Source organism: Lactuca serriola, chromosome 1 (genome assembly GCF_051521515.1).
Source record: "Lactuca serriola cultivar US96UC23 chromosome 1, Lser_US96UC23_V15, whole genome shotgun sequence".
Lineage (NCBI taxonomy): Eukaryota > Viridiplantae > Streptophyta > Magnoliopsida > Asterales > Asteraceae > Lactuca > Lactuca serriola.
The window spans coordinates 144,904,099-144,976,187 of NC_136408.1; positions in this window are offsets into that span (position 1 = coordinate 144,904,099).

Here is a 72,089-nt window from a genome sequence, read left to right on the forward strand (position 1 = left end):
TGAGGTTGAGCAGCCTTCAGATAGAAATCGATTAAGTTCCGATCAACCTGTGGATGAGGATGAGGGAACTCTGCAACGTTGGAGAAGGCATGAAAGATGAACGCCTTTCGGGTCAGTGGCATGTCAAACTGAGAGTCGACAGTATTGGAACAATCAAGCGATATTACAGGTTCCAGGCACAAGATACTTGGAGTTTCGATGGCTTCTTTTATCATCCTCTCGAGAGTCCAGGCAGCAAAAAGAGTTTTCCTACTCTCAAGAAGGCCGTGGGCTTCCTTCTGTTTTCGTTCAGCTTCTTCAACCTCTTTTGCCACACGAGCACTGACATCAGCCTCATTGCGTCGACTTCTACGTTTCAACAAGTCGGCAATTGTTTCTTTGTCTTCTTCCTCTTCTTCCTCAGCAATATTTTTGCCTTTGTCTTTCACACCCGAACCGGAGGCTTGGCCTACTGGAGGAGGTTCGGTAGTGTGAGTTGCCTTTGAGGAATGAGGTGGTTGGGATACAGATTCCTTCTCTCCCCCTTGTTTCGGAATGGACACGAAATCAAGTAGCCCTTCGAGTTTGCTGAGTAGGGCAAGGGCGGGAGACAACTTCTCCGCAAGATCACGCCTCACAGTGTAGTTAAGGATGGGATTATGTGCTTCGAGGATGTTGGATATGGCAAAGTGGACATCCGAAACACACGACTTTATCACCTCCCTTTCAGACCGAAGAGATTCAATCTCCTGTTGAGAGTGGGAGAGTTGAACACTCTTGACCTTCAGATCAGTGGTCTTCTTGGCAAGAACATCCATAAGAGAGTTCTCAGCAGCCAAATCTTCTTGTAGCTTCGAGAGACGCTCGTTAAAGGTTGTGCGAAAGGCTGAGTTGTCGTCTAAAAGCAGTTGACGAAACGAAGCGAATGACTTCAACTCAGTAGAGACTGACGTTACGAGCTGTTGAACAATTGGTTCCAATGTAGTCTTAGCGGCATTTGCACTCTCCTGTAAAGACTTTAACAGGGAAGAGGCATCAGAAAATAGTTTATCGACTTTTTCGGTCGCAGCCTGACAGGCTTGTGTCGAGGCATCGATGGCAGAGGTGACAGAAGCAATGGAATCCTGCTGAGCCTTTGAGAAAGCATCAACAATCTTCTGAACTGCATCTTCAGAAAGGGATGACTGAGAAGTGGAAGAGGAGGCGATGAGTAAATCAACTTTATCATGGAGCTCCTTGAGATGTCATTTTGTGACAGGAGCGTCGTCATCGTCAGCACTCTGTATTTGAAACGGACTATAGTAGACCGAGTCAAACGTCATATCTTCCCCGCCAAGGAATGGTTCTTCACCCTCTGAAACATGACCAGGAGAAGGTGGTGGTGGTGAAGCTGGTGGTGTAGTAGTATGGGTAGGTTCAGGTTGGGTTGTTTCGGGTATAGGTGTAGGTTCGGATGCTTTTGTGGTTTCGGGTGCTGGGGTGATTTCGGGTGCATCAGTATGAAACCCCGTATCAGATACATTGGCTCGAACATCTGCAATGGATGTTGTGGTTGCTTCGGTGAATATTGGTGTTGGTATTGGGATGGAAGTGGGTGGTATTGAAGTAGTGGAAGTTATGGGGGGAATAGAAATAGGAATGGTTTTAGGTGGAGAGTTAATGGGAGAAGTAGAGGCATGAACTTCTGGGGTAGGAGATCTGGGTGGAGTGTTGCCTCGTGGAGAATCGTCAGAATCCGAACTCTCACCCTCAGACTCGCTTGAGGAGGAAGCGATGATTATCTTTCGCTTCGGCTGAGTTTTTCTCCTTTTCTGCTGTGGAGACTGAGCAACCTTGGTTGGTTTCCTCTTCTTTGGAGAAGGGCCTTTAGCCCCTTTCGCCACCTATTTTCCCTTATCAGCCTTCTTGCCTCTTGGAGCAGGCTTGTCGGTGTCATGAATAGACTTCAACATCTCCAGAGTAAGATCCCTCGGACCAGAACGCTTGAATCCTTTGTACGTCTGGATAATCCGACTGTCAGCAGGAACATCTCAATACATAGTTTCTGGAATTGAACCATTGAATGGAAACTTTGAAGCGTCCGATACAATGATCTTCGTGGTATGAAAGGTACCGATCGAAGACATTGGAGCACCAGCGGCAATGGGGACGTGGTACTTGTCCATCACCCATTTTGTGATCAGAGTCCAGAACCTAGCGTATGAAATTTCAGAATGCCTGGATGTAGAGGAGAGACTCTGGATGAGTTTTTGCCATAGAACAAACCCATAATCCATGTTGATGCCATTGTATACACCATACATTATAGACAAAAACAACCGACTGACACCATTAGATCCAACGCTTCTTTCAGATAACCCTTTGAATAGAACAGTGAACATCCCATTTCACTGTGGCGGTAGGCACGACTTCTTGAACTTCGCGACTGAAGTAAGCACCTCCGTATAACCCATGTTGTAAAACATGTTGAACAAATGCCCCATTGGAATCATTTCAGGGTTAACCCTCGAGGAATCAGGTTCAAACCCTAACAACAAGCAAAATCTTTGCTTTGAAATTGAGGCCTTGTGCTGAAAAATATCAAAGAAGATTCTGTCAACGACCTTGTCGTAGTGAGCAGTCGCAAAGATCTGCAACAAGAACTCCATCGGAACGGATTCAGCTCTTGTAAGTGCAGGAGCAATCGGCGAAAACTTCAAACACTCGATAATGGGGAACATGAAGGCATCGTAAACATGAGGGGATAAATCGATGATTAGGCTTTGTTGTGGGCGAATGGGCAGTATGTGGGATGTTGCGTGAACAGAAGATGAATCTGCCATTGCTTGAAGAAAGTGAAGAAGATGATGAACAATGAAGGTTCAGGGATTTCTTGCGCTCTGGGAATTTTAATTGCAGTAAAGAGGTAAACGGTGGAGGATGTTGCCTTTTATACTCTGGGGTAAGGAGAGAGAAAGATCTTCCCAAATCGTCAATTAAAAATCGAAGAGTTTTCCTGAGTTAACTGATGCGTGATAGTTGGGGTAGCCGATGATCACGCATGAGAGCGAGTCTTAGATCCCTAAGAACACGCCTCCCATCAAGCGCCGTTTGGATATGAACCGTTTCAGATTCACACGCGCCCCTTCTGCACCATTTGGAGATGAGACGGTTCCGATTCGCACGCTTTCCCTTTTGCGCCGTTTGAAATCAAATCGATTAGACTCCCGCCTGAGTCAGCAAGTCTTCATCTTATCCCTTTAAATTGTAACGACATCTTTTGAAAAATACCGCCACGTGGATTAAAATCAACCACAGCCTTTAATCGACTGCCAATCCAAGTAAAATGCCTTGTAATTAATAGAACCTGAATTTTGGAAAATCAAAGATTTTCGTGCTTAGGGTGTAAAAGAAAAGAAATAAAGCAAAATTTTTGGGAAAATATGTGATGTCAATTAAGACACGAAACAAATGATCCCGGGCACGAATCTCTTCCTTCAAAGTCAAGAGAGACCTTAGAGTGTTTGTGTGGTTTCCCGTTGAATAACGATCAAACACTTATTAAGAAGTGTTGAAAGGCTTCTTTTAACTAGGCTTATTAAGGTGGCTATCGCTTCGATTCAAAATTCCTAGTCTTGATATAAGACAGAAATCGAACGAAGTACTTGTGAGACCGGTGTAGTCTATTGAACAAGTAGGTTGGAGATAATTTAATTTGGCTAGGACATTTTAAAAAAAATCTCAACAAAAATTTAAAACTGGATCCCAAGGGAAGAAATGTTATGGGTGTTAACAATTTCATAGGAATCACACAAAAGAAAAATTTGAGATTTCAAGGAGGTACGTACGTCAATTCATTAGTGAAAACTAGAGCAAATTAATTGTTCACCGTCAATTCGTATTGGGTATTGAATTTTGGGTTTCACTTAGATCGTAGTGACACGAAACTAAGATCATAAACACAGAAATTGTGTAACCATAAACCTTAGTGGTAATTTCTGAGAGTCTCAAGGGTTACTTTTGTGAAACGAAAGTGATGGAGAAATGCAATTTAGATGGTGTAAGAGAACAAAGTACCTCTGCTATGAAAAACTGGACCAAGCAGAAAACTCTTATCTCATGTGAGAAGAGAGTTAGGTAGCTGATGATTAGAATAAATAAGGAAGCCTAATTGGGAAGACAAGGTTTGTTTATACCAAGTCAGTAAGGCCTATTATTCAGAATCAGGTGAGGCTTTGGACACATACAACAGCATGTTTCTAGGGACACTTAGCTAATTTAATAATTTCCCCATAAACGAACACACACATAAAATTAAAGCCAAAAAGAAAATAAAGAACAAAATATTTTTGGAGTTTTTGAATTTAAATTTTTTTTTTTTTTGGAGTTTTTATGAATAAATAAAAGATGAAAGAAAAAATAAGATAAAAGAAAAGAAAAAAAAATTACAGAGAAAAAAAAAACTTGGAATCGAACCCGAGCGTTCGGTTTATTTCGGTTGTGAAAAACTTTGGAACCGAACCCGAGCGTTCGGTTCATTTCGGTACATTAGTACGAGACCCGAACCCGAACGTTCGGTCTATTTCGCTTCTTACTTTTGAGTTTGAGAGGTAATGTTTGGTACTGACTCCGATTCCATCATACCTAGCCCTTGTAGAATTTTGTTGAACGATGCTTCAGGAAGAGCTTTGGTGAAGATGTCAGCCAGTTGATCAGTGGTTCGAACAAAATGAATTTCAACGTTCCCATCTTCCACATGATCTTTAATGAAGTGATACCTCAGTGCTATGTGCTTAGTCTTCGAGTGTTGCACTGGGTTATGACAGATCCTAATTGCACTTTCTGAGTCGCAATATAGTGGGATCTTTTTCATATTGAGTCCATAATCCCGGAGTTGACTTTGGATCCAAATCACTTGAGAAGTACACGAGGCAGCTGCAATGTATTCCGCTTCAGCTGTGGACAAAGACACACAAGTTTGTTTCTTTGATTGCTAGCTAACCAACTTCCCGTCAAGGAATTGGCAGCCTCCCGTGGTGCTTTTCCTGTCTAGTCCATAGCCTCCAAGGTCTGCATCTGAGTAGGCTTGAACGAAGAAGCCTGAGTTGGATGGATACCATAGGCCTAAAGAGGTAGTTCGCTTGAGATAACGAAGTATGTTCTTCACTGCAAGCATATGAGGTTCACGTGGATTCGCCTGAAATCTAGCACAGTAACAAACAGAGAACATGATATCAGGCCTGCTAGCAGTAAGATACATCAGTGAACCGATCATCTGGCGATATAACGTAATATCAACTGCTGGCTTATCCAATGGTGGAGTAAGCTTGGTGCCAAACGCCATTGGAACTTTAACCTTTGAATCTCCCATCATGCCAAATTTTGCAAGGAGAGTATTTGTGTAAGCTTCCTGATTAATAAAGATGCCTTCGGGTCCCTGTCTAATGTTTAAACCAAGGAAAAAGTTAATTGGACTCATTGAGCTCATTTCAAATTTAGTCTCCATCAGCTTTCTGAATTCAGTTGTTAAGCCAGGATTCGTTGAGCCGAAGATGATATCATCGACATAAATTTGAACAATCATAAGGTGGTTACCTTCCTTCTTACGAAAGAAGGTTGGGTCAACCGAACCTTGTTTGAATTTTGACATCTTTAAAAATTTGGTTAGTGTTTCATACCAGGCCCTCGGAGCTTGTTTCAGTCCATATACGGATTTGTCTAAAATGTAACAGTGATTGGGGTACCTTTCATTGACGAATCCAGGAGGTTGCTCCATGTACACCGTTTCTTCAAGTTCTCCATTTAGAAATGCGCACTTGACATCCATTTGGTAGACCTCAAAGTTTTTGTGTGCAGCATAGGCAAGAAATATTCTAACGGATTCCAGCCTAGCTACAGGAGCGAAAGTTTCTTCATATTCGATTCCTTCCTCCTGACAGTATCCTTTCACTACCAGACGGGCTTTATTTCGTATCACGTTGCCTTCCTTGTCCATTTTGTTTCTGAAGACCCATTTGAGACCAACAACTGAGGCATCTTGAGGAGTTGGAATGAGGCGCCAAACTTTATTCCTTTCGAATTCATTCAATTCGTCTTGCATAGCTTGAACCCAATCGGAGTGATCAAGAGCAGTGTTAACTGTCTTTGGTTCAACTTTTGAGACGAAGGAGTTAAACATACAGAATTATACTTTTGAAAATAAGGAAGTTTGTTTTGCCTTAAGTTGTGATCGGGTCAGGACCTTTTCAGAGACATTACCGACAACCTGAGAAACAGGATGATCTCTGGTCCATTTGACAAGAGGAGGGTAATTTGTATCATAAGATGGATCCAATTCAACGTTTACCATCTCTTCTAGTTCAGATTGACTATCATAGTCGTAAGACATATCTGCATTCTCCCCCTCGACAGATAAGCTTTCAGGTGTGTCTTGAGTTTTTGGAGCTATAGGAGTTTCGTGCGGTGTTGAGTTTTCAGGTACCACTGGACTTTCGGGTGCAAATGAGTTTTCGGGAGCAGCTGGAGAATAGTTCTCCCCCTCAACATGTGAGCTCGGCTGTGATGACGAAGATGTGCCCTCCCCCTCAACTGAAGTATCGTGCTGTGGAGGGTCGTTAGAACATGATCCACCTTCATTCATTCTCTTTGCAGTATCTTCGATGAGTTGCTTTAGATGATCTACTTTGTTGTCTGCTGCACTCGCTTCTGAGAGAGTTGCCTTCTCTGGTTCATCAAATAACTCGACGAACTTCTCAAATAGGTTGACAATCGAGGCTATGACTTGGCCTGTGTGAGAAAAAATTTCTCCAACTGTGTCTTCTTTGGCCTTAAGCTTTTTGACATAGCTATCATCAAAAGTCACATAATAGGTTTCTTCTATTTTCCTCGAGCGCTTGTTTAATACCCTGTAGGCTTTAGAAGTGAGAGAATAGCCCAGAAATATCCCTTCATCGGCTTTGACATCGAACTTGTTATGATGTTCTTTAGAATTGAAGATGAAGCATCGTGAGCCGAATACATGGAAAAATTTGACATTTGGCTTCCTGTTGTTGATGATCTCATAAGGAGTGAGAGTGAATCGCTTATTGAGATATGACCTGTTTGGCGTAAAACAAGCAGCAGCAATAGCATCAGCCCAATAATATAAAGGTAAAGAAGCAAAACTTAGCATGCTTCGTGCTGCCTCACACAAAGATCGGTTTCGTCTTTCAACAATCCCGTTTTGTTGAGGGGTGTAGGGAGCTGAGAAGTTGTGACTGGTTCCTTTGTCGGCCAAGAATTCTTCAAAATCTTTATTTTTGAACTCTAGACCATTATCGCTCCTGATGTTGCGAACGACTTTCTTTAGCTGTACTTAAATCTGTTTGATAAACGTCTTCGGCTTGAGAGTCGCTTCAGATTTGTGCTTCATAAAGAACACCCATGTAAAACGCGAGAAATAATCAACGATGGCAAGAATATACTTGTTGTCGCCGATGCTTTCGATAGATGATGGACCACACAAGTCAATGTGAATTAACTCTAATGGTTCAACAACTTTAGTGTTTACAATAGATGGGTGACTTTGACGACTCTGCTTCCCCATTTCACACGCAGCACATAAATGTTCTTGATCGAATTTGAGCAATGGAAGACCTCGAACATGACCACCTGTGACAAGTTTGTTGATATCCATGAAGTTGAGATGAGAGAGCCTTCGGTGCCACAACCAGCTTTCGTTAGATTGTGCTTTGGATAACAAGCAGATAGCTGGATTCCCTTTGATGGGTTTGACGTTCAGGGGAAACATTTCGCCTTTGCGCTCCGATTTGAGAATTACTCTTTTCGTTTTCTTTTCAATTATTTCCGAACCCTCATCATCGAATGAGACCTTGAGACCAGTACCTCCAACAAGCTGAGATACACTGATGAGGTTGTGTTGTAGTCCTTCAACATATGCAACCTTCCTAATCGTAAAATCACCATTTGTAATCATTCCATAGCCTTTTATGGTGGCAAAGGAGTTGTTCCCGAACTTGAAATTTCCACCGTTTGAAAGAGACCTAAATTCCCTCAGCTCTTCCTTCCTTCCTGTAATGTGACGTGAGCAGCCACTGTCAATATACCATTCTTCGTCAAACTGCTCGTCACTAATAACCTACAAAAATTAAGCAGATTTAGGAACCCAAAGTTTATTGGGTCCACGTGAGCCTTTCACAGGAACAGGAATAGTAAGAGAGATGTCAACAAGATATGTTCTTTTTATTAACGTTGTTTCATCTTTCCTTTTAATGGTGAAAACCTTAATTTTATTGGGATTTGTTTCTTTCGGTTTGGATTCTGGTTTAGGTATCTGGACTCTGGGATTATTTTGATTTGTTTCAACTGATGAAAACTTTGATTTTCCTTTCATATCTGTTGATGATTTAGGTTTTTGAGTGTGATCAGAGTTGAATTTAGAAAGAGGTTGAGAGGAATTAGAAGAATTAGAAGAAGAAGAACGAGAGAAATTAGACTGAGATGATTTCTTGGCTTGAGATTCTAAGTGACCCTTTTGTTTTTGATCATTAGTGGGACCGAACCCAGATCTTTGGTCTCTTTTGCTCTCGGAACCGAACCTCTGCTTTCGGTAGATAGTGTTTTCTGAACCGAACCTTTGGTTGTTTTGACCTTCATAACCGAACCTCTCTCTTCGGTTGTTATGACTTTCTTGTGACCTAACAGTGTTTTTCTATGACTTTAAACTTCTGTCATGACAAGAGAAATGGGCATTTTGAGATTGCCAGAACTGTTTTCTTTCAGAGAGATTCTTCTTGTATCTCTGATTCCTTTGCTGTTTTTGATTTCTCACTTGCTTCGGCTGACGATGGATATTCGCTTTTTGTTTTTGCTTTCTGTCAGCAGGTTCACTTTGAACTGACGAAGTTTCGCTTGAAGGAGTGACTTCTTTTGCAAGATCTCCTTTTTCTTCAGGAACATCTTTTGTACCACTAGTACTTGGCATGTCAAAGTTATCGGGCTTGTTCAGAGGATCTGGTACATATCTGCCTTTGGTTTTCCAGGACGTCCGTTCAGACAGACCAACAGTTTCGTCAGCATTGTCGATAGGAGCGGACCAGAAGAAGTCATCACAACCATCAGCATTGTCTTCGTTTACAATGGCTGTGAGTTCAGCAGTCTGATGTTCGGTTACTCCTGTGACATTATACACTTGATTTGGAGTCGTCCTAACCTTTTGATATACAACAACCTTTTCTTCAAGGATCGGGGACTTTTGTTGGGACAGACGAGCAAACTCCACTGAATTTTCTGAAATAAGATTTTTGTGGTTTTTGGGTTCGCTCTTGACAAACTCTAAACAGTCAACTATGTCTTCAACAGAAATTTCACTCATATCATCGTCCTCATTAAGCTCAAATGCATTTTCAACATCAATTTTATTTTATGAGCTCAGGTTGGCATTCAATGAGTCAAACTTTTGTATGGTTTCGGTTCTTAGTTTTAGTTTATCATTTTCATCTAAAAGATTTTTCAGCATGTCTTTATGGTCCTTGGACTTTATGAAAGATTAGATTTTGTCTAGACCATACATATATGTCGGATTAACATCCTCAGACGAAATAACACTTTCACAGTTATATGCTTCAGCGTCAATTTCATCCTCCTTAAACTCAAGGAAGGGCAAAATCATGCGATGAATTTTCTGCCCTATTTCACAGTTTAAATGAAGTTGAGTGATATTAGTGTAAAGACGCTTAGCAATTAAACAAAAGACATTTCCTTGTTTTAAAAGTTTTAAATTGTCTCTTTGTAAATAAATTTTTTCATCCTTGGATTTGATTAACTCAGACTCCTTTAGCTCGATCCACATCCTCCGTTCCTCACTCTTTGAAGATACCCTGCTTATTTGGTCAGTTAGGTTAGAATTGGTGACCCGTGTTTGAGTTAAACTGCTGTCTAGATGAGATATTCTTGAATTAACATTTTTTAGTTCTTTTTCATATGAGCTTTGTGGGACTTTGAATGAAACAAAAATTGATTGTACCTTCTTGATTAATTCATCAAGCTCGTTAAACTGCACGCTGAGAGGTTTTGCTGTGAAGCACAAGTCCTCTCGCTACTTTGTGTCTTCATTCCCTCCATCTGTGTTGTATCCCCTCATCTGAGACACGTCTGACACCATTAAACACTTTCCACCGCTCCCTTCACCTTTCGCAACATAGGCCTTTCCATGAGATGGCTTCCTGACTTCATCATCTTCAGAATCGGTTGACCAGACCTCCACGCCACCGAACTCATCATCCGCTACCGAACCCTGCACAATTAAAGCATTCATAGAGGGGTTAGTAGTGGATTTCTTTCTTTTGATCTCTTCCAGCTTTTTCAACAGCATGTTTTCGTCGTCTTTCTCCTCATCCTTTTCTGTCATTTTCTTGAGAACACAATCTTTGGCATAGTGGTTCTTTCCTCCACAATAATAGCAGCTCACACCCGAATCTCCTTCAGCTTTCGGTTCCTTCTTTGGTTCTTCTACCTTCGGTTCTTCCCTAACCTTTTCAGAACTGTAACTTCCCTGCCAATTTCGGTTCTTATTTGTAGGGAACCTTTTCTTGATGAACCTCTTTGGGTTTGAGACCATCATTGCATAGTCTTCAGAGGTAAGGTCATAATCCTCTAGGTTGAGATCTTCATCTTCCATCATAGCTTTGCTTTTGGACAGAAGGGCCAATGCTCCCAAGCTTGAAACCACATTTTTCTCCTGTAACACAATCTTTTCTTGGGATTTCAAAATCCCTACCAGTTTCGCCAAAGAGTAAGATTTGAATTGCTCATGCGCTTTAACGGTGGACACAACCGCCATCCACTCAGATCTGAGACCGTTCAAAAATGTAACCTTTTGTTCAATCAACTTCCTTTCAATATCATGTTTAATCATATTACTAAGAATATGATTGAAGCGATCGAACGTCTGAGTTATAGTTTCTTTAGGACTCTGCTTGAATTCACCAAATTCGGACAAAAGCAAGGTTTGAATGGAATGCTCGAGATCTTCGTCCGCAGTATATAACTCTCACAGCCTATCCCATATTTCTTTGGCAGTGCTGCATGAACTCACCAGCCTGAAAGTGTCAGATTGAAGAGCGAATCTGATTAGTCTCAATGCTTTAATATTGCACTGAAATTTATCTTTTTCTTCTTGAGCAATATCTTTAACATCTTTCAAAAGGTCATTATACTCCTTCTGAGTTTTAATAATTCTTGAAGTTGCTGAATGAGCGAATGGTCCAGATACGATTGCTTCCCATATCAGATATCCATTGTCCTCAGATCTGATGACATAATCTTCAAAGTGATGTGCCCAGACCTCATAATCCTGGGTGTAAAGGATGGGAATCTTTGTCGTTGATCCAATGTTGTTTGAGATGTTAATGGGATTAGATTGTGACTCGTCCATTCTTGATCGAAAAACCTGTTTAAAAGATCAGACTTGTAATATATTAAATTAGGGCAACACAAATAAATGTTGAGTTGCGTCAATTATGGGATGACGGCTCAATAAATATCAGTAAATGTGGAATAACCCTAATCGCAACCTTTTTCACAGAAAAGAAGTGTATGAATTACACAGCCTCCTGCTCTGATACCAATTGATAAGTTATAAAACAAACTTGAAGATCGATTAGATCTTTGTAACAGGTAGTACGAAGAACATAAAACAATAAACAAGACAAGATTGAATCACAATGTGTCGAATGATTAATTCAAACAATCCTCAGCAGAGCTCGATTAAGAACTTCCGCTGTAGAGGATTTAGGGTTACAAGAACGATAATAAATACTTCTTTGATCAATCTATTCTTTCTTTTCTATCGTTACTATCGTTAACCTAAGATGCATGCAAGCACCTATATTTATAATAAAACCCTACTATACTCACGGATGGACATGCCCATACCGGAGATACAAAAACGGACTAGCTAACGAGCCCAATAGACGCAACACTTAATACAAAACACGACCCAACAAGCAGTCTCAAGACCAAGCAGAGTAAGAATGTGTGTGGGGCGCCTGCGGATAGGTCCAAAGAGAGTTTGATCAGAGGAAGGAGTATACCTTTTGAGATCCTTGGTGACAAAGAAATTGATTTCACTTCCTATGTCAAGACCAGCATCCGCATGCAGATCAAAAATACACAGAGACCAAAATCGAGCAAAAGTGAGCTCGGTTGGATTTTCCTTTGGTTGCTCTTTGGGAATGTACTAGAGGAAATCATCCCAAATAATTTGATCGTAGTTGACATCATGGCCTGTGAAGATGCTCCATACGAGTTCAAGGAGCTTGAGTCCCATGTTGTCGATGCCTCCGGTCCTGCCAGACAGACAGCGGATGACAAAGTGGCATACAAACTGCCAAACCGCAGGCAGTTGATTTTTCTTAAACTCACCAATCCCTCGGATCGGTTTCTGATAACCTATTTGGTAGAGTGCGGTAGTGATATCAGATAAGGATGGAGTGGAGATTTTGATGGAGGGATGGATTAACAGGTTAATGGAGGTTAAGAATTTTTCTTTGGTCAAGACGACCAAGGAATCATTGATGAGGTTATGATGCACTTCGTGGGGGTTTTCAAGTGGTCTATATGCAGACATAACACACTTAAAGAGTGTAGAAATGGGAACAACATCAGTGAATGCGTCGAACGGGCCAAATAGGATGTGGTTCTTGAGATGCTTGATCATCAGTTTTGTTGGAGCATTGTAAGATTGATGATCTTCAAATATGGCTTTGAAGTTGCTTGAAGCGATTGTTGGTAATGTGTAACCGGTTTGATTCATGGAGCCTGAAGCCTTGGATTGCTTCTTGGATGCACCAGATTTCGCCATTGAGAGTTGTGAGATTGAAGTTCTTGAGAGCTTTTTGTGAGTTCTTGGAGAGTTGAGAGAATAATAGATTAACAGAGAGCGTAAACGATTATAGAGAAGAAGGTGGGTTTATAAAGGGGGTAAAAGGATTTTAACCCTAGGTAAAAGATAAAAGGGGGTAAGACGTTGAATGGGGTTTTGGGGGGAATCAATGATTCTAGGATTGAATCTCAGCCACACGAATATGAAACGGGTTTTGAAGAGATTTGAGAAATCTTAAAAAAGGGTTTGCATTTATTGGCGGATTGGACGCATGGTAATACGTCAGGTAATCATGGGTTGATGAGAGAGAATGTTGTAACTGATTGGACGTGGTTGAGAGAGGAAAGGACAAGTTGAAAAAGGATTGATTTGGGAATCGTTATTTTTGTCATCATCCCTAAAACAGGTCTGATACGGGGTTTATCAAGAAAGGTAAAGTGACAGTTTCTAAAGGGAATGTTTGTATTTTATTTAATGAAGGATCATTAAATAGCACACAATGATTCAAGAGTTAATGAATCTGTTGGAATTTATTAGAGGTGATTGTGGATGAATTCATCAATGCGATTGAAAACTCCATCGCGGATGAGCAAGGAAAGATTTCAGAGAATTTGTGAGACAAAAACTTGTACAAAAATTAGAAACAAAGGAACATTAAGACCCATGAGAGGTACGTATGAGATATGGTTGCGGTACCTAGATTGCGGTATCAAAACCATGTATCATATGTAATTCTCAGTTAGAACTGCAATGGAGACCAATGATGGTCTGCGGTAGCTAACACTTCAAAAAGAACTATGGGTACGGATTCATCATTCCCAACATTTGTAAGAATGTATTGAGTTTTGTAGAGTCAAGGGCTTTTGTAAAAACATCAGCAATCTCTTCATGAGTAGGAACAAAGATGAGTTTAATATTACCTTTCAGAATATGATCTTTGATGAAATGGTACCGTAACTCAATGTGTTTCGTCTTGGAGTGCTGAATAGGATTATGAGAGATAGCTATAGCACTTTCAGAGTCACAGTAAATTGGTATCCGCAGCATTCTATAGCCGTAGTCTAGCAATTATGTCTTCATCCAAAGAACTTGGGAACAGCAGCTGGCTGCGGCCACATATTCTGCTTCTGCAGTAGATAGAGATACACATGTTTGTTTTCCTGAAGACCAGCTTACAAGTCTTCCTCGTAGAAATTGACATCCACTTGAAGTACTTTTTCTATCTAGCTTAAAACCTGCATGATCCGCATCGGTGAAGGCTTGAAGACTGAAGTCATTGCTTGCGGGATACCATAAGCCCATAGATTTGCTTCCTTTAAGATACCGAAGAATTTGTTTGGTCGCGGTCATGTGAGACACTTTAGGATCAGCCTGGTAACTTGCACATACACCAGTTGCAAAGACAATGCTAGGTCTGCTTGCAGTGAGGTACATCAGCGAACCAACGATACCTCTATAAGTCTTGTGATTCACAGATTCACCAAAGAGATTAGCAGAGATCTTATAACCGAAGGCCATAGGGACCTTAGCAGAAGAGCATTTGTCCATTGAGTATTTCTTCAGAAGTTCTGTGGTGTATTTTTCTTTATGAATGAAAATTCCTTGTTGAATTTGTTTAACTTGAAGACCTGGAAAGAAGTTGATCTCTCTATTCATGCTCATTTTGAATTTGTTGGTCATGAGTTTTGCAAATTCATCTACCATGCCTTGATTAGTAGTCCCGAAAATGATATCATCCACATATATTTGTACCATCATAAGGTGGTCACCATTTGCTTTTCTGAATAATGTGGGATCAATCACTCCTCTTTTGTACCTGGATGAGACAAGAAAATCAGAGAGTGTCTCATACCAAGCCCTTGGAGCTTGTTTCAGGCCATAGACTGCTTTTTCAAGCTTATAGCAGTGGTTTAGAAATTCATCATTTTCAAATCCTGGAGGTTGCTGAAGATAAATTTCTTCTTTTAGTTCACCATTGACGAAAGCACTCTTAACGTCCATTTGGTGTACCTTGACATTTTTGTGGGTTGCGTATGCTAGAAAGATCCGGATGTCTTCCATGCGTGCTACCGGAGCATGTGTTTCATCGTAGTCAATTCCTTCTAATTGACTGTAGCCCTTGGCAACAAGTCTTGCCTTGTTTCGGATGACTGAGCCAGATTCGTCTAGTTTGTTCTTAAACACCCATTTTGTACCACCAATAGTATGACCTTGTTGAAGAGGAACAAGTTGCCATACTTTGTTTCTTTCAAATTCTTCTAATTCTTCTTGCATTGCGGCTATCCAGTCTGGTTCAAGCAGAGCTTCTTTGATCGTTCTACATAAATGCTGCATAATGGCAGTGATCAGATAAGTCCTTGGATGACCGAGTTTGGATACCTGCGGATAGGTTGCCAATAATTTGACTTGGTGGATGGTCTCTTCTCCATACATGAAGATGTGGCATCAGATGATCAACATCTACGGTAGAAGGAATATTTTGGATGTCAGAGGAATCTGCAGTTGGAGATGGTAGTTCCCCCTAGATTTGAGAGCATCCTGCTGAAACATCTTGATCTATTGGACCAGAGTTTTCTTGAGGAATTGGCAGAGGTTGAGGTTCCCCCTGGATTGCGGATGGGAGTTCCTCTGGAACCTAAGAAGGTTCCCCCTAGAATGCGGATGAAAGAGTGACAATTCTAGGATCAGATCTAGTGTCAATATTCTCTATGAGTTCGTCATCTGAGTCGTCCGAAGGTTCGTTTGATGGAGAAGCTTCACTTCGGGCAGGAATGTAAGCAGCATTAGGTACTGGAACCTCAACATTTGCAACAATATCTGGAGTAGATTTTTCTCCCTCAACCGGAGAGGTGGAAGTATTGAGCGACATTACTTCAGATAGAGATGGTCCAGATACGTCGGCATGTTGTTGTTGAGCTGCGGATGACACTAGGACTTCGGATAGTTTTGCCATTTCAATGGGATCAAACAGATCATCATAGTTGATTTCAACTAGATTTAGAGGTCCGGAAGTGGCCGGAATGTCACTTTCCATGATTGCAGTTGTTTCGGTGGACGGAGGTGCACTGCGGATGTGAGGGTCATCAAATTTCACATCAAAACTTTCAATGACCAACCTTGTTCTTCTGATGAGCACTCGATATGCAACCTTGTTAGTTGAATAACCAAGGAAGATACCTTCGTCAGACTTCGGTGCAAACTTGTTGAGTTGATCTCTATTGTTGATCACGAAGCATCTACATCCAAAGATATGAAAGAAACGAACATTGGGTTTGCGATTGTTGAGCCCTTCATATGGTGTTTTATTGAGACGCTTGTACACAATACTTTGGTTTTGAACAAAGCATGCGGTTGCTACTGCTTTGGCCGAGAAATAAAAAGGAAGTTGGGCGAAGTTAAGCATGGATCTGGCTGCTTCAACGAGTGTGTGGTTCCTTCTCTCTACTACACCATTTTGTTGCGGTGTATAGGGTGCTGAAAAATTCTGAGAGATGCCTTTGGAAACTAGGAAACTATTCAGAAGATGATTAGTGATCTCAGTTCCATTGTCACTGCGGATGCGTCTGACTGGAAGCTTGATTTGAAGTTCGATTTCTTTGATGAAGTTAATGAAGATTTGCGGTGTCTCTGATTTGAGTCTGAGAAAAAAGACCCATGTGAAGCGTGTATAGTCATCAACAATAACCAGTATATACTTTTTGTGGTGAAGACTAGCTACGGTTGAAGGACCGCAGAGATCGATGTGCAACAGCTCCAGTGGTTCAGAGATAAAAGAATCCATTATCAGAGGATGACTTGCTTTTGATTGTTTACCGAATTCGCACTTTGGACAAAGAGTATCGTTGCAGAATTTGAGAATGGGGAGACCACGGACTAGTTCTCCTGTGATGAGATTGTTGATGTAGCAAAAGTTCAGATGAGCTAGCTTGCGGTGCCATAGCCAACAGACTTCGGATACAACTTTAGATAGAAAGCACAGCTGCGGTTTACCAATGATGAGAGAAACATCTAGAGGATACATCGTGCCTTCGGAGCGAGATTTGATTAAGCAAGTGTTGCGATCACTCGTCATTATGTAACACAATTGATTGTCAAATTCAACTCGATGTCCTACCTTACATAGTTGGCTAACATTGATAAAATTTTGTTTAAGATCTTCTACATAAGCAACCTTCTGAATGGAAAAAGTTTCCCGTAGTGAGAACACCGTAACCTCGGATGACACCATTCGAATTGTTGCCAAATGTGACATTTCCACCATTGCATATAGGCCTGAAATCCAGAAGGTACTCTAACCTTCCGGTCATGTGCAAGGAGCAGGCACTGTCAATTAACCTTTCTTCTTCTTGTTCCTCCTTGGACAAAGCCTGAGAATTAAACGGTTAGTTTCGGCATCCAAACAAGTTTGGAGCCAGGGACGATTGATGTATTCTTAAATGATGTATGGTCTGAGGTTGCATGGATAGGTCTTTTGTCATCTTTCAGACCGAGTCCTGGGTGATTGTTCAGATTTGGATTGTTACAAGTTTTTTGAAAAGTACGAGATTTATGACTTTGATTTGACTTGACATGAGATAAAAACTTTTGGCAGCTGCACTGACATTTGCAAAAAGAAGGTTTGTCACTGAATCTGACATTGTGCTTGGTCAGCGGTTTATGGGGTGAGTTGGACTTGAAATTGGTCCGAGGTGGGTAACTTTTGAAAGATTTGACGTTTAAATTCTGAAAAGTTTGTTTTGAACGAGGTTTCGTACGTGTAGATCTTTGAGTTGCTCTAGGTAGATTTGATAAAATTCCTTTCCATTTGTTTTGATTTGATTTTAAAAGTGTTGGAGTGGGTAAAATTCCTTTCCACTTCGAGTCATTTGAAGAGTAGACCTGAAAAACATAGTTTCTAACAAGTTTGACACGTTTTTGGGTTGTGTCAGAAGTGGCAGGAATGGCTTTTGAAACTGAACTTTCCTTTTTGTTTGTTTTCATGAAAGAAGAGTTTTCTGGACTCTTGGATTTTGGAATTTTCTTATTTTTTTTAAAACTTGGCCTACTTTTATTTCGAGATCTAATTTCTTCTTTGAAAGCTCTTTTAGCCAAAAATTTTGGTGAATCGCAGTCATTGTTATTCAACTGCGGTTTCTTGGAACCTTTTGAATGATTTTGAAAACGTGGGCTAGAATCATCAGAGCTTGAAGATTCTGCAATTTGAGAGCATTGGCCTACTTCAAAATTTTCTATTGGTAATTCATGAAAAATCGGTTGAACAGTTGTAGTTCCTTGAACTGAAGAGTTGCAATCATTGTTATCCAAGTGCGGTGAATATGATTTGACTATCGCAGAGTGGGTTTTAGATGAGACTGCGGTGGGACACTTCTGGGACAATTTACTATATTGTGAAACACTACGGTCTGAGGACAAGGATGGAAAGTCCTCTGAGACTTTGGGGCCTTCAACTGCAATTTCTTCATCAACTTCGGATGAAGTTTGAGAAATTGAGTGAGTGGTACCACTGATGGGAGTTTGATCACATGTGTGACTAGAATCCTTGGGAACAATTTCCTCAATGACACAATTATTGCTTAAATTGTGTAATCTACCGAAGTGAGTTTTGATATCTGCGGGAAAAGTCTTGTCATTGATAGGGAAATGAAATTCTCTATCAGGAGGGACATACACTCTGTCTTTGTTGAACCGGGGTGAGGAATCCATTGTCGTAGGATACCCATTTGACCAACCCCAATTATATGTATTTTTTACGGTTCCATTGTTTACCAAATTTTCAATAGCCTTGCTTTCATTAAACAATTTTTCAATTAAAAGATTCAAGCGTACAATTTCTCTCTAAGCTAAATCTCTTTGATTCAAGGTTACTTCTAATTAGGTTTTAGTTAACATTCTAGCATCTTTCTCTAACTCTAGATCCTTCTCTAACATTGCCATCTTAAGTCTCTTGTTATCTAGTCTTCCTCTCATGTGGAACATCTCTTGGGACGCAATGTTCTTCTCATCTAAGGCTTTGTTATAGTCTGAAAGGACGGCATCACAAGTGTCATTAAGATCATCTATGTAGGGTTGACAATCATGCATGCTATAATTTAAAGTTTGGATCATGAGTTTTACCTGCTCAACGATGCTTAGAGTCCCATCTTTCGCCATGTAGCAGTAGTTTTTGTTCAACATTGCTGACCTATCATCATCCGTAGTGGCTAGCATGCAAATTTTCCCTTTTCCTTTAACATTGCCGATGGTCTCTTCTTGATCTCCTGATGACCAAACTTGATGGTCTATTTTAACTTGAACCATATATGCCCTTGCCTTTTCTTTTTCTTCCAATTCTTGAGCCATTCGAAGATAGAATGCTCTGTCCTTGACTACATTGGCCTTACAGTCTTTTGCGAAGTGATTTTATTTATTGCATTTGTGACAAATCACAACATCATTCTTGTCTTCTGATTGAGTACCAGAGTCATTGTTCTTAGGAGACTACGGTACCTCTTGGGTTTGATTGTTCTGAGAGAGTTTAGGATACCAAGAGTTGTTGTTTTGACGACCGAAGTTACGGTTGAATGGAGGTTTGTTGAATTGTTGATTCTTGCGGAAAGAAGAAGGTGGTATGCGGTTGAATTGTTGGCTAACTAGAGCAAAAGCCTTCTGAAATTCTTCTTCACCATCATACTCAGAATCTGCTTCGTATGACTGTGGTGGGGTGTCATACGAGGAAGAGTAGGGTGACTGCGGCGGAGCTTGTGCTATGAGAGCAAGCGGTCCTCCAAAGTCAGCATAGTCTTTGGGTACAGTGGATTCCTGTGCTTGAAGTTCTCCATAGAGTTTGTAGAGTGATAAAGAGTGAATCTTTCTGTCATCTTGGACTATCATCTTGGACTATCATCTGGGACTGGAGATTGGTTTCATGGTTGCTGCGGATGGTACCAGCATTTGATAACTTTATGAGTATCAGGTTGAATGTCTTGAAGGAGTCCTTCAAACTTTCACCAGCATGAGCTTTGAAGTTGTTGAAGTCGTTAAGTATGGTATTGAGCTTCTTATCTTGTGCTTGTTTTGAGCCTTCGTATAGGTTTTTGAGTACATTCTAGATTTCTTTTGCTGACTTGCAATTTATGATAATATCAAAGTTGTCAGGAGCGACAGCACAAGAAATTTCATAAAAAGAAACAACATCATTTTCCATTTTATCGAGATCATCTTTGGTAGGATGGCTCATAGTTCGTTGACCTCCTCCTAGTCTGGTTGCAGCGCCGTCAGTTTGGATTGGTGTGAGGACTGGAACATGTGGTCCTTCTTCCACGGATCTCCATACATCTCTACCCAATCTTCTTAAGTATCTCTCCATTCTTTGTGACCAATGATGATATTCATTTGCTACTAGTATTGGGGCTCTGTTAGAACCACCAACACTATTGGAGACATTAAGAGATAACGATTGTGCCATTATGTTTTTTTTCTTTTCAGAAATGAGCTTTAGTGGTATAGAAGGCTTAATGAGAAAATCAGAGTTCTGATATCCAAAAACCAACCACTTTGGCTCTGATACCAATTGTTGAGAGAAAAACTTGGAGACACACTTGAACAAACGTTAGAACAAGTAAGTTGCGGAATAGTTAATCTCTAAAGATCTAAAAGCTCAACAATAATAAAGTTAGATAGTTAGATAGTTAGTTGCGGAAAGTAAAGAAATATAAATGACAATAGTTATATCAAGAATACACTTAAACTGATTCATAACATGGAATGCAATCACTCCAAGTTAGTAAGTGAGATCAAGTTTAGTGATTAAGTTTAGAAGACTTGCTCCGAAGAGAGGTTATGCTCCAGTAGCAGTTTGAGTGTGAAGAGTAAGAAGATAGAGAACTGATGAAGATAAGAAAGATGATTGAAGGAGAAATCTTGTGTATTGAGAAGTTAAGAGTTTTCACACTCACATATATCACAAGTACATAATACACAAGAAAGAGTCTCTATTTATAGAGTTAAGAAACAAACTACTCTATAAGCAGCCGTGCAAGGCATGCTGGACAATAGAGTACATTACATAGTAAAAGAAATAGCTAAGACTACGGATAGAAAAGAAACTTGAAGAGTCCGGATGCTGAGAAGGTTGCTAATGGATGATGGTTGTGGTTACAGTTGTAGAAATTAACTCCGGGTGTTGAATTGGATGCGGGTACTGAACCGTTGCGGTAGTTAAGTTCAAGAGGGTCACTTTTATGATTCAACAAATACTAAGAGTTCTATCAAATAAGGATCTGCCAGGTAGGACAGTTGGGAGGAAGGACCATTTCGACATACAACCTTTCTGAAATCCAACGATCAATCCAACATGACCATTCTAGATACCTCTCCCTTAAGTAGATCAATAAGCATTATAACTCTAATGATAGATAAATCTTACTTATATTTCCATAACAACAACTATGAATATAAATATAAGTTACACGTAAAGTGTAGTAAGTGTAGCCTAACTTATAGAGAGGTTTTAGAAAGAACCCAAAAAGTCATGGGCGGGACCTCGATACCAAGCACTTTTATTTGTCCGACTCTCTACCTTAAAGCTTCGCTAAAGTACTCTAATAACCCAAAATGTTCGGAGTCAAGGGGCGGGTGGTCCCCAATGAGTTTGAAGTGAAGAGAATGTGAGGAAAGAGTGAAAAATGGATCTATCTACTTATAGTAAGGATGTGCGTCGTGCACTGGAGGTTCATGTCGTGCACTGGCATAACGTCGATCCATTTGCCGCCTGCCATGCATCAATACCCATGTGGTCCACGTCGCAGCTTCTAGAAGCTGCGCACCTCAAGCTTTGTTTGAGCCATGCAAAACATAGAGTTTGTATATTCTATACCTTCTACATACAGGCTTCGTTTTCGATATTCTTTATATACACACGTATCTGTCGACGAGATTTTCAACTTTCATTAGACTCTGTCGGTTAATTCTCATTTTATTTTGAAAGTGATAATTTTATAGGCTTAGATTGTTAAAGTCCGTATAAAAATTATAACTCTCTATTACGATATCCGTTCTTGACTGTCTTTAAATCGATGAATATTAATTAACGATATCTTCAAATCTTGTTTAGATTATTTTTTCTAGTAATCAACTTATTTGAATTTAAGTTTTTGTGTCGCACACTACTACGATGTAACATATCTACCTCTTATGAAGTCAGATATGGACGTTCTCTATACGTACACTCTCGGTTTTGCGATTACTATAACTTCCGTGAAGACTATTTATCCTAAATAGTATTCTATTAAAAGTGTTTGTTTATATGACTGGTCGATTATACTATAAGGCAAAAATGAGGTGTTATGTTTGAACTCTAGATAAAGAAGTGTAACATCTGCAGATTCGAGCTAGTCAATTAAGATATAATAAGCGCTAAAAACGAATTTTTTTTATAGAAGTTTATTTAGGATAAATATAATAATATAAATTATAGTATATGTGATAAGATTTCGTACATATAATGAACACTGAAATCCAACTTCTTATGAAAAAGTCATACTTCTTCGAAGTTTCGTGATTAAACCAACACGACTCTGTGTATCATAAAAAGTGAATTTTTTTTATAGATTACTTATTAGCCTAAATAATCTAAAAGAAAGTTGTAGTGGTAAAAAACCCAAGAGTTTGCATAGAAGGAATGTCCAAATATGACTTCGTGAGAGAAATTTATGATTTTTAGAAATTGGAGCATAGCAGTGTACGACACAGAAACTGAAATGAAAATCGGTCGATTGTTAGAAAGAACAATCTAAACAAGAATCGAAGATCTTGTTAATATGATTTTGTCCATATAAAGACAGTTGAGAATGGACATCGGACACAAAATTTATGAGTTTTTAACATACTTTAATAGTCTAATCGTGTTAAAAATATAACTTTAAATATGAGGTCAAAATATGCTGATGAAGTGCAAATGAAAGTTCTAGATCTCATCGATAGCAACACGTGGAAATAAGACGTGTCGAAAATGGAGCTCGTATGAAGAACATATGGTTTTTTCAAAGATTTTATAAAAATTTGCATGCAGCTGTGTGCACAAATAGCATGTGCCACGTGCATCTAACATCCACTGGATTTCTGACACGTGCCACCACCTAGACGATTCCACGTCAGTGTCCCGACAGAATGCGCGATGCGCACTACTTTTCAGCTCAATAAATTTCATGATTTTCAGCTCCTTTATTCGCTTATTTCCTTCAATTCTATCTGGAACACATTCCACCCTTAAGCCCTTTTACTCTCTAAGTTTCTGACTACATTTACGAGGCCCTACAGTGTCAGATAGCTGGCAATTAGAAGCTCTCGGGTCAAATCTCTGCCCACATAATTCTCGGTTTTCATCGGAATACTTCTTAAGTTGAGCTACACTTACTCTGCTTTAACTGTAACTTATAATTATAGTCATAGTCGTTATTATGGTTTGTCACTGATTCAAAACTCATTAAACTTATTGATGAACTTACGATGTGATGTCTTAGCTAGATTTAGTGAGGTGTTTAAAGTGGTATTTCCAAATAGTATACAATGTATTAGAAAACATACCCTACCTTAGATATGATCCTACCTGTTTGTTCCTTACTTGATAGATCTTCATGTAGACATTGAGATTAGTGATGAATCTAGACTATTATCAATCACCAAGAATGTAATATTAAGAGTTACTAACATTTGTACGTAGGTCACATTAGAGGAAAAACTAAAATACTAAGGCAAAGTTTTGCCTAAATTCTGAGGCATCCACTTTTATCAAGTGGGTGAAGAGTCACCTTCATCTTACACATAGATATGAAGTATTTAGATAATTAAATATTATATATGCCTTTTATCTACAATATATGTTTGATGAACCTATATTAGATGATTTCACTTGATTTAATTATACAAGTATTTTTGTACTTATTATACACACACACACACACACACACACACACATATATATATATATATATATATATATATATATATATATATATATATATATATATATATATATATATATATATATATATATATATATCAGCTAGCGATGGGTGATGAGAGATGGAAAATGATGAGGTGAGGTCCTTAAAAATATAGGAGATGTGATTACTTTAACTTGCGATGATTGTGATGCTTGCAATATAGTTGTCTAACAGAGTATAGATGTCAACCAAACACTAATCTAAATAGTCCAGTGGAACACCGATAGGATTGCAACCTATAGGTGATAGATTACAAGTTCATGCGATGTACGAACCGTGTATCCATGCGATGTACTCTAAATACATGTATTGCAGATAATCCTTGAAGTAGTACTGTCAATACGATCATATGCGATGACCCATATGAGAAGTCCTTAGTGATGAAAATATAAAATGTGTTGATTAGGCGACGAACATTAGGAGAATACTTTAGCGATGTTTGTGATGTAGGTGATGATCCTTGTAACGCCGAAAATTTCAAAACAATTTTTCATTTTAAAATAATCGTTTAATTCAAAAAAACACTTTGCTGAAAATCTCATACATAATCGAATTACAAAACATAACTCCATTTTCATTTGCATAATAAACCAGGATCCTCAAAACATGACTCTTTCTCTGGTGTGTACAATCGAGCCGGTGCCGTCCCGTGATCCTGAGAGAAGCCTGAAACACATAACACAAAACACTGTAAGCATGAAGCTTAGTGAGTTCCCCAAAATACCACACATACACATATTAGCCACTCGAGGCTATAACTCTGTGGGTCCGTGGACCCTACTCTATGAACCCTCTAGTTCTAACTCTATAAACCTTCCAGTTCTAACTCTGGGAACCTTCCGGTTCTAACTCTGTAAACATGCACAGCATAAATCACATAGAAATAATGCAGTACAACACATAGCATACAAATACTCTGTCACATAACTCTGGTTACCTACTCAAGGTAAAGTATAGTGAGAAGACTCACCTGGCAAGCAGAAAGCATATATCCCCACACTTGAATCTCGAACTTGCCACCGCCTAACACATAAGGCAAATACTCTCGTGAATATAACTCTCGAGTCTAGGATCAACCCTCTCTTGACACCCTCTGAAGGGTAAAAGACCATTTTACCCCTCTCTTGGCCCAAAGGCCACATCGCTGACCAAACCCTAAAAGTCAACAAAAGTCAACGGTCAACTTTGACCGGACTCAGCGAGTGCACTGGGGCGACTCGGCAAGTCTACACGTGTCCACTGACTCCCTTGGATCCTCTCTTGACACGTCGAGTATTTCTCTGACTCGACGAGTTTCACCTGGCATAATTGCGGGGCCACCACGACTCAACTTGTCGAGTCTCAAGAACAACTCGGCGAGTTCCAGCTTGACTCAGTCCACCTGTCAACCCTCTCTAATTCTCCCTGACTCACTGATTCATCCCTTAACTCGGCAAGACCACTCGCTGAGTGGTTAGGACAATCTTCATGCTACTCGCCGAGTCTGTTCTTCGGACTCGGCGAGTTCATGCCATGCATTGACTCAATCTCGCTTCTGAGGTCAGATCCGCTCCAACAACTCATAGATCTAGCCCTCCCAACACATTCATCACGTAAAGTCTCAATCTTGGCTACCAAGCAACGCCTACAAGGCTTCTTTTGATGAAATGACATCTAAAATGGAAACCTAAGTCTCCAACTCAAAAGGAAAGGCATAAAGCATGGCATTTGGGACTCTATGGACCTACTAAGGTCCAGATCTAGGTACCATTTCCCCATGGGACCTCTCATACTCCAAATACAAGGCAAACAATGCATGAAGAAACCCTAGATTTGGGCATATCAAGAAAAACACGAGAATAATCTTTGAATGTTACCTCAATTAGCTTCCTCTGTCGAAATGGGAGTAGACCTAAGCTCCCCAACTCTCTTAGCTTGGCTTTCCTCTTCCTTTCTTGCAAATACACACTAAAATTGTGAATAATGGCCTCTTATCTCACTCATAAGAACTCTCAGCTGCTCTGGTGCTCCCAAGGTCGAAGGTAGCCGCAATGAAGGCCATAAGGTCCCTTAAATAGGGCTCAGGACCGGGAAATTAGGGTTTCATTAAACAGCATGGACTCGCCGAGTCCCGACGCGAACCTGCGTCCAAAACCGCGATCCTACTCGGTGAGTTTGAGCTGCAACTCGCCGAGTCCCCTCAGAAAACAGCAAAAATATATGAATAAATAACACCTGGGGTTCCGGGCTGTTACTGTTGGATTAATGTCTAAGTCCATAACTATATTTGGTATGTACTTGACCCGACCCGGCATGGTCCATTTGGGTTGCACTTCACCGACACAATTTATATGGATAATCTTTTGAGAATAGTATGTTTATGATTAATATTAATATATTATAAGTTCTAATATATTAATATGGAATCATATTATTTAATTAGTATTGATCAAGAATTAATTTATAATTAATTAAGTGATCAAAAGGAACTAATTAAATATGGACTCTTATATATATGGAATGGGCCAAGTTCATTTAGGTTGGGCTAAGCTTTCATGGATAGTCCATGGAGTGTTTAACCCATGGATCCTAGGAAATGAAAGGTCATGGGTATTAGGGTTTAACCCTAATCCTCCATACTATATAAAGATGTCTTTGGTTGGTGAAATTGGTACTAGTGGTGATACACTAAGAGGGCTAGCCGATTTTACTAAGAGAGAACCAAGTATTCATATTCTCTAAAGTCTTCCAAGGTGTCTTGGTGATTTGTGATTCCACTTGAGGCTTCCACACTATTGGGGCTAAGCTCTTAAAGCTTGAAGACATCAAGCTACATCAAAAGGTATGTCCTCTAACTAGTACTTTGTAGATTAAGAACATCATAATATGCTAGTTAGGATTAAAGCCTTGGAAAGTTCTTATTTGCATGTATAATAGAGAAAACATAGATCCAAGGTTTATAGGGTTGCATGTACAACATAGGAGTGTTAGAATGCTCAAAACCCAACAGTGGTATCAGAGCCACGGGTTGTTTTCTGTTATATTGATGCAAATATTTTATTTTCAAAGTTGAAAAAAAAAGAAAAAAAAACATGAAGTTCGTCAAATTTTAAGATAATTACTTGTTCTTGTGAAAAACTAATTATTTGTAAAATTTGAATAATTTGCTTTTTGAGTTGAATTAGGTCAAATTTAATAAAAGATAAAATGATATGATTATTTTATTAGTTTTAAAAGTTTGATCTAAAGAGTTTTATTTTTTGAAACCTCCATAAGTTATGGATATGAAAAGGTTTTAAAAAAAATTGATTCAAAGTTTTTATGGAGTTACAAAATTTGGTGTTAATGTTTTAAAGGATTCCATAACTTAAGAATAAGTTATGGATCACCAAAAGTTTTTTTGTATTACCTTGTTTTATGAGTGAATTTAGATTAATGAATATATTATGTGATAGTTGGTTTTAATCCAAATTAATCTAAGAATTGATTCTAAAATGTGTTTTTGTAACTTGTCCTCAAGTTATATGAAAAGTCACATTTAAGAATCATAAAACTCATAAAAATTGGCAAAGGTTACAAAAATGAAGAGTCTAGTTCTAATTAAATGGTTTTATGACTCCATAACTTGTCCTCAAGTTATGGAGGACCAAGAGTCTCTTCATTTAATAAAATAAAATAAAATAAAAAAAGGTGTAACCTTAATTAATTCCATAAGTTATAAAATAAAGAAAAGTTAATTCTTTTATTAGTTTAAAGTCTTCCATAACTTGTCCTCAAGTTATGGAACTTGAAGAGTTTTTGGATTAAAACTACTTTAAACACATAAGTTATGGAATTAATTAGTTTTGAATAGTTTCAAAACTTGCCCTCAAGTTTTGGAATTTGTAAAGTTTTCTCTTATGAATACTTTAATTCCAAGTTAGCCCTTAGAATTTTAAGAGTTAAAATTCAACCTTTATACTTTATAATATTATAAGTTAATAATATATATATATGTATAAGAGTAAAGTCAGTCTTACCGCTAGTACGCCTCATTCACGAAGCTGGTCTATAAGGTGGGTATAAGGTTGTTGCCTATAAAATGGCAACTTAATGGGTGTCCACTCTCACCCACCGCTTGCTTGACTGGTGGAGGGTCGTTAGCTGAACGGGTTTGACAGGACTATAATTCTCCCTTCATTAAAAGTATTAATGATAAATACTAAGTAACTGAACTCTTAATAATACCCAATCTTAGTTACTTAGGAAAATGTGAATAACGTGCTAATCCATGAAATTACACTTTGCACTTTGTTTAAGTCGGTTAGTGGAGCGTGTGTGGTTAACCAGCACACTAACTCGTATTTAACAAGGTAGGTAAAGGGTAACTTAATGTTTATCATAGTATCGATGGAGCGTGTGTGGTTAACCGGCACATCGATTGAGGGGTAATTTATTAAGGGTACCAAGTGATTTGCATGGTTACTTCACACCTTGTTTTGTGATCCTCGGCATCCCAGTCACAAAACCTGAAGGGCACACTCGAGATTGAAACATGCCTTTGAACAGTTCAATGAATCTCAAAGATCTAGGAGTTTCAAAACCAATTAAAACCTAATAATACATTTCGTTTATCTTGGTGGAAATTGGTGAATCGTCATTCACCTACCTTCAAATATTTTATAGCTTGGATTACGGCATACCTCTTCTAAGTTATAAAATAGTTTGTTGGGTCCTAGCCTTAATATTTCATATTGGGTGTCATATTAAGGACTTTAAATCAACTATCTTGAATATCTCCCAAAAGTTGTCTGGTTTAGGCACCTATGATCTTCCCAAATCTTTTGAAACAAGGTTTCCTAATGAAGATGATGCCCCATGGATATCATACTTCTTTCTCCTCCTCCAACTATTCTCCCTAACCCACAAGTTCTTGAAAAGTTTAAGGTCACTCAAGCCCTATTGGCAAGGCAAGGTCTAGGTGTGATCACATCTTGGAGATGTAGTCACATATTGACAAGCCGGGAGAGTTGGGTGTCAAAGTCTTGAGAAAGTTGGTGGTTCAATCACTTTCTAAGTCACATAGTGAGTTCCTTTGGGACACCTATGAAACAGACTATGACAAGACCCTTAATGATCTTATCTATTTGCTAAGATCAACTTCCTAAATCTTTATGGACATTGACAATGATGACATTGGATATCTAGTAAATCTCTCTCTTCCCAGTGGAAAGGGATCGGCCATAGTCAACTCGGTTGACCAAATGGTAAAGAGAAAAGCTAAGTCTGTGATAGTCCCGTGTACCTTTATCAAAGGGTCCATATGTTTATATTGCCAAAGGAAGGGACATTGGTTGCGAAGCTGCCAGATTTACCTAAGGATGTTAAAGTCAATAAGTTTGACTCTACTTCAGGTAAAGTCCACTATCTAACTCTGTTAAGTTTCTATTCTGAGATTCTTGATACATGATGTGACTGGGTCACATGGTGATGTTTTAAGAATCAAAGAAAAGTGAAGAAACCTAAAGAAAGAATATGCTGAATCTGATCGCATAGATGGATTTCTATCGCATAGTTTGAAAAATCGGATTCTTCAGCTACTTCTTAGGAGTTATGAGATATTGCTTAGGAATAGATAACAACAAGTTTTCATATGGATTGTAAGGATAAGTTTTTCCGCAAAGTTTTAAAATAAAAGAAATTTTTTTTGATTTTATTTATTTTAAAATATCCTTACAATGGCATTTAAGGAAAAATTGTTGCTTATATGATTCCATTAAGAGCAAGAGTGGAAATATGAAATTGATTCTTTCATTTGTGGTAATGTCTAGATTTACCAAATAAGGAAAGATTCTCATCACCCAAGTTTCAATTGGACCGGAACTTGGAATCATGCAAGTTGTATAGCATGATGAATGAGAACTTTCAAGTATTGGAAAATTAAGACTAATTACTCGGTCACATGGATGTGTGAGTCAAGTAAAGGACTAAGGGATCGAGTACACATTCTTGTGCACTGATTAAGTCCACCACAAAAGATTGATAAGACTATTTGTCATAGTTTACTAAAGCTTAGTAAATATGATTATACTTACAAGCTTAAGTGTAACTCTGAGACATTGGAAAAGGATAAAAGTTTCTCAAATCTGAAAAGATGGGAGAGTACTTTAGTATCAGTTTTGTGATCATCTTAATGATTAAGAAACCATAGCACAATTAGTTCTCTAAGGAAATCTTAGTGCATTCTTATGACTAAGAAGAGGGATCTTGAATTGTTGAAATGGTTAAATCAAGAAGATGGGTCATACTTCGTTCCAATACAAGTCTTAGAGTCATACTCCAAGATTGTAACTTGAGTGACATGTCTCAAAAGAAGGTTTAAAACACTTGTCAAATGTAAGAGTAAAAGTTTTCTACTCTAGTACATTTGAAATTGGTAAGTTGTGATGTTTTGGATAAAACAAAGACCAACTTAGGCCAATTGTGTGAAGTGTTTGTCTTGATTAGAATCCGCACTATCTCTTGGATGTTTGACAAGGGAGTCTTATATGTCAAGAGGACAGTGGGAGTCTGAAAGGTCTTGAAAGTCTCAAGAACTAATCAAGAATGGAACCTGAAGTTTTTCACTAGCACACAACTTGAGGTTCATAACCTATCGTGTTGACATATTATGTGCCCATTCCAGTTAAAGTTGGCTTTGCATATGAGTTCTTAGAGTTCTCAATTTGTTGCACAACAACTTGGAAGCAATGGTAGGCCCTTGAGCTGCCAGGTGGCAAGAAATTAAGATTGAGTTCAGTCCATATGAGTTTGGGTTTGTCATTATCCTTGTCTTGTGACTATGATTTTGACAATTCACATGGATAAGAACACATACACCATTAAATCTAAGTGTCATAAGGTTTCTCTCCGATTCATGAAAATGATGGTGAGGAAACACTTTCACTAAGTAGATTTTAGCTAGATAGCAATTGTGATATTTGCATTCTCAAAGTCGTTAGTGGAGCGTGTGTGGTTTACCGGCACACTAACCTGGACTTGTGAGAAGTGGAAAAAAGGTCTAACCATTATGATTACGGCATACCTCTTCATAATTGTTTAGACACACAAGTGTGCTATCTAAGGGAAGGTGTATGATTTTGATAAAGTTTTATCAAAACAATCTAGCATCAGAAATCTGAACTTTGGTAAGAAAGTCAATGAAGTATTGATTTCTAGAAGTCCAGGTGATTTCTGAGAACATGTCAAAGCTAGTGGGAGCATAAGTGTTATGCTAATAATCATCATGTTAGTGGGAGCATGATAATTATGATAAGTATTGCAAGTTAGCAATGTTAATTATAGAAAACAAAAGTTTCAATTGGGAAAAAGTTCTTTTGCTATAATTAAGGGAGAGAAAATTATACTTCATCTCAAATCTATAAGCTTAGATCGTGAGGTTTTAATCATTTAGTCAAGGATATATATGAATTTCATGTTGGAATGGCTCAACATAAGGAAATTTTGTATATGAGTCCATTATTTGCGTTCTAAAATTCGATTATGATTACGGCATCCCTTTTCATAATCTGAATTATGAGAACTTGGCAAATTGAAATGGAAATGTTATAGCAAAAGACTGGTTTAGTCTTTATGTGAGACATCATGAATCGATTCCCATATACTTCGGATATAGGATCGATTACATGTGCTATATTCATCCATTCTAAAATTTTCCAGATGCCTGGGGCATTAAGAAGGGAAAAGGTTTAGAACTGGATATGACTAAAAGGATTAAACAATTGTCGAGGACAATCTAAGGTTTACCAAAGATTGGTTGCTCAAGGACAGTTGGAAGTATAGTGATAATTCTGGAAGGACCATATTGACATAGTCTGTAAGGAGGCAACTCTTGTTCAGAAGTGATAGTCAAAATGGAATCTGGAAATGTTTCAAAGTTAGAATTTTCAATCTGTTTAAGATTAGGAAACTTAATGCAAGAAAGATGTTTCCAAAGGAGCTGATCTCCTTTGGAATACTCTGAAATGGTTGTTGTCAAGTCTTTATGACTTTGTACATAATCATTACAAGAGGATCAATGCATATAAGTTTAGAATCTAACAGATTTCAGTAAATGACATGAATTTGGAATTCTTGCATTTGTAGTAAGGATTTGGGAGTGTGAAAAGAGAATCATTGAAGTTATGTTCAATTGATCTAGTTCACAAAGTAAAGATCATAGACGAACATAGTATGCATACTTGGTGTATGGCATGACTAGTGTTTAGAAAACATAGTGTGCATGCTTGGAGCATGGGACAACTATTGTTTTAAATTCAAGAATAAAGTTGATAGTTGAAACAGTATACAATGAATAATGTGTAATCATATGGTGATAAATAAAAGGTGTTTTATTTATGTTCAAAGGGTTGATACCATATTGGATTCAATTATTATTATGTTTCATTTTGCATGTTTTGACTTCCCGAATAAACTAGGTTATTCTTCCGGAATGACTAAGTTATTCAAACCATCCACAGTCGATCATATGTTGGAAGTAGATATGAATTAAGACTGTCATGGGTTGGCTTGTAGAGGTCTAAGGTGTTGGACAAAGGGCTACAACACTCATGAGTGCTCATAAGTTCTGAGTATTGGATTCAACCCGCGCTCATTGGAATCACTTCATGGATTTTATCACGAGTGATCATGAGATGATAATATCTTATATTCTTCAAACCTAGAGATATGAGTTGTTACTATGAGTTGATAGTACATTGATTGCACGAAAATGCATTTGGTAACTCGGTGCTATAAAACGTGCCTTTGTGTATGATTCAACAAGTAGTAGAACAAGCCATATGAGTCGAAGTTTATCCGTTCCTTTTACCTTCGGGATAAAAGCGATATCTGTGGGCCCCTCGATGATTTGATGATGACAAATGGAAGTGCTCGGCCGGGCCAGGACGGATTTGATTTGTTCAATTAGTCAGTCGTCATAAATCGGAAATCGGGAAACAACAAATGGACAGAGAGAATGATTATAATCCATGTCTCAGTCCATATGATATCTAGAATGGAGGAATATATGATCCCTTATCTAATGGACAAGTTCGTTGACAAGATCAGAGTTCGACAGCAGCTTTAAGAGCTACGATTGCCAGTTAGGTTTGAAGTCATACGCAATAATAGTTTTAGACTTATCCAAGTGGGAGACTGTTGGATTAATGTCTAAGTCCATAACTATATTTGGTATGTACTTGACCCGACCCGGCATGGTCCATTTGGGTTGCACTTCACCGACACAATTTATATGGATAATCTTTTGAGAATAGTATGTTTATGATTAATATTAATATATTATAAGTTCTAATATATTAATATGGAATCATATTATTTAATTAGTATTGATCAAGAATTAATTTATAATTAATTAAGTGATCAAAAGGAACTAATTAAATATGGACTCTTATATATATGGAATGGGCCAAGTTCATTTAGGTTGGGCTAAGCTTTCATGGATAGTCCATGGAGTGTTTAACCCATGGATCCTAGGAAATGAAAGGTCATGGGTATTAGGGTTTAACCCTAATCCTCCATACTATATAAAGATGTCTTTGGTTGGTGAAATTGGTACTAGTGGTGATACACTAAGAGGGCTAGCCGATTTTACTAAGAGAGAACCAAGTATTCATATTCTCTAAAGTCTTCCAAGGTGTCTTGGTGATTTGTGATTCCACTTGAGGCTTCCACACTATTGGGGCTAAGCTCTTAAAGCTTGAAGACATCAAGCTACATCAAAAGGTATGTCCTCTAACTAGTACTTTGTAGATTAAGAACATCATAATATGCTAGTTAGGATTAAAGCCTTGGAAAGTTCTTATTTGCATGTATAATAGAGAAAACATAGATCCAAGGTTTATAGGGTTGCATGTACAACATAGGAGTGTTAGAATGCTCAAAACCCAACAGTTACAATTCTCCCCCACTAGAACTAGACTTCGACCTCGAAGTCTCGCTCTGCAAATAACTCCGGATGCTGCCCACGCATCTGACGCTCCGACTCCCAGTTCATCTCGGATCCCTTACAATGCTGCCACTGAACCAAAACCAAGGGTACCTCCTTGTTCCTTGGAACCTTGGTCTTCCGATCTCCGATCTCCATTGGTCTCTCAGCATAATTCAGGCTTGCATCCACCTGAATATCCTCTATTGGATCCACTGCCGACTCATCGGCTAAACATTTCCTCAGTTGCGACACATGAAAAGTGTCGTGAATCTGCCCCAACTCTGCTGGCAAATCCAAACGATAGGCTATCCAGCCTACCCTCGCGATCACTCGGAAAAGGACCAATATATCGGGGCCCCAACTTGCCCCTCTTCCTGAATCGAATCACTCCTTTCCAAGGAGAGACCTTCAGGAGTACAAGGTCACCGACCAAAAATTCGAGCTCGGACCGGCGCATGTCCGCATAACTCTTCTGGCGACTCTGAGCAGTCAACAACCTCTGCCTGACCTGCTGTATCTGCTCTGACGTCTGAAGCACAATCTCTGTACTTCTCATCACACGTTGCTCTACCTCTCCCCAGCAAATGGGGTCCAATACCCCCTTCCCTACAACAGCTCAAAGGGCGGCATACTGATGCACTAATGATGATTGTTGTTGTAGGAAAACTTTGCGAAGGACAATTTCCCCCCGAAATCTAATACACAGGCCCGAAATTCATCTGGTAAACTCTAGCTCATTTCTCAAATTCATCTTCGATACCATGGTAAACTCTAGCTCATTTCTGAAGTGTCCACAGACATCACCATGGTAAACTCTAGCTCATTTCTCAAATTCATCTTCGATACCGAGCACCAGGTCAGCTTTTGGCCCCACAGCTGAACCCCCAGAGGTGACACATAACATGATCCAAAACATCTCACTAACTTCTTCCCCGTGACCACTATCATGGCCCAGTGACACGCAAGTCACGAAATTCCCTTTTCCTCATAAAATACAATCCAATCGAAGATCGACTTAGCTCTAACCTCTGTCGTTTGCTGCGCATATTCTCCCGCGCGCCTCGCTGACCCTCCCGATAGAGACGGAGACCCCAGTCTCGCCCTGGTTTAACCACTAGGCTCCAAAAACTCAACACTAGGGCTACTCAAGCCCCAAACTCTTCTGCAGCATGCACTTATCGGAGAACACTCCATCATCACACTCTCTTGCCGTCTAGTGGATACTATGGCTTCCCACAACATTACGACAGCCTCTGACAAGTGAGTACTATGGCTCCCCGTAGTATCACAATGCCAACTAACTAGTGAGTACTACGGCTCCCCGTAGTACCACGACTCCTTCCCTCTGACTTGTGAGTACTACGGCTCCCCGTAGCATCACAACACCCTTTGACTGGCAAATACTACGGCTCCCCGTAGCATCACGACTCTCTCTCTCTCTCTCTCTCTCTCTCTCTCTCTCTGACTTGTGAGTACTACGGCTCCCCGTAGCATCACAACACCCTCTGACTGGTGAATACTACGGCTCTCCATAGCTTCACCCTATACTCTCATTCTCATTACAACGCCACACTATGATCACTAACTCATGCACCGAAGACTATCATAGATAGTTACACACACACTTGCCCCGATATGCATTACAGACTCTGGCGGCAACTGCCATAACACATAACCTACCTCTGTGGAGACCCACTTCCTTAAATAATCCCTCTTGATGACAATACACGAAGGGCTCCCACTGGAACCGTGGATACATGATACATCCCCAGTCATCTTAACCCAAGACTCTAAATAACTCTGAAATCGGGACGCTATACGCGGAAACCACAGAACACTCTAACAGAGCATCACAATGTCCTGCCTCTACCACTGATTCCCTTACTCCCAACACCATACACACACAACAATACATTTCCTCTGAATCCCATAATAGTTTCTTATATCACTCGATGCGCAACTTCAGTGCATCCAAACACTTAATTGGAATACAAGGAAGGCGCTAACCCTTCAGAACACACTGATGATCCTCCGAAACCCTTTCCACTACTGCTCAAAATTCAAGTAAGAATACACATCCCAGCCCGGGAGTTGGCTACTCGATAATCTTCTACCCATATTTCAACCCAGAAGTTCTCAACTGCCCATACCATCATTACGAGTCTTCCACTTGAAACGACTCTGACCACCACCAGATTCCTGACCATTGACCACCCGGCGTGGAGACACCCATCCTTCTCTCAGGCATACACCACATGCATTATCTCGCCCTACACCTTTCCTTGACCACCAATGACCCTGATCTCCTGAATTCAAGTCGCAGGTTTCTGCATCCAACCCCTAACCGCTCTTGCACAAATCTCTGGTTCTCTCAATAAACCACCCGGTTCTCCCCCACTTAGTGTTCGAACCATCACTATCTGACACATCAACAACCTCACGAACTATTTCCACCAGCAATAATGCACCTGCCCCTGGAAAGTGCTACGCAACGCTCGATAATACCCTTTAAGGAAATCAATCGATCTCATAACTCTGAACCTCAGATGAAATCCTCAGGAACTTCTCGTCACGAGTGCCTCTAGTCATTCCAAGTCTCGCACCAATCCAATACCAATAACTCAACTGTCCAATAACATCACTGACTCATAGACTGGGCCACGAAATCATCATATTCCCCACTTCGACTCATCAACCAACGTTCCAACACATGGATCATCCCAAGAACAGGGACCCACTCCCATATTCAATACCCAACATAGATAGAAAAACCACTGCACTGATTAACTCGACTGGACTCCCCACTGATACCTCTACAATACGCCCTACTATACTCAAATAGGTGTAACGTGGTCCTCGACTATCTCAGTCCCAACTGACTATCTGCTCATGGTAAATCATTGTCTCGCAGCACACATGCTACCTGATACCCTGATGGAAAATCATCATCAATGACAACCTGCAGGGTTTTACCCCCAAACCCGAAACATAAACATCTGGCCTCTCATGTTCCGCACACGAACATAAATAGCACCACTCAGGTCATAGAAGGTGACATCTCCTCTGTCGACTGATTTCTCAACTCATACCGAAATTCTCCCCTCCCTCTAACTCCTTACCAAAATACTCTGATATGCTCTCGACCTCCCTCTCAAGGGACGCCTCTTCGAACTCAATCATGGCCCACAGGCCTAAAACCCATAGCGTCCAATCTCTACCTCATCAATCGTGACCGGATAACCGGAGAACCACAAGCATCATTCACTACGAACCATGGTACTCATCCCATGACATCTCTTCTCAATATGCTCCGGTGTATGGTACCCGAACCGTAGCATCACTCATCCAACTGCTCTGATGTATGGTACTCGAACCATAACATCATTCCTTCATCCGCTCCGATTTATGGTACTCGAACCATAACTTCACTCCTCGATCCGCTCCGATGTATGGTACTCTAACCATAACATCACTCCTCAATCTGCTCCGATGTATGGTTCTCGAACCATAACATCACTCCTCAATCCGCTCCGATGTATGGTACTCGAACCATAACATCACTCCTCAATCCGCTCCGATGTATGGTACTCGAACCATAACATCACTCCTCAATCCGCTCCGATGTATGGTACTCGAACCATAACATCACTCCTCAATCCGCTCCGATGTATGGTACTCGAACCATAACATCACTCCTCAATCCGCTCCGATGTATGGTACTTGAACCATAACATAACTCCTCAATCTGCTCCGATGTATAGTACTCGAACCATAACATCACTCCTCAGTACGCTTCGATGTATGGTACTCGAACCATAACATCACCCCTCCATCCGCTCATTAGAACCTTCAGAATACTCCCTGTATCAAGTATGGGTCCTCTGCTTTCAGTAGTACGGGCCCATACTACCTGCCACATCTACCCATACTTTCCACACGGACTATCCCGGAGCTCCTAAGTAGCTGCTCAACCTTCTCGTTCACCAATTCCGTCGCGCGCTCGCTCCCCAACGAAATTCTCTACTCTGCTAGCGCACTCATCTGGCTAAGGTTACTCCCTAGGCTCTTCCTAGATTCCCACACTTCTCTGCCATCAGCTGCTGAAGAGCTCCTAATGATGCCAGCCATCTACCTCCTGAAAATCGTCATATTCACTTGGTAGCTGACTCCCATCATCGAGAGTTCCACAAAGCACGAAGCAAGCAGCATTCAATCATTGAAGAATATATATGACTCGCTCTGGGTGATAACTCTGCTTGCTCTGCTCATCCTCGAAAGTACCACTGAACTCTACAACTCTTCCCCTCACGGGTTCTAACTATTCTTTCTCTAAGTACCACGGTACTTATCTAGGTATCTCCCCTAGATTACTCCTCTACTCAAATCCCCTAAAGGATTCCAACTAAATATTCTCACTCATCACATACTCAAAAGCACATCGCATATAACAGCAATCCCTAGGCTAAGGCATCACAAATCAGGCCACTCTAGTCCTAAGATATGAAATACCTAGCCTGTCTCTAGCATGCAATAATATCTCATAAACTGCATCATAAATAGCTCATGACACAAAAGTAAGGGTATTTTGGGAAATCACTGTTCGGGCTCTGGCTGATTGTACACACTGCTCTTTCTCGCATTCTCTTTGAACTTTTATTCGCTTTAGAAAATTATTTCTTTGAAAACTTTTCTTACTTCCTCAGGTTGAGTCTAGATTTACCCGAAGGCGCATCCGAATCCCTCAAACCAAGGCTCTGATACCAACTTGTAACGCCAAAAATTTCAAAACAATTTTTCATTTTAAAATAATCGTTTAATTCAAAAAAACACTTTGCTGAAAATCTCATACATAATCGAATTACAAAACATAACTCCATTTTCACTTGCATAATAAACCAGGATCCTCAAAACATGACTCTTTCTCTGGTGTGTACAATCGAGCTAGTGCCGTCCCGTGATCCTGAGAGAAACCTGAAACACATAACACAAAACACTGTAAGCACGAAGCTTAGTGAGTTCCCCAAAATACCACACATACACATATTAGCCACTCGAGGCTATAACTCTGTGGGTCCGTGGACCCTACTCTATGAACCCTCTAGTTCTAACTCTTTAAACCTTCCGGTTCTAACTCTGGGAACCTTCCGGTTCTAACTCTGTAAACATGCACAACATAAATCACATAGAAATAATGCAGTACAACACATAGCATACAAATACTCTGTCACATAACTCTGGTTACCTACTCAAGGTAAAGTATAGTGAGAAGACTCACCTGGCAAGCAGAAAGCAGATATCCAGACACTTGAATCTCGAACTTGCCACCGCCTAACACATAAGGCAAATACTCTCGTGAATATAACTCTCGAGTCTAGGATCAACCCTCTCTTGACACCCTCTTAAGGGTAAAAGACCATTTTACCCCTCTCTTGGCCTAAAGGCCACATCGCTGACCAAATCCTAAAAGTCAACAAAAGTCAACAGTCAACTTTGACCGGACTCAGCGAGTGCACTGGGGCGACTCGGCAAGTCTACACGTGTCCACTGACTCCCTTGGATCCTCTCTTGACACGTCGAGTATTTCTCTGACTCGACGAGTTTCACCTGGCATAATCGCGGGGCCACCATGACTCAACTTGTCGAGTCTCAAGAACAACTCGGTGAGTTCCAGCTTGACTCAGTCCACCTGTCAACCCTCTCTAATTCTCCCTGACTCACTGAGTCATCCCTTAACTCGGCAAGACTACTCGCTGAGTGGTTAGGATAATCTTGGCTACCAAGCAACGCCTACAAGGCTTCTTTTGATGAAATGACATCTAAAATGGAAACCTAAGTCTCCAACTCAAAAGGAAAGGCATAAAGCATGACATTTGGGACTCTCTGGACCTACTAAGGTCCAGATCTAGGTACCATTTCCCCATGGGACCTCTCATACTCCAAATACAAGGCAAACAAGGCATGAAGAAACCCTAGATTTGGCCATATCAAGAAAAACACGAGAATAAGCTCTGTATGTTACCTCAATTAGCTTCCTATGTCGAAATGGGAGTAGACCTAAGCTCCCCAACTCTCTTAGCTTGGCTTTCCTCTTCCTTTCTTGCAAATACACACTAAAATGGTGAATAATGGCCTCTTATCTCACTCACAAGAACTCTCAGCTGCTCTGGTGCTCCCAAGGTCGAAGGTAGCCAAAATGAAGGCCATAAGGTCCCTTAAATAGGGCTCAGGACCAGGAAATTAGGGTTTCATTAAACAGCGTGGACTCGCCGAGTCCATTCCTAGGACTCGCCGAGTCCCGACGCGAACCCGCGTCCAAAACCGCGATCCTACTCGGCGAGTTTGAGCTCCAACTCGCCGAGTCCCCTCACAAAACACCAAAAATATATGAATAAGTAAACACCTGGGGTTCCGGGCTGTTACAATCCTTAAGAGAAGTTCTTAGAATGAATATATAAGAAAATAGGGATAGGTAATTGGGTTATAATTAAACATATTATATATATATATATATATATATATATATATATATATATATATATATATATATATTGTAGGTTAAAATCCTTATATACTCACCAGGTTTCCCAACCTGATCCACTCAACTTCTTTGTATTACAGGTAGTGGTACAAAGGTACATGCATGATGAGAGATTCAAGGAGATGTATATTGTTTATAATATCCAAATAATTATAACTGAAATTTTTTCTTTAAATCAATCAATAACAACCAGAGTATGATACAAGCCAAATAATATGGAACATTAGTGGTTGCGGTGCATTCATGTCAAGCTCTTCACCTTCAAACTAGAAGTAACTAAAATCATAACCATGAAACCGTACGCACAAAGCTTATTTAGTTCCCCAAGATACCCCATACCATACATATATATTAGCTCAAAGCTGTACTAGTCTATTTCACCCGTATGTCTATTTCTACTCAATCAGTATTTTCCAACCGCACGGGTCAATTTCATTTCAAAGTCTATTTCACCCTTGAGTATATTCAACTTAATCGGTGTTTTTCAACTGAATGAGTCTATTTCACTCTCGGGTCTATTTCACCCTACATACAATCTAGATAAAATCATATTATCAAGATTCACAAAGACAACAAGCAAATACAGGCATATCAACAAGTGTCATAAAGACCACGGTCAACATACAAACATAATCCAGTGGGCCGAAATTAGTGCCTTCGACCCACGAATACAGTGAACAGATTCACCTTGAATAGTAAACAAATAGATCTCACACATTAGCCGCTGGTGCCAAAGTCTCTCCCACAAAACATATCTAAAAACCAAACCATAATTACCAATTAAGGTAAATATCTCAACTTAGCAAGTCCAAATACCATGATAACTCCTCATTTGGGCAAAATACCATTTCTCCCTTCTAAGTCCTCAACCCCTTATAGTTCACCAAAAGTCAAACTCATCAAAATGTCAACATTCAACCCATCATTGACTTATAGGCGGCGCACCTCTTACTCTACACAGGGCGTATAACCTTATCTAGAAATTGGGCAAGAATTAGGATAAACTAGGCATAGCCCAGATTACGCCCCATGTACCGTTTCCCTTGCCAAACTACGTTTGAAGTACTTAATACATTCAGACCTTTCATCCAAAGCATAAATCTAACCCTAATGAACATTCTAAATCATAAAGTCTCTAACTTTATACCTTTGCATGGCTAAAGAGAGCTAAAATCCAAAACCCTACCTATTAACTTATCCTTATGCTCCATATCTCATGCATAGATGAAAGGAAGGGGCCAAAACTGCATTTTTATGACTTAATACATCCCAAGATGTCTAGAAATGCTACTCATAGGGTTTGGAGTAGTTCATACTTAAATGGACCAAGAATATCTGACAAAAAGAACATAAATTCATAAACTAGCAAGATCTAGCAAATCATTCATCAAGGTTTGAACTTTATACTTTCTAAATATGCATAAAGGGATGAAGAATTTCGATCCACAAGCTTGAGTGCACCACAATTTCAACTATGGCTTTCCTTCACTATAAAGATACACCAAAATCACTCACAAGCTCCAAAACGCTATCCAAGGGATTAGGGTTTCGAGATGGGGGCTAGAGTGGATGGAGGTTGGTCATAAGATGGTACTCCAAGAGTTTAAGCTTTTAAATAATGATTAAAGCCCCAAAAATTAAAGTTTTCACCCTTCGTCTTTATGCTCTATGTAACTTGGGTTACGCCCATGTAGGGAATAAAACCCTTGTATTGTGACAACCCAAAAATTTTCGTTAGTCTTAACGTCGAAATTAAGTACGTCAAAAATTAGCAAAATTTATCCCAAAAATATTTTTGACCAGAATTAAACCCGTTGGAATATTTTAAATAATATTAATCAAGCAAATCGAAAATAAGGCAGTCTAATTTTAAAAATTGTCGTGTTTAATGGTAGTCGTGAAAAAACCTCGTTCGCGGTTGGTGTCGGGTGGACCCCCAACTAGGCCATAAACTCCGCCCTATATAAGGGTTGAGTGGGTTTCATTCCAACCCTTTTCCACACCTTGGGAGTCTCTCTTTCTACTTTCTCTCTCGAAAAATCGGGTTTGGTCAAAAATCGCCTCTTTCAAGCCCCAGACTAGTAAGTGATCTACCCTAACTTGTTGTTTAGCTCATTTAACTTGCAGATTCGTGCTTAAGACATCCAAAAGTGGCAAAATCATGAGCTTACGGTCCAAGAACACTCATGGACCGTAAACACTCATAAATGGGGTTTTGATGCCCAAAAAACCTTCCAAACCACTTATGTAGCTTAGTTATGGCTTAGGGGCGTACTTGAAACGACTTAGAACACAAAAATCTTAACATATGGGTAGTAAACATGAGTTTACGGTCTAAGAACATTCTTGGACCATAAACCCATCTTCAAGGACCATAAACACCTTTTTGGGTGCTAAATTACCCCTCAAACACCTCCAAAAGCTTTCATGAGTTCCTAGAGCCTTGTATTCCTTCATGTGATGCACCAAAACATGTCCCAATGAGCAACACTTGAGTTTACAGTTTGGGATGGTCTCCCAAAACCGTAAACACCTTTCCAAGGTGTTTAGGTGCCTTTAACACATTCCTATGCTCATATAAGTGACTAGAACGTTGCCTACATAGCCTAGAACCACCAAAGCACAAAAGAAATGGACAAACATGAGTTTAAGACCGTAAAACCATGTGTTTACAGCCGTAAACTCCTCAAGGAGTGGTCTAAGGACCGTAAACTCCCTATTGTCTCCATTTTGAGCTCCAAATCACTTCCTTAGCCCTTGATTCGACTCTAGAATGATTTTATGAGTGAGATAAGACCTTTAAAGATACCATGACACCACTACCATGAGTTTACGGCCGTAAACTCATGGGGGAAGTGGTCTTGAAACCGTAAACACCCATTTGGGCCATCATTTGAAGAGTAAACTCCAATGTGAGTCCATACATACCTTATATGCAACCCTTGGTACTTCTAGCACTTGTAGCAAAGTGTTTTTATGTAGTAAGACATCCTTACTTGTTTAATTAGTTCTTAAATGACTAATTAGATACTTAAATGTATCGTTACATGTTAAATAGGATTCGCGTGCGTGGTCAAGTCCTCACTTGACACTTAGCATCCTATACCGCCCATTCATCCGAACCGCCAACGTCAGGTGAGTTCATACCCCTGAATTAACCTTTTAAATGATTTTAACTGATTTTATAGGGGGGGCGGGAATACAATACAGTTATTATATAAATCACATGTGATTACTAACTGTATAGCCAAATACACTTTTGCATGATAACTGTTTTATCCAACTTAAGATGTTCCAAATCTCGCTTCCAACTCTTGTTAAAGGTTTTACAAAGGTTTTCTTCACTTAATCTGTCTTATAAAAATCAATTTCAACGTTATTATAATAGGTTTTTCAATGGATTCCAAAGATTTTCCAAAACTTGTTTTACAAACTGACATCAAGTCGTAAAATTCTTATGTGTAAAGGTTTTCCAAAGTTTTCATCAGAATTTTCTTCTATGCTTTTACTTCATTAAATGCATGCCTATAATGTTTAAAAGACTTAGGAAGGCTAGATCGCCCAATTTCCTTTTCCTTGTTTGGATGTGGTCTGGTAAGTAACGGTTATCCGTCCGAAGGTCGTTTAAACATTAGTTATATATCATGTATACATATACGGACATAAAGGGATCCATTGACCAATTCATTTCCCTTGGGTAGCAAGGGCATATTTCCATTCACCATTCATAGATCAGAGACACTAGTAACTATTATAGGAATAGTTAGGAGATTTTATTCACTCTTTCTAGTACAAGAATTCCAAAGGAGTCAGTTCATTCGTGAGTCTATATCGTTACTTCCAGCACTTGCAATAGAATTCAAAATACGAGATGCATCTTCGAGACACGGGTCTTCCCGTCGTCAAGTTGGTAACCAGAGTCTCCTGGAGGGAGAGCGGGCATTCTGTGTATAGATCTATACGGGACTGACATTCCCACACCCTGACTGCTAGCTACAGTCCCCGGCCTACCAGGCCAAGGGGTGACAAATGTCACATTCTTTCTGACGCTTGCAAGGCGTCAAGTACTCTATTGTCTATCAGTATGGTTACGAGTATCTCGATGTTTACCTTATAATTCATGGCCTTAAGGTAACGAGAATTAACACGGTACTTTTGAAACCACCCACTTAGGATTTCCATTTGTTTTAGACCTTGCTAGCTGTATCGGTCATTTGATACTGTCTGGGTCTGTGTTTCTTTGTTTTAGACCTTACTAGCTGTATCGTTCATTTGATACCGTCTGGGGTCTGTGTTTATTTGTTATAGACCTTGCTAGCTGTATCGTTCATTTGATACTGTCTGGGGTCTGTATTCTTTGTTTTAGACCTTGCTAGCCGTATCGTACATTTGATACCGTCTGGGGTCTGTGTTTCCTTTTGTCAGGCTGATCCAGGCATATCATTCATTCGATACTCTCCTGGAGTCCAAGATTTCTATTGCCTTAGTTAGCAGTATTTCTGTTGAGACATATGTTATTTTCCCTAGTATTTTTACTTGTGATATTCTTCTACTTTCTTTAAAGTCAAATACCTTATTTTGGTAATGATAGTATTTAAGGGAAAATTACTCTTTAAAACATAACTCTGTCGAGTCTTGGTATAAGACTGCTTTTATTTAGAAAATAAAGGATTTTCTGGAAAGGACGCTAGTACACCGTAGATTCTAAACTACTACTTTTCATAAAGTTATTTTGAATAAAAATTCATATTTATACAAATGACACTAAATACTTATGGACTCACCAGCATTATAAAATTTTGATACTTGCTTTCAAAATAACTTGTATTCTCAGGTCAGCGATAGACAGGTACATTCGAGGAGCTTTTGTGTGAAGACAGTCTAGTACCGTGCTGCTCCTATGTTATCCTCTGTAATTACTTTGATATTACTATAACATGTAATCCGATGTAAAATTATTACTATTAATGCAATGTTTGTTGTACTTTGATTACTATACTGCATATGTTGTGATACTTGACATGACGTCATCCACCCCAGAACGTTTCCGCCGTTTCCGGTTTTGGGGTGTGAGAGATTTGGTATCAGAGCATTGTTTATAGTGAGCTCAGTATATCAATTCATAAAAGATATACGGCCTATAAATACATAGGGATAAAACACTCTGACCAAGAATTATACTTTAAAATATAACCATATTTTATCAAAGTATAAGAACATCCAGAATCTAAACACCCAAACAAAGTATCACAAGAAGAACAAGAATAAAAGTCTTCGGATGTTGAACATTACCGTCAAACCTGGGCAGTTATGTAATCGTAAGCTGGAATAAATGTAACCTGATCAACTACATTTATTCAAGATGCGATGAACGTGTGCTTGGGAGTGATAGTGGTGTTGCTACAGGTCTGCAACTTACCAAATAGGAATCCTAGAGCCAAAAATAAAGTATAAAATACTGTGGGAGTATTTTGGAATACTAAAAGACTCACATTAATCCCAGAATCATATTCAGAAGTTGAGAATCAAATAAGTAATCAAAAATACCATAGGGGTATTTTAGGATCCATAGATAACCTTGTGTAAAAAACTAAAAAGATCCTTATTGATATACCTATGATTACAGAGGGTATACTCCCAAGGTTATATATAATAAAGATCCCATAGACTAAGAATGTGTGGTTTTGCTCTACTTCCTTTTCCTTGTTTGGATGTGGATAGAGTAGTATCACATATTCGAAGGCCTATCGGATCGACGTTACAAATAACACTAAATACTTATGGACTCACCAGCATTATAACATGTTGATGCTCGCTTTCAAAATAACTTGTATTCTCAGGTCAGCGATAGACAGGTACATTCCAGGAGGTTTTGTGTGAAGACAGTCTAGTACCGAGCTGCTCCTATGTTATGCTCTGTAATTACTTTGATATTACTATAAGATGTAATCCGATGTAAAATTATTACTATTAATGCAATGGTTGTTGTACTTTGATTACTATACTGCATATGTTGTGATACTTGACATGACGTCATCCACCCAGAACGTTTCTGGCGTTCCGGTTTTGGGGTGTGACATGTATCCATTTAATGAGTTACACCCTTGCATAACTAACATCTACGCCCATCGTATAACCCTAATTCCCAAAATACACATAACATAAGAACATAAAGAAATGTACCTGAGAAGCGGGTGTTACAACTCTCCCCCACTTGAATGGGACTTCATCCTCGAAGTTCGCTACTTAAATAAATATAGGAAGTTCTCTCTCATATCCTCCTCGGGTCCCCATGTACATTTGGAACCCTTACGGTGCTTCCACTGAAACTTCACCAGCTCCTCTACCTTGTTGCGCAAGACCTTCGTCTTTTTATCAAGAATCGCCACGGGCCTCTCCACATAGTTCACGCGCTCGTCTACCAGAATATCATCCAATGGAACTACTCTGGAATCATCGGCCAGACACTTCCTTAGCTGAGAGACATGAAACATGTTTGATTAGGTGTCTAAGCCCATAACTATAATTGATATGTACTTGAGCCGAGAGTAGCATGATCCATTTTGGGTTGCATATCACCAGGACAATTTGATAGGATGGATACTTGAGTAAGAGGTTACTTATGATTTATTAATATATTATAAGTTTTAATATATTAATATGAAATCATATTATTGAATTAGTATTGATCAAGAATTAATTTGGAATTAATTATGTGTTCAAAAGAGACTAATTAAATATATTGGGATTGATTTGGTAAATGAATGATTCTTATAGTGTGGGCCAATTGTTATTTAGGATAGGTAAACCAGTATAGTAGTCCATGGATAGTACATGGAGGTTTAACCCATGGAGCCTAAGTAATATGAATGGTCATGGGCATTTGGGTTTTCATGGATGTAATCCTAGACTTTGCCACACTATAAAAGGACTCCTTTAGCACCCAAAATCAGCCACTAGAGTTTTTGGATTTCATAGGAGTCGAATTTGAAGCTAGCAACCTCTCACTCAAGTTCTCCTCCGTCCTAGGTGTGTTGTGAACCGTTTGAGGCATTGCACTTGGGGTACTATGTTCTTAAAGGCCAAATATAACAAGTTCTACAAGCTACATAAAGAGGTAAACTCCTAACTAGTATTTTATTTTGTTTATGTCAATTGTATGCTAGTTGTAGGCTTAATGTTTTGGAAACAATATTGCATGTATAATTAAAGAAAAGATTGATCCAAAGCATTTAGGGTTGTGTGTGTACCATAGGATGTTGTAGTATACTAAAACCCAACAGTGGTATCAAAGCCATGGGTTGTTTTCTCTTATATTGATGCAAACGTTTGATTTTCAAAGTTGAAAAAAAATGAAGTTTGTCAAATTTTAAGATAATTACTTGATTTAATTAAAAACTAATTATTTGTAAAATTTGAGTCATTTTACTACAAGAGTTGAATTAGGTCAATTTATTAAAAGACAAAATGATATGATTATTTAATTTGTTTCAAAAGTTTGATCTAAATGTTTTTAAGGAGTTACTAATTTTTTCATAAATTTTGGAACTCAAAAGTATTTTTTAAAAGTAATAATCTTAAGAGTTTTGAGACTTCCATAAGTTATGAATGTGAAAAGTATCATTCATTAAGTCTTTAAGTTATGAATTCCAAGAGCCTTCAAAGGTTACAAAGTTTGTTATAAATGGGTTTGAAGAGTTTCATAACTTGCCCTCAAGTTATGAAACTTTGAAAGTCTCTTTTATGGAATTCTAAAAGTTTTCAAGATTTACAAAACTTGTCCTCAAGTTTTGGAATTTGAAAAGTTTTTTATGAGACATTGAATTCTAGAACTAAAGTTATTTGAAAAGTTTTCAAAAGTGTAACTCATGGGTTCATAACATAATAATAAATTAAATAGTTTTAATTTTTTTTAGCATCTTGATGTTTTGAATAATTTATATTACATTATGGACTTTGTTAATAGTTAATTAAAGTGTTTAATTACAAGAGAATTAATAATTCCATAATGACATGGTTTAAGTTTAAGTAAATTAAGAGTATAGTTTAATTAATAGATTAAACCACTTAGTATTTTAAAAGTTTAAAATACACCCTTATACTATTATAATATTAAAAGTTTAATATATTATATGTATAAGTAAAAACTTGGTCTTACCGTTAGTAGGCCTCATTCACGAAGCCGGTCTATAAGGTGGGTATAAGCTTACTACCTATAAATGGTGGTTTAATGGGTGTCCACTCTCACCCACCGCTTCCTTGACTGGTGGAGGGTCGTTAGCCGAACGGGTAGGATAGAACATCAATTCTCATTAAAAGTATAATTAAAATACCAAGTAACTAAACACTTATAAATTCCCAATCTTAGTTACTTAGGAAAAATGTGAATTTGGTGCAAACCCATGAAATTGCACTTTGCACCTTGTTAAGTCGTTAGTGGAGCACGTGTGCTTAACTGACACACTAATTTGGGACTAACAGTGTGTGGAAATGGGTAGCTTGATGTTAATCATAGATCAATGGAGCGTGTGTGGTTAACCGACACATCGATTAGGTGATCTGTAACATTAAGTGTACCAAGCTAATTTGCAAGGTTATTTACACCTTGTTTTTGATCCTCGACATCCTAGTCACAAACTTGAAGAGCATAATCGAGGTTTAAACATGCCATTGAAAAGTTCAATGAATCTCAAAGGATCTACGAATTTCAAAACAATTAAAATTTTATAATCAATTTCGTTTTTCATGGTGGAAATTGGTAAATCGTCATTTACCTACGTTCAAATATTTTACAATTGGATTATGGCATCCCTCTTCCAAATTGTAAAATATTATGTTGGGTCCTAGCCTTAATATTTCATTTGGGTGTTATATTAAGGACTTAAAGCAACTAGCTTGAATTTCTCCCAAATAGATGTCTAGTTCTGACAAATATGGTCTACCTTATTCTTTTGGAAAAAGCTTTCCTAATGAATATGATATCCCACATGGTGATCAAGGTGAAAGATTAATCCCTTTGTCGTGCATTAGTAGGACTGGAAATCATACTTCACTTCCTCCACCTCCTCCAATTATTCTCACTAACCCACATGTTCAAAGACTTGAAAAGTTCAAGGTTATTCAAGCCCTATTGGCAAGCAAACACAAAGATGGAAACTATGTATGTGCTTACATCTTGGAAATGAAGTTACATATTGACAGACTGGGAGAGTTGGGTGTCGAAGTCTCGAGGAAGCTGGCAGTTGACTGGGTTTTTCAATCACTTCCTGAGTCATATAGCAGGTTCATTAATGACTACTACATGATAGACCACGACATGACCCTTATTGATCTTAGCTATTTGCTTATTGCTGCAGAATCAGAAATGATTTAGCACACTGCTAAAGCAATGCTGATTGGAAGATCTAGTTCCTAAAATTTCCATGGACAACCGTGACAATCCACAAATGATTTCTTCTCCTAGGAGATAGAAATTGGCTAAAGTCAAAAATTTTGAACTTAAGAGAAAGGCGGTTATGGGATTTTATCATGTGTCGATGCACATGAAACCATTTGTTTCTACTGCCATTTAGAGGGACATTGGAAACGAAGCTACCCTGACTACCTGAGAGATCTAAGAGATGGTATAGTCAAAATGTTTGACTCTATCTAAGGTAAGTCTACTGTCTAACTCTATTAATTTCCTATTTGGAGATTCTTAATACATGATGTAATGTAATTACATTGTGAGGTTTTGTAGAATCAAAGAAAAGAAAGGAAGCTTAAAGGAAGAGTAAGCCGATTCTGATCGCGATGAGATGGATTTCGATCGCATGGCTCGATGATCAGAATTTTAAGTTGCTGCTTAAGAGTTATGATAGATTGCTTAGGAATAGATAACAACATAGTTTTCATTTGTATTTGCATTGTAAGGACAAGTTTTCCGCACTTTTATAAATAAAGATTTTTTTTATTTTTATCTTATTTTAAGTCTCCTTACAATGGCATTTGTGAAAATTGTTGTTTATATGTTTCCGTTGATAGAAATATTGGAAAATGAATTTGATCCTTTGATTTGAGGTAGAGTCAAAAATTTACCAAATAAGGAAATATTCTCATCACCCAAGTTTCAGTTGGATAGAAACTTGGAATCATGCGACTTGTATTGTGTGATGAATGAGAATTTTCATCTTTGGAAAATTAGGACTAATTCCTTGTTCACATGTATATGTGAGTCAACTGAAGGACTAGGCGATGGGGTACACTTGGTTATGCGTTGGTCAAGTCCACTACAAAGAGCGATAAGACTATTCGTCATGATTTACTAAAGTTTAGTTAATATGGTTATGCTTACAAGATTAAGTATAATTTTAAATCATTGAAAAAGTTTCAATGTGTAGCAGAACGAATAAGAAGAAGCAAATTAGGCGGAAAGATAAAAGTTTCTCCAATCTGAAAGGATGGGAGAGTATTTTAGTATCGTGTTTTATGATCATCTTAATGATTATGAAAATCCATATCACAATTGATTCTCTAAGGACATCGTAGTGCATTTTTATGGGTAAGAAAAAGAATCGTGAATTGTAGAAATGGTTACATCAAATAGATGAATCATACTTCGTTCCAAAATCAAGTCTTAGAGTTGCACTCCAAGATTGTGCCTTGAGTGACATAATCTTAAGAAAGGTTTATAACACATCATAAAATGTGGAGTATAAATGTTTTCTTACTCATGCACATTTGAGATTGGTAGTTGTGATGTATTGGATAAGACAAAGACCAACTGAGACCAATTATATGAAGTGTCATTCTTGATAAGAATCCGCACTAACTCTTGAATATTTGTTTGTCAAGGAATAGTTCTTGACAAAGAGAATATTCTATGTCAAGAGGTCAGTGGGAGTCTTAAAGATCTTGAAAAGTTTCAAGAACTAATCAAGAATAAACCTGTTATTAATCACTAGCACACGACTTGAGGTTTGGAACCTATCGTGTTGACATATTCATGTTTCTGTGCCCATTCTAGTTAATTTGACAACACATGTGAGTTCTATGTGTTCTCAATTATTTATATAACAACTCGGAAGCAATGGCAGGCCCTTGAGCTGTCAGGTTGCAAGAAATTACGATTGAACAAGTTCAGTCCATATGAGTTTGGATTTGTCACTAATCTTGGCATGTGATTATGGGTATGACAAATTCATATGGATAGGAACACATACACCATAAAATCGAAGTGTCATAAGGATTCTCTCCAATTCATGAAATTGATTGTGAGGAAACGCTTTCACTAAGTAGATTTTAACGGATTATAGTTAGTAGTTGTTAAAATTGCTTTCTCAAATTTGAGTATGATTACGACATCCCTTTTCATAGTTTGAATTGTGAGAAATTGGCAAATAGTTTCAACATTTGGGACTTATTAGTTTATGTTCTGGAAGGTTCAAACACATACATGTGCTATTTAATCTAAAAGGTGTATAAGCTTGAGAAGTCTGGAAAAGACATTTTGAAGCACCGAGTATTAGAAATCTGAACTTTGGTATGGGAATCAATAAGTATTGATTTCTAGAAGTCCAACTAATTTCTGGGTACATGTCAAAGCTAATGGGAGCATAAGTGTTATGCTAATTAGATAATAGTTATTATGCTAGTGGGAGCATAATTATTATGGTAAGTGTTGCAAGTTAGCAATATTAATTATAGAAAACAAAGGTTTCAATTCGTAAAGTTGCAGGGTTTGAGGAGTTGTTTTGCTATAATTAAGGGAGAGGAATTCATACTTCATTTAAATTCTAAAAGCTTAGATTGAGATTTTAATCAAGTTTAGTAAAAAATATATATGAATGTTATGTTGAAAAGATTCGACATACAAAAATTATATATGGAAATATTATAGCAAGAGACTGGTAAAGTATCACGTCTTTATGTGAGACATTATGGATCGTATCCCATATCTGTAAGGTCCTGGAAACGGATCTTAACCAGTAATCAAGCAATCAATCAATGTCTGGTACAACATGTGAATACTTTGGCTGCAAAATACTAAACGATCAACAACTCACAAAAGACATTGACCTGCCCTATAAATATAAGACTCTGGCCGTAAACAGGGTTTACGACCGTAAACACATGATCTGGCCGTAAACATCCAAACAACCTAAAAATACATAAAATGACTCAAAAGAACTTTTACAATGTAAAGCCTTGACCAATCTATAAACTGGACCCTTCAATCCCCCCCTTGGTTTGGGACTAGCTTGACTCAGTCTTTGTCGACAAGAAGAACATCTGATATGCCCATTGCCCCGTTCCACATCTTTTTGTTGATGATATCAGCAACCATAGATGTATACTCTTTAGCACCTAGCTCGAAAATATCTTCTGCAACCTTGATCTGATGAAGGTTCAACTGATGAATATCCCATCTTCCAAATTTAAACAGATCTCTTTTGTCATACAATCGAATGCATCCATCTTGAAGTTTTATGATAGTAGAGGCTGTAGTTTCATCAAAAACCCAGTAGAGCATGGAGTGCAATGATCCATATGGATACTTCTGAAGCACATGAATCTGTTTCACTTGGCTGGTGGCAGGCCACATCACAGTTTGAAAAGGAAGATTGATTTTGGGATCAAGTACATTGGGGTATTGTTTGATGATTGACTCTGCAGTCTTCATTATAGGAAAACCCTTCATCACTCGATTCTCCAAATAAAGCTTGAAATGTGTTGCCTTGGGATCATTTTAAGGATTTGCAAAAGGGGCGTTCGATAATTCTGAAAGATCAATCCTGGTCCAGGATTGGAAATCATGAAAAGTTCTATAAAACTCTATATTTCCACTTTTGCGTCTCACGAGCCACATATTTAGCGTATCATGAAAGCCCCATGAGACAATTCCTGACCTATCACTATATACATCTCTAAAACATTTCTCTTCAAGGTCTGTAACGGTGATTTTGGGCTGATCTCCAGGAGCGTTTTGATCTGAGCTCCTTTTAAACAAAAGTTGTCTTTTCTCAGTGGATTTGGCCAATTTGGCACGTTTCAGAGAAACAACATTTGGAGCTTGAGCTGGTTCCTTTTCAAATCGATCCACAATTTGAGATGTTTGTACAGGTAGAGGTACAATAGGGGGAGCTTGAGAAGGCAGATACTTTCTTGACTCATCAACAGATGATTTAAACTTGTCTACAAGTTCTTCTTCCAACTTCTTCTTCAGATCAAAGTAGCTGGCTGTGAGGAGACGAAAATGAGTCTGAAGATCAGTGATCTGATTTGTCTTTAGAGTCTTGTCCTCTTCAAGATAAGCAACTTGAATTTTGAGCTTGGTATTTTCAGTCATAAGATCAGCTACCGAATGTCAAGCTCAATATTTTTCTGATTAAGCACATTTATCTCCTTTTGAAGCCCAAGCATAGTGGGATTATCTTCTCCAGAGTGGACTTTCCCAATAGAAATTTCTTTAGCTCGGGGGGAAGGCACTAAGCTTTGTTCTTTAGCCAAATTCATAGCAAGCCTCACAGAGGCAGCACCATGATCAGGCCTAGGAGGAGAAAAATCTGCAGGTGCTAAAGAACTACTAAAATCAAAGGTGGTGCTTGGTCCTTCATGAGATGGTCCAGATGAGTCAGCAATAAGAACAGGTGTTGGATGAATTGGAAGGCCTTGAGATAGTTCAGAGATCAGCACAACGGGTCTTGGATCAAGCCTTCTTCTTTTAACAGGAGGCGAGGAGGTAAGAGCTGTTGTAGGATCCCTCTTAGGTTGCTCTGTGGTAGGAAAAACATTATCAAGGGGAGGAATCCCTGAAATTGTCTCCTTAGGAATTGAATTGTCAGCCATCTGATTGGAGGTAGGAGGCATGGTTTCAAGAGCATCTTTAGTCTCCCGTATCTCTGTTGCTGTATGAGTAACATCATAGATACTGTCAAAGAACAAATTGAGGTTTTCATTGGACAAAAGATTTTTATTGGTTCCAAAATTCAAGGGAACATCATCCTTGTCATAGCCAATAAGATCGAGATCCTCGAATGAATCATGAGCGTCTTCAGTGTTTGCAGATGCAGTTGCCTTAGTCCCCTCACTGTAGTCACTTTGAATAGGCACATATGTCATCTCATGTTCTTCTGCCACAAAGGTACTAGGAATAGTAGCTTCCTTTTCATGATCTGAAACAATTATGACATCATCTTCTGATGATACCTGCTCTGAAGATACATGCTCAGAAGATATTTTGTCAGAAGACCCATGAGATTCAGATGCTTCATTCAGCTCAGCGAACTTTCCAAATTTAACCAAGGGAAACTTTCCTTGAAAGACGACTTTTCCTTTGTGATTTTGTTTGATCAGTCCAACTGTGTGTGGACCAAGAGACTTCATATCCAGGGTTTCTCCTTCTTTGACCATCTCTAGGAATTGTACATCAATAAATCTCTGAATGAACCTGGGATACATCAAGAATGTGTCCCATGTCTTTGCTTCGATATTCTCCATAAATTCTTCCAAGATAAATTTTGAGAAGTTGAAGTTGATTTTAGCAGTAAGTGCGGTAATAGCTCCTGTGTTTCTCAAGGAAATCTCGTCACCACCAGTTATTCTGCCATATGTGTAACTCATAAAGATGTGAGCCAAAAATCTCAAGTAAGGTGGCAGTAGTTTCTTCACAGTAGGAGGAAAATTGCCTTCATACGCCATCTTGACAAGTATTTCTTGGGCATCATTGATTCCAATCTCAATAGGAAATGAAGATTGATCATCAATCAGAAGAACCTATCTGATAGATTGCTCTGTTATGATAACACTACATCCTTTCACATCAGCTTTAATAGTGACGGCTCCATTATTTCCCTTCTTCAGCTTAGCAGTTTTTCAAAAATCTCTGATGATGTCTTGATAAACAACATGATTTACTGTGAGAGAAGTAGACAAGCATCACTCCCTTATCCCATGAATCATTGACTTGAACTCTCCATGAGCAACAGGAGGTTCCGCCAGTAGGATTGCCAGATTGTGAATGTCAGTGAATTTGAGGTTTGCCATTTAAACTGCACAAAACATGTCAAGTGAGAAAACAAAGCATTTAAACAATATAAAGTTTATGTGATTCTAAATCAAACAATTTATTTTGGCCTTAAAATAATCAACAATTTATTGACCAAATTGAGTTTATGGTCAAAATGGGGTTTACGGCATAAACCTATGGTCAGAATATTGTTGTCCAGGAATATTGTTGTCCACCTAAATCAAGCAGCGAGATCTACAGACAACCTCTAAATGGTTTAATTTTAGTTGCACTAGAATGTGTTCCCCACTTCCCAATATACCCTGGTTATCAAGAACTTCCAAAGAACTCCTTACTTTAGGTGAGTAAACAATTATTAAGGAGGAAGTCAGATTTAGAGATAGATGCATATGTTGTGTCGGAGGTTGGATATATTTCAATCACACAGAGGGGACAACATATGGCTAACTAGGATAGAGGGATTGAGAGGTAGAATGTTGCATATGTTGTGTCCCAGGTCGGATCTTCCGATCACACAGAGGGGACAACATATGGCTAACAGACATAAATATTTTCATAGATAAGAAGGTGTGTAGAAATAGAGTTGCATATGTTGCATTCAGGTCGGATCTTCCCATCACACAGAGGAAGATACATATGACTAACAAATACAAAGCAAGAAAATAATTTCCTACTGACCTACTTTATCAGATCCCCCAGTCGCCCTATTAGAACCAGAGCTAAGGACATAAGTCCATACATCAAGGAAAATTTAAGCCACAGTTTTAGATGCGTATTAATTTAGTGTATCTGCAGATTCCCATGTATATCTCTTTTCTCAACCTACCAAGCGTCGTATTGTCAAATTCAATAGAACTATCTAGGTTAAAAAATTTCAAGTCTCTAAACTTCTTAAGTTCATCTGATCCTAGTCAAGTCCATTTAAAAATCCCCTTTACATCTACCAGCGCATCAAACACAGAGCACAGACAATTGGACTTAGTCACCTTACACAAATTTAGACGATCTGTTATCACATGATTATATCACCTCCCGATAAACAAAACTAAAAACAACATATATACTTTATAATTTTATGATATTCTAATGTTTTTGGATTTTTTTAATAAAACAGAAATAACACTATTTTTGGATTTTTGATTTTCTAATTTTTGTTTGGTTTTTGTTTATTTCTCCCCATAAAAATGTGCATTGGTGAGAATGTAATTAAAATGCACAAATTTAAACTAACCTAAAACAAAATTAATTCTTAAAATGAATCATTTTCAAAAAACTCACAAACACATCGAATCGAGCTTTGTTAAGTGGCTTTGTGAATAGATTTCCCACATTATTAGCAGTGGGGACCTGTTCCAGCTGAATAAGCGAACGCTCATAGCAGTCTCTGATAAAATGAATTTTGATATCAATGTGCTTGGTTTTGGAATATTGGACAGGATTTTTAGTAATCTGAATTGAAGCCTCATTATCACAGAAGATAGGGGTTTCTAGATAGTCAAACCGTAATCCAATAGCTGATGTTGGATCCATATAACTTGAGAACAACAAGAAGAGGCAACAACATATTCTGCTTCTTCTGTTGAGGTTGAGATGGTGTGCTGTTTCTTCTACTGCCATGATACCAGCCGGTCACCAAGGAATTGACACCCTCCTGATGTAGACTTCCTATCAAGTTCACAACCTCCATAATTACTGTCAACAAATGCATATAAATCAAATTCAGAATTTTTCGAGTACCAAAGACCCAATTTTTAAGTGCCTTTGATATACCGAAAGATTCTTTTGACAACAATAAGATGTGAAAGTTTAGGATTAGCGTGATAACGTGCGCATTGACAAACTGCAAACATGATTTTTGGGCGGCTTGCAGTTAGATACATCAATGATCCGATCATCGATCTGTTGTGTGTCTGATCTAGAGATTCTCCATCAGTATCCGGATTTAGCAGGGGTCTTTCGGCCATCAATGTCAATGCAGGTTTTACGTCTTGAAACCCAAACTTCTCAAGTATATCCTCCATATACTTTGCTTGATGGATCAAGATTCCGGTTGACTTCTGTTGGACTTGAAGCCTAAAAACATGGTCATTGCACCTAACGAACTCATATCAAGCCTATTTTTCATCACTCCTTCGACTTCTTTGCATAGCTGCAGACTGGTAGACCCGAAGATAATGTCGTCAACATAGATCTGGACTAGAATGTGATCATTACCCACATGCTTGATGAGTAAAGTTTGATCAATAGTGCCATGAGAGTATCTATGTTCGAGCAAGTGCTTTGTGAGAGTCGCATACCATGCTCGAGGCGCTTGATGTAACCCATACAACGCGTTGTCCAACTTGTAGACATGATTAGGAAACTTCAAGTTAACAAACCCATGGGGTTGATCAACATAGATTTCTTCCTTTATAATGCCATACAAGAAGGCTGTCTTGACATCCATCTGATAAACTGTGAAGTTCATGTAAGAATCATGTGCAAGGAATATACAGATAGCCTCCAATCGAGCAACCAGAGCATAAACCTCAATGAAGTCAAGAACCGCGATTCGTCTAAACCCGGGAACCACCAATCTTGCCTTATTGCGCACTATGACTATAGAATTATCGTGGTTATTGTGGTATACCCAGCGCGTGTCAAGAGGCTTTTTGCCCTTAGGAAGTTCAACCAGCATCCAAACCCGGAGTTTTTCAAATTGATTTAACTCTTCATGCATAGAATCTACCCTTTTGGGCTCATTCAAATCCATTTCAACGTTCTTTGGCTCTATTTAAGAGATAAAGCAAGAATAGAGACATGTGTTTACATCTCCATTCTAACTTCTTGTTTTAACACCATCACCCAGTTGGCCAATGACATTCTTGATCAGATGATCACGTTGAATTCATGAGGGTATCTCCTGGATGATATCATTAAGGGAGACAGGAAGATTGTGAATGTTGATAACTCCATCATTTGCTGAATGTTCCAGATCAGATGAACCTATCTCATTTAATGGATCTGCTACAAACTCATCAATAATTTGTTCAAGAAAGACTAGTTCCATGAAAGTTTGAGTAACAGAGGAAGCATCTCTAGACATAAACTCTCTTTCAACAGGAGTAAGAGGTGTAGCATCAGCATCTGGAGAATCACGTTGAGCATGAACGGATGACTCCCCCATAGGAATTGAAGAGGATACCGTTGGAGGTATGTAAACAAATTCTTCGTCTTCATCTTCAGGAACAATCTTCGAATCAGAGGAAAAACCGGATGAACCATCTGAATACATATTGAACGATTTGAACAAAGATGTTTAATCAAATAGCCAATCAGGACCCACTCTAGCACCCGTAGAATTCTCCTCCAGCCAGCGCACGTCGAAAGATTCAACAATCAGCTTCGTTTTCTTATTGTAAACCCTACACGCCGTGCGTGCAGCATACCCCACGAAGCAACAATCATCGTATATGGCATTAAATTTTGGGTTGGACTCCAGGTGAAGAGGGGTGCAAGGACAGTCAAATACATGGAAGCGACCGACTGAAGGCTTATGAACATAAAGGATTTCGTACGGAGTCTTCATCTACGCTTTGTTGATCAAAACACGATTCTGAATGTAGCAAGCAGTGTTAATCGCCTTCGCCCAACAGAAAATAGGTAGCTTGGAGTCACAAAGCATCGTACTTGCAGCGTCTTTAAATGTTCGATTTCTCCACTCCAACACACCATTTTGTTGAGGTGTGCGAACAGAGCGGTATTGACGCACAATTCCCTTTTCTTTACAAAAGTGAACAAGAACTGCATTCTTGAATTCTATTCGATTATCAGTTCGAAGCTCCTTCACCCGGTTATTAGTTTGGTTCTCAATCATCACAATGAACTTCTCAATTAGATCAGCAATCCCAGCTTTGTTGGATAAGAAGAAAACCCACGTAAAGCGAGAGAAATCATCGATTACAACCAGACAATACGAGTTTGTGTTGGTTCTTAGGACATTGAATGGACCAAATAAGTCCATATGTAATAATTGGAGCAACTGGTTGATTGAATTGACCTGTTTTGGCAGGTGTGGTTTTCTATGATGCTTTCTTTGGGCGCATGACACACACTTCTCAAAAGTTATAAAATCTCTGACAGGCAAGCCATGTACCATCTCATTTTTAGCAAGACGATTTAGATTCTTAGCATTCGCATGACCGAGTTGTCGGTTCCACAACATAGCATTTTTTCTTGAGACCTTTGAAAAGAGGCAGGTGACTTGTTAAGGAATATTACTGTTCATGTCAGTTATATAAGCATTTCCATCCCGCTTTGATTTGAGAAGGATCCACTCTTCCGGGATGACAATGCCTGTCTTAAGGATCATGCACTCTTTATCAGTAAAATGCGTTGAATAACCTTTGTTACAAATCTGAGAAACACTCAACAAGCTATGTTTTAACTGGGGAGCAAAGTTGATATTTTCGAAACTCAGCACTCCATTTGGCACGGTTCCTCTTTGAGTGATTTTTCCACCTTCTCCGCTCTCAAAGGAAGCATAGCCCCTATTAAAAGATTGAATGTTGCTCAATTGGGAGATGTCTCCAATAATATGCTGGGAGCAGCCGCTGTCGACATACCAAGGTCTGACGACATTACTCCGCAACTATCCCTGCAAAATGAGAAGAATTATTTAGATTTCGGGACCCATGTCATTACTTTAATGGGTTGACCCTTTACAATCACAAATTTATCCTTTAAAACCTTTAACTTTGAATCATCATTTAAAACACTATTAGTGGGTAACGATGATTGGATGGAAGTTAATTTGGGCATCCACTGATATTTAGGTTTCTTAACAATCACAGGTGGTTTTGAAACATTTTTCTTTTCAGTTTGCATTGAGCATCTAGATTTTTTACCATAAGTGGTTGAAGACCCATATTCGGTCTTTGAAGAAACCAATCTTGGCAGAGCCTTGTTCGATTTTGGCAAACTGTTTGTGACTATGTTATTAAAAACCTGTTTGTTCTTTTGAAAAACTGCCCTATTCTTTTTTTTGATAATCCTTCCAATCATCATCTCGAGAACGAGTTCTTGAGGACCTTATAGTTAAAGACGTTTCTCTAGACTCGTTCTCTCCTCTTGGTGACAGAAAATGCATAAAAGCTCGATTAGGACAATTCCTAGCAATATGACCGCCAGTACCACAATTGAAACAAATCTGTTTATTGTTATTGAAATTGGTACTGCCCTTTTCTAATATATTTTCTTTTAAGACACCCTTTACTTTTCACACAAGAACATGTGCAAGAAACAGATTGTGCGATAAGTGAGGGTGCATTAGATTGTGTGACTTGTTGAGTAGGTGTGCTTGTAACAGAAACATCAGGAGCATCAGAATTATCAAACAAGTTATCAAATATGTCAAAAAAATTCAATTCAACATGATCCGATGTAGAAGCATCACAAGATGTATCATAAATTTTAACATTAGAAACACTAAAGTTTTCATTCGAAACATAAACAATAGGTTTAGACGCAGTTTTATTATGAGGTCCAGACATAGCTTTTTATCAGAAATATATCCTTCAGCTTCTTGCTTTGACTGAGTTAAGGATTGATTTGCAGGGGAAGTAGAAACATTAGTACTTTCAATATTAATAATTCCTCCTGAAACAAAACCAATTGGTTTGCATAAACCATGAACGGTTCGTTGGCAATCTCCTCTTCAGTCGCAGGGTAATACTGATAATTATGATTGAAAGGAGGAGGCACTTTATTGTATCCTAAAACCTTTTGTTGGTTATGTTTAAATTACAAGCAACGGTTTATCATGTTGGCAACTACTTCGCTTGACACACCAAATTTTCTAAAATCAAAATTTTAAGTTTCAAATTTACCTTTTAATGTGTCAAGCTTAGTAGTCAATTCAGCAAGTTGTCTCTTGACATAGTCATAATTTTAACATTTGTTGCTATAGTCTTCCTGAAGTCTCCTAAAGTCTTTGATTTTTGCTTCTAATTGAGCCTTTATGGGTTTCTGTCCTTTCCTGAGTTGATAAACTTCATATTTTAGGTCCTCGACTTCCCTACGTAATGATTCTATTTCCTTACGAAGAATTTTAACATAATCAATGCATGTTTCAGAACAAGAAGATAAACTTACCTCATTCTCCTTGGATTCTGAGGTAGAAGATACCATTAGTGTAAACTGCAATTCCATCATCTTTTCTCCTGGATCAGCCTGAGCATTCTTCACAGGAACATCATCATTGATTTGGGCCAAGTGACCATTTTTAGGTCCTGAAATATTCAGGGCCTAAATCTGGTCCTCACACTCGAAAGGCTGAGCAATCATTGCAGTCTCACTGTTGACAGCAACACCTTCATGATTATTTCCCACAGTAACCATCGTTCTGTCATTGTTCATCCTTTTATCTAGTTTCGGGTACTTATGAGAAAAATGACCTGGCTCGTGACAGTTGAAGCAGAACTGCTTTCCTTTGTTAAACCCTACCTTCTTGTTGGCATTCATTCCCTAGTTGTTCTTTTCTATCTTCTTTACAAATTGCTTCACCCAGAACACTGCCATAACTATCTGCCACGTAATATCCATCTCTTCGACATCTTCTGGATGAATTTGATCCGGGTCAGCAAATGAGAGTTGAGGGTGGAGCTCTCCAGCGACAAACGCATTATAACAGTTGACAAGTTCGGTGGCAAGAGGAAGATTTTCATCAATTTCCTTGGAGTTTGAAGAAGAAGCCACAACTGGTACATTGGGGGAGAAAACAGCTTGTGGAGCAACAGACGGCTGACTTTGTGAGTGAGATATGGATGACATTGCAGTAAAAGATGTTGCTGATGGAGTAACAAAAGTTTTATTATGAGGTTGTTGAGCAACAAACGCTTGACCTGGAGAGGAGATGAGTGATGAAATAGCATTGTTTGAAGAAATCCCAAAATTTGCAGTTGAGTAGGATTTCACATGGTTAATCTCTCGCTGCTTATCGTCAAGATCGCATGCTTTGATAATCGTCATTGTTTCAGTAAGACTAAGACAATTTAGATCTTTTGTCTTCTTGATGAGAGCCACATTCATATCCCACGACTTCGGAAGTGCATTCAGTAGCTTTTTGTTTATCTCGGACTTAGTCAAGAAGATCCCAACTATATTCATCTCAGTAGTGAGTGTGGTAAATCTCTGCAGCTGAGCCTCCAGGGTTTCTCTAGGGATATAGTTGAACATGTTGAATTTTTGTCTTAGCATATCTTGACGACTTTATTTCATGTCTTCATTTCCCTCGTAGACCTTGATCAAGGCTTCCCACAATGCTTTCGCTGAAGTATATTCTCTGAAACCTTGAGATACATCAGGAGATAAAGCCATGGTCAGAGTGGCTAAAGCCCTTTCCTATTCTTCAACTTTCTCAAAATCCTCATCAGTATAATTTTCAACTGCTTCGGCAACCTGTTGTCCCACAATAGTGGTAGTAATTCTGACTGGACCTTTGATAATGTTGTGCCAAACCTTGAAGTCATTCATCTTGATTTATTTATCAATTCGGTATTTCCATTCAGGAAACCCATCTGCAAACAACAATCTTGGAATACACGTGGTTGTTCCCATAACTGAATCCAGTTCATGATGATGTGCTTGACTTTGAGAATCCATTTTTTTTTTTCAGTTTTATAACTTTTTAATTTTAAATCAAAAGGGATTAAAAAACAAGAAAATGTCAAGTAGTAGTTTGCGGTCAAGGATTTACGGCCGTAAACAGAGTTTACGCTCGGGTTTACGGTCAATGAGTTTACGGTCAGGGAGATTACGGTCTTTGAAGATTCACTGTTTACGGTATTTGAAGATGCTCAGTTTACGGTTGTAAAACGAGTATAATGTTATTGAAGATGCTTGTGTTTACGGCCGTAAATAGGGGTTTACGGTTGTGATCTCTTGGCCATAAACTCACAGAAGTTGATGAAAACTAGAATTTTGAGCAGTTTCGATCTCCTTTAGTCACCTAACCACCAAAAACATTCTTGAACAATGATGAAGACAAGTTCCTTTGACTGAAAACTTGATTGAGACACGTTTTGCTCTGATACCAATTATAAGGTCCTGGAAACGGATCTTAACCAGTGATCAAGCAATCAATCAATCAACAATAGTAAGAATTGAAGACACGTTTATATCATAAAAACGTCTGGTACAACTTGTGAATACTCTGGCCGCAAAATACTAAATTATGAACAACTGACAAAAGACCTTGACCTGGCCTATAAATAGAAGACTCTGTCTGTAAACAGTGTTTACGGCCGTAAACCTATTTACAACCGTAAACACATGATCTGGACGTAAACATCCAAACAACCTGAAAATACATAAAATGACTCAAAAGAACTTTTACAATGGAAAGCCTAGACCAAACCATAAACTGGAACCATCTATATGCTTTGGGTATAGGATCCATTGCATACACTATAATATTTATGTGTTCTGAATTTTCCAAATGCCTAGGGCATTAACTGGGAAAATGGTCTAGAATTGGATATGACTAAAATGCTAAGCAATTGTTGAGGTCAATCTGAGGTTTACCAAAGATTGGTTACTTATGGACAGTTGTAAGTATAGTGTAAATTTTGGAAGGACCATGTTGGCATACTCTGAGAATAGGTAACTCTTGTTTAGAAGTGACATTCAAAATGGGAATATGGAAATGTTTCCACAAGTGGAAGTTATTATTTAAATCTGTGTAAGATTAGAAAACTTAATGCAAGACGGATGTTCAAAGGAATGTACTTTGAATGTGAGACTTCTTTTCCATGTAATTGCTCTCCATTGGAATACTTTGTAATGTCTGTTGCTAAGTCTCTGTGACTTTTGTGCATAGTTATTACAAGAGGATCATTGCATATAAGTTTAGAATCTAACACATTATAATAAATGGCAAGAATTTGGTATTCTTACATTTTCGGTAAGGATTTGGAATTGTGAAATGAGTTTCATTGAAGATGTGTTCAGTTGATCTATTTCACAAAGAAAGGACCATAGGCAAACATAGTATGCATGCTTGGAGCATGGGATAAATATTGTTTTAATTCAAGTATTAAGTTGATTAATCAAACCATTATACAATGAATAATGTGTAATTAATATGGTGATTAAATAAAAGGTGTTTTATTTATACTCATAAGTTCTGAGCCCATATTGGATTCGATTATTCTTGTGTTTCACTTTGTATGTTTTGACTTCCTAAATAATCAGGTTATTTAAACCATCCACAGTCGATCATACTATGGAAGTAGATATTAAGGTTAGACTATCATGAAAGGGTCTATAAGATTGTCTAAGGTGTTAGACATATCACAAGTTTGCTACAGTATTTATGCGTACTCCTGTAATAAGATTTGAGTATTGGATTCAACCCGCGCTTATCTGAATCGCGTCATAGATTTTATCACGAGTGATTGTAAGACGATAATATCTTATATTATTAAAACCAAGACATGTGAGTTTTAGTTTACAAGTCAGTTGCACATTCACATATTTAAACGCCCTAGTTACTTGGTGTTATAAAACATATTATTGTGTGTGACTTGATGAGTAAGTACAAGCAATTATATGAGTCAAAGTTTATCTGTTCCTTTTACCCTGAGAGGGATAAAAGCGATATTTGTGGGCCCCTCGATGATTTTGTGATGACAACCCTAACTGCTTGTCCAAGCCTGGGCTGATTTGATTTGTTCAATTAGTCGGTCGTCATAAATCGGAAATTGGGAAACAACAGATGGACAGATAGAATGATCATAATGTTGGATAAGTTGTCTAAGTCCATAACTTATTTGGTATATACTTGACCCGACCCAACATGGTCCATTTGGGTTGCACTTGACCCAAACTATTTATGGATAATTTTATGAGAATTGTATACTTACAATTTACAAATATATTACAATTTATAAATATATTACAAGTTATAATATATTAATATAAAGTCATGCTATTTAATTAGTTTTAATCTTGAATTAATTATGAATTAATTTAGTGATTAAAATGAAGACTAATTAAATCATGGTTTATATGGCGTGGGCTAACACTCATTTGGGAATGGGCTAAGCTTATATGGAAGTCCGTGGATGATCCATGGAGTTTTAACCCATGGATCCTTGGAAACGAAATGACATGGGTTATTAGGGTTTCACCCTAACCATGCACACTATATAAACAAGCTTATGTTGCATGAAAAACACCCTCGAGTGTGTGTGTAATAGTGGTGGCCGAATTCTAAGAGTTAGTATACTCTCTCATACATTTTCAAAGTTTGTGGTGATTTTTGATTTCCATTTGAGGCATTCACATTATTGGTGCTTGGATCTCAAACTCCAAGGAATCAAAAATCAACAAAAGGTATGTAAACCATCCAGTTATTTTATGTTTAAAAGTACCCCATGCCATGCTAGATAGGTTATAAACCTTGGAAAAGAATATTTTCCATGTACCTTAGACAAACATAGATCCAAGATTTATTAGGGTTGCATGTACACTTAGGAAGTGTTACAATGCTCAAAAACCAACTCATAATCCATGTCTCAGTCCATATGATATCTTGTAGAATGGAGGAATATATGATCCCTTATCTAATGGATGTGTCATTGACTAGGTCAGAGTTCGTCAATGGATTTTAAGAGCTACGATTGCCAGTCGGGATTTTGGAGTCTTACTTGCAATAATAGTTATTAGACTTATCCAAGTGGGAGATTGTTGGATTAGGTGTCTAAGCCTATAACTATAATTCGTATTTACTTGACCCGAGAGTAGCGTGGTCCATTTCGGGTTGCATATCACCAGGACAATTTGATAGGATGGATACTTGAGTAAGAGGTCACTTATGATTTATTAATATATTATAAGTTCTAATATATTAATATGAAATCATCTAATTTAATTACTATTGATCAATAATTAATTTCGAATTAATTATGTGATCAAAAGAGACTAATTAAATATATTGGGATTGATTTGATAAATCAATGATTCTTATAGTGTGGGCCAATTGTTATTTACGACGGGCTAAACCAATATGTTTGTCCATGGAGGTTTAACCCGTGGAGCCTACGTAATATGAAAGGTCATGGGCATTAGGGTTTCCATGGATGTAACCCTAGACTTTGCCACACTATAAAAGGACTCCCTTAGCACCCAAAATCAGCCACTAGAGTTCTTAGAGTTCATAGGAGCCAATTTTGAAGCTAGAAACCTCTCACTCAAGTTCTCCTTTGTCCTAGGTGTGTTGTTAACCGTTTGAAGCATCATACTTGGGGTGCTAAGTTAAAGGCCAAATATAACAAGTTCTACAAGCTACAAAAAGAGGTAAACTCCTAACTAGTATTTTATGTTGTTTATGTTAATTGTATTCTAGTTGTAGGCTTAAGGCTTTAGAAACAATATTGCATGTATAATTAGGGAAAACATAGATCCAAAGCATTTAGGGTTGTATGTGCACCATAGGATATTGAAGTATACTAAAACCTAACAAAACATGTTGTGGATCTGGCAAAGCTCGGCTGGAAAATCTAACTGATAAGCAACTTTACCCCCTCAGGAGAGGATCCTAAAAGGAATAATGAATCTGAGGCCTAGCTTTCTCTGCTTCCAGAACTGCATGATGCTTTTCCAATGAGACACCTTTAGAAGCACAAAATCCCCAACCCTAAACTCAAGATCCAAACGGAGTCAGTATGTATAGCTCTTCTGATGGCTCTGCATGGTGTAGAGTTTCCCGTGAAATTGATGAATTAGCTCCGTAGTCTTGAGTACGACCTCGGTACTCCCCATGACTCGATGTCCAACATTGCCCTAACAAATCGGAGTCCAAAATTTCCTCCCATAAAGCATTTCGAAGGGAGGTCGGTCGATGTTGGTGTGATAACTATTTTTGTAGGAGAACTCAGCCAACAGAAGATACGTATCCCATCTCCCACCAAAATCCAGCACACATGCTCGAAGGATATCCTCCAACGTCTGGATATTTCACTCACAATGATCATCAGTATTTGGGTGGGAAGTTGTGCTAAAGTACAGTCGAGTACCCAAATTCTCATGAAATTTCTTCTAGAATCTGGAAGTGAATCGAACATCCATATCTAAAACCACCGATACACGAACTCCATGACGTGCCACAACCTCTTCGATATAAACATATCCTAATTTCTCTTTATAGATTCTCTCCTGAATGGGGATAAAATGTGCACTCTAGGTCAATCGATCCATGATGACCCAAATTGAATCCACCCCTAGCGTTGTCTGTAGTAACTTCATGATGAAGTCCTTCGGGATCTCTTCCCATTTCCAAATGGGAATACTCAACGGCTCCATCTTTCCATGAGGTCATTGATGCTCAACCTTGACCTTCTTATAAGTCGAGCATATCTCCATGTACCAAGCTATGTCCTGCTTCATTTAGGGCCACCAATAATCATGTCGAAGGTCTCTGTACATCTTTGCTGCACCCGGATGAATAGAAATCTGTGACTTATGTGCCTCCTCCATCAGTATCGCTCGTGCACCTCCCCAATATGGATCCCAAACCCTATAATGCAAGGTCTAAATCCCCTACTATTGTAATAAAAAGGACGCCTGACTCACAATCTGCTTACTCTTGAGGTGCTCCTCTTTCATAGCTTCGATCCGAACCTCATGAATATGACGTAGTAATATGGTAAACATTGTCATCCTCAAACATAGATCCTGGATAGGTGCGCTAGTCACCTTGCAACTTAACGTATCAGCCACCACATTGGCCTTCTTGTGGTGGTATAAAATCTCACAGTCATAGTCCTTCACTACATTAAGCCACCTATGCTGCCTCATATTCAAATCCATGTGATCCTTCAAGTGCCTCAAGCTCTTATGATCCATATAAATGGTGAAATGGAACCCATAAGGGTAATCTCACCAAATATTGAGGGAAAAAACCACACCCCCAGCTCCGATCATGTATGGGATAATTCGCCTCATCAGGCTTCAGCTTCTTGGACACATAATCTATCACATAACCCCACTGCATAATCATTACACCCAAACCTATGATCAAAGCTTCAAAATAAACTAGAAAGTCATCAAGACCCTTGGGCAGGGTAAGAATCGGAGCCTCACATAATCTCTGATTGAAAGTCTCAAATGCCGTCTGTGGCCCACACCCCCAAGAAAAGCTAATTGTTTTATTCATCAACCTGGTCAATGGAACTACCATCCTGTAAAAATTCTTAATGAACCTCCAATAATACCTTGCTAGGGCATGAAAACTCTGAATCTCAAATGGAGACCTTGGAACATTCTACGACATCACACCCTCGATCTTGGCCGGATCGACGAATATACCCTTCTGATTAATGAGAGACCCCAAGAACTGCACCTCACACAACCAGAACTCACATTTGGCGAATTTAGCATACATCCTCTCCCTCCTAAAAGTCTCCAAAATGTCTCGAAAGTGATCCTCATGTTAATACTTGGTCTTATAATAGACAAAGATATCATCGATGAAGACGATCACTGACCGATCCAACATCGGCCTACTAACAATGTTCATGAGATCCATGAATGTTGTAAGTGGATTGGTGAGCCCAAAAGGAATCACCACGAACTCATAATGCCAATATTGTGTTCGAGAAGCTGTCTTCTAAACATCCTCATCTCGAAACCTCATCTGATGGCAGCCTGAATGCAAATCAATCTTGGAAAACCAAGATGCACCCTTCTGTTGATCGAACAAATTGTCAATCCTTAGGAGTTGATAACGGTTCTTCACCATTAACTAGTTCATCTCTCATAGTCGATGCACATCGTGTGACACCTATCCTTCTTATTCACTAACATAATCGGTGTTCCCCAGGGTGAATGATTTGACTTTATAAAATCCTTGTCTAAGAGTCCGTACAGCTATGTAGACAAATCTTACCTCTCCGGTCGTGCTAACTAATAGAGTAGCTTGGCTATCAAAGCCGCACCGGTACCAAATCAATCTGAAACTCGACTTGCCTCACTAGAGGCATCCAATAAATTCCTCTAGAAATACATTGGGATACTCCTAGATGACTGACACATCATTAACCGTCTTCTGTCCCTCCTCTCTAGTATCCAATACATAGGCCACAAAACCAGAAGCATCACCAAAATTCTTGTTGAGAGAAAAAGATACAAACGATCGTGTGGCGCCAGAATCAAAAAGAACCAAGGAAAAAATACTATTAAAATTGAACATCCCTAAACAATCATATACACATTAAGCATAAACAATAGAATGATGAATAATATAGGATTGAGATACATACCAGTAACCACATCCGGTGCTACACGAGCCTCCTTGGCTGTCAGCTGGAAAGCTAGACTCTTCATGAATGGTGCCTCCGCCTGACCCTGGTGGCCATCATTAATCCTCAATTTCGCTACAACGGGCGTTCTAACCACTCATGCTGCTAAACTCGAATAGTCTGCCTTCTTGTGGATCCTATGATTACAATGGAAGCAAGTCAGACTCGAAACCTGGATGGTGCTGGTATCATCCCTGCTGAAGTGACTAGTGTTGTTGCACTTATAGCAACCTAAACCACTTAGCCTACAAGCCCCATCATGCACATTTCCGCACTTGCTGCAAATCTCTCAACCCTGCTGGCCCTTTGGTTGCTGGTCAGATGTAACCTTCCATTGAAATTAAAGTAAATAAGTAACAAACCCTACAACCATGAGATGAAAATGATATTTTTATAATATTTTAGTTAAACCCTAAATCCATAATAATTTATGGTTGTTTGCCATGGGTGTTAAATGTTATAATTTTTGAATTTTTGGGGGTTAAGTGTAATTTTCGGAGTCATTTTGTAAAGATTTATGAATGTAGGGGCTGTTTGGTAAGATTAAGAGTTAATATGAAAATGTTCTTAAGGGGATGGACTGAACATGGAAAAAGGGACTTAATTTTGGAAAGATGGCACGGTTTATACCGACGCACCTTCCCTCTCGCTTTGCGGATGCAAACCCTAACCCTACGCTTATGGAAAGATGGCATGAGTTTATATCTTTACTTCTCACTTTTTTAGATCAGCCATGGCTGCCAAACGTCTGTCCTTCCAAGCTGACATCCTTGTCGCCGATGTGAGCCATCAACCAATCAGTATCGTTGTTACTCTCGTTGCCGAATTGGACCATGAGAGGTTGCCATTTTCTGCCGCTGTTGTTGCTCTCGTTCACGGGTTCAACCATTCTTATCCATTTCTTCGGTGCTATGCCATAGAAACGTGTGCTGCCGCTTGAACGATTCATGTTCCGCTACTCCGGTCAACATTCACCACTCTGAGGAAGGGGTTGTTGTATGCACTTCGGTGTGTGTTTTGCTTGTATGTATGTTCTATTTTGTTGCTAATCAATGTAGGCGTACTTGTTTGGCCTAGAAACCGAGAACAACCACCATGGTTGCCAACAATTGGTGTGTGGTAATGATGTTGAACTTATATATGTGTTTGGTTATTGAAATTATTCCTTAAGCCACCGTCTTGTGCGGGTGGCTGTCGCTGTGAACCGCCACCAACAACCACCGCCCGAGGTGGCTGTAGGTGCTGGCCAGCCTAGTGAAAGCTTAATTGACCTAAAACTTAACTGTTGGGCTAATTCTCATGTGCTTGGGTTGGAAACCCTAATTAGTATTTAGAAAACCCTAATTTTGGAGATTTTAGTTTTGGACTTGTCGGGACCCACATTTTGGACCGTTGGATTGGAATTACGGATTATGACCGACCATATTGTATGATTGACCTAGTAGAGTGTTGGGCTTAATGGATTATGTCCTTAATGGGTTAAGTGATGTTACTTAACCCAAATCGTCATTTTATGTGAAAACCCTAATTTTATTTGGGCCTTGAGTCTGGCATTTCTTTTGGGCCTAGGTGTTTGGGTTCTTGTTGGCCCATATGATAACAAGTGTATGGACTAGGATATTTGGATGGGCTATATGGTAAGGCCCATGTAAAAGGGTTGGGTCCAATTTAGAAAATTAGGCCATATGTTTGGTCTTGGTTGATTGTTTGGCTTTTGGGTCTTCAAAGTGTGAGTTTGGACCTTGGGCTAGGATCAAGGTAGGTTGGGGTAAAGTAGTCTTTTTACCACAAGTATAGATTTATGGTTATGCATTAGGACCCAATTATTAATTGGGTGCTGTTTTGATGTTGACAGTTCGAGGATCTGTTAGCCAGCAGCTGGAATTTTATCCGCATGACTTTAGTAGTGCCAGGCGAGTTTCCTCACCAGGTTTAGTGGGTTAAAGGCACTAATGCGGGCCAATGTTTATGCTATGTTGATAGTATGATAGTTGTCTTTGTGACTCTTGTGTATACCTATGTTTATATGCTTATGGACTAAGGTCCGATGCTGGGCAAAGCCCGATGACTATTTGTATGAAGTGTATATTACATGTGTATGTGTTTATATGCTTCTAAGCTCAGCTTGATGACCGGGTGGGGCCTGATAACTAGGCGGGGCCCACTATATGTTTATTGTATGTATGGTATGTGGTATTTTTGGGAACTCACTAAGCTTTGTGCTTAACGTTTTCAGTTTATAATGTACCTATTTTATTTAATCAATTAATTGATGATCCTTTAATTATAAAAAAAACAAAATTTTACGCCATTATGTTTGGGTCGTTACAAGTTGATATCAGAGCTTTGGTTTGAGCGATTCGGGCACATTCCCGGGTGTGTCTGAACTCAAATTGAGGATTTGGTAAAGTTTTTCAAAAATAAATATATCTACTT